The sequence below is a fragment of the Opisthorchis viverrini genome (assembly GCF_000715545.1).
Source record: "Opisthorchis viverrini unplaced genomic scaffold opera_v5_59, whole genome shotgun sequence".
NCBI classification, from domain to species: domain Eukaryota; kingdom Metazoa; phylum Platyhelminthes; class Trematoda; order Opisthorchiida; family Opisthorchiidae; genus Opisthorchis; species Opisthorchis viverrini.
The window spans coordinates 1060711-1132799 of record NW_008751715.1 but is presented as its reverse complement, the minus strand read 5'-3'; the positions used below and the strand labels follow the sequence as shown (position 1 = coordinate 1132799).

General features: G+C 43.5%; 1 protein-coding gene across 1 annotated transcript; it reads right to left on the bottom strand.

Annotated features, from left to right (window-relative positions):
• Window positions 1-28053: 28053 nt before the first annotated feature.
• On the bottom strand, window positions 28054-65310 carry T265_03885 (hypothetical protein; the record flags this gene model as incomplete). Its single annotated transcript, XM_009168477.1, has 13 exons — window positions 28054-28473; window positions 35008-35192; window positions 36065-36270; window positions 40281-40499; window positions 44220-44505; window positions 44582-44682; window positions 47568-47671; window positions 51597-51811; window positions 52925-53046; window positions 59864-60009; window positions 61012-61114; window positions 63440-63558; window positions 65077-65310. 13 exons carry the CDS (start codon window positions 65240-65242, stop codon window positions 28445-28447), a joined length of 2001 nt encoding a protein of 666 aa, XP_009166741.1.
• Between the last annotated feature and the right edge of the window lie 6779 nt (window positions 65311-72089).

Sequence of the window (72089 nt, the reverse complement as noted above, 5' to 3'; positions counted from 1 at the left end):
AACAGGATTGCTGGAAGGGTTAGTATTTAGGTTTACATCCCAAGAGATTCTTCATAGAACTTCCTTCCGAAACACAAAGTTTCTAAGGCAGTCTCACGGGCTAAAACTACATTTTTATTACCTTTTCATGAGCAGCTAATAATAGTAGAGTGTTTAGTTCTCCTTATTGTGACAGCACCCAGAAAGTTTCGTGAAAAATAGTCTAGGCCGCTGGTATCTATAGTTTAGTAAATGTGAGCCAATTTCTGCATCATGAATCCATGAAGGTCACTACCATTCTGGTCCATAGTTTCAAACGTGGTTTGTGAATCTTCAACCATATTACACGTCCCTTTGCCGATCGGCAAACAGGTGATCTGATTTACCAAACCTGTAGACGTTTTGTATAGTCTGTAGTAAACAGAAAATGCCACTTCCCAACCACACATCTGTCTCCGTAGAGGTTAAAATTTGAGGCTTTACCACGAAGAAATCAGATACCCTTATCTCCATGAACCGAATTAGTGGGAAATTTAAACCTACAAAATATTAGCTGTCAAAAGATTCTCAGCTGTGCCTATCTGTCTTGCGTTTTTACGCTCGAAACATTCCTTTTATCCCTTTGCGGGGTATCGGGACACTTACGGTATGCGAAAACTTTATTGAGTTGAAACACGTGTTACGTTTTAAATAAATCTTACGTCGTGTTGGCATCGACATCCGTGGAGGGGAAAAGTGGTCTTGATTAAGAAGTAGGTTGTTCTAAACGCCCTATCAATGAAGACTCAAGTCACTTCACCGGTTTCACTACTACCTTCCGCTACTGTAACAATTGTTGTTCGTGTGATATTACAGTTGTCTCCTGGGAGGACCCAGGCAAACAGAATTTAGCTGCAAGTATACGCAGCTAACTGCAAACAAACTTTCGTCAAGGCGAAAAATCCCCTATTGGCAACAATAAATCTCTCACGAGCAACAGTCTCCTCAAACAAAGAAACCAGTAAAATGCAAGACCTCAGTTCCTTGTATATCAAGTGCCCATATCAAGTCTGAGAGAATTTTGTTTAGTATGGACTGCTCTTCTGACCCACCGCTCACAGCAGCATGTCGTGCCGTGGGTCTCATGACTCTTGACGCCCAGCCTTACTAAGCTTAACCAATCCAGATCAAGCTCGATTCTCACCAGTTAACAAACCTGGTGACACTCTAACGCCGATTCCAGTCAGCGGACTAAGGGTGCAAGGTCATGTTTGGAAAACAGACGTAAGTTCATATACTCTAAGGGGTGGCTTGCGGCTGCGACATTTGGTCAGCGTTATTACCTATATCAGCGAAACGTTGCTTAGGCAATTTATACACTTTCGACTGTCTGATACATCAGCAGTGAATTATTTGGCCCAGTGATCACGAACACGCCTTCGCTTACCCCAGTTAGTCATCTCACCATGATGAACTCCGGGAATTTAAGCCCAGATCAATGTCGGTGACTCACATGATTGATCTAAACAACCCATTACGTATCAATAAGTTTGATATCCGGAACATTTGGGAGGCATGCTGATCAGTCATATTTCATATAATACAAGGAAACAGCCCCAGAACTATACTTCTTGGAATGATAAACTTGTGTGAATATTGTCCCCGTACGTACCTCTTATAACCATGGTGGCTTATTTCTGAAATTGCTCACGGGTGTAGTTCACTTCTGCCTTAGTTTGTGCTACCATCAAATGAAGGCGGAAGATAAAAATTGCTTGTTACGAGCTGTTTATTTGTTGAGGGAAATTGTTTAAAATATTCAGGTCACATGCCTCTACAACAAAAAAAGTTGTGAGGCCTAAAAAATTTTCTTGTAAGAGGGGACAGTTGTATTGTTTTTGCGGCCAATACATGCAACCAACTGTTTCTTCACGAGGTTGGAATGTGCTCTGAAAAGTGTGCCGGTAATGGTTTACTGACGTCGCATTGTCTTCGAGGATATGGTTACGGGGGGTTTCTAAACTGTTCTGTCACAGAAAGACAACTGTAAAAGGAATCTTGCTTTATCATGAAACGGCTTTATGACATGGGACTCCATTTCATGTCGGGACATTGTTCCAAACTATGATTGACTACTTTGTTATTTTCATGTCTGTTTAGGATATTTGCGGTGCACAGACCAACTTCAGGGAGGAATGATTTTTTTCGTGAAGTGTATTAATATATCTACTCTATACAAAAGGTTATTCCAGATGGGAGGCAGATTAATCCTTTTGTGACTGCGGCGTCTCCATTTTGCTTTCAATCCTCACCCAAGACAAAAAACTTTAGGTGAGAAATTTCATGGAATCGATCGCACATCTTTTGTCAAAAAGACTTTTGCTTTCGTACTTCCTGAACGCCTATAGAAAGTGTGAGATTATTCAAAATAAATCATCAAAAGCGGTTTTCACTCAATCATGTATTGTATTGACTAGAGTTGCAGCGCACACTGAAGTCTATCATCATCTTGATTTCGATCCCGTCATCCCTAGGAGCTACTGAACCACCCTGTTTATCGATGACAAGCTCAACGCTCAGTTTGTGACTCCTGGCGTCAGGGAACTTCAGTCAAGAGATGTAATGTAAATCGGCATTTCAAATATTCACGCTGTATTTCAAGCTTGTGCGACGACCCTGTTAGAAATCGTATTTCAAACTTGTTTTTCATCGAGGGGTTGGTACGCGAAATTTTGATGGCAGTCTGATGAACTTAGAGTGCCAGGGACCGGTGACATCAGACATTTTTGGGTCGTGGTCTACAAGGATTTCTTTAGGCGTCGCATATCGAGCATCGCATATGGTTGATGCACCCCGTTCATGTGCAGTTACTGACGATGACAACTGTCGAACAAGATATCAGACCACAAGGTGCATACCAGGAAACCTTGAGCTAAAAAATGTCTCCAACTAAACGCCCGTGGCTGAGCGAGTTAGTTTCTACAGTAAAGACTGCGAGGAGATCATCGTCCTTGGGAAAGTAAGTGCCCTTGCCATTCAAGAAAAGGTTTAGCAAGAGAGATGCAGTTAATTATAGCGTAACCTGGTTGGTGCATTTCAAAACTCATAAGTTGTGTGATCGTACACTGATGCTGTTGTTCTAAAATTGTCTGTATGAAAGCATAAGCAGGATTTTTAGGCATGCCGCAAGTTTCAGTGATAAGAAGGATTCCAAATAAGCTGGATTTCTCTCTAAAATTGTCTGTATGAAAGCATAAGCAGGATTTTTAGGCATGCCGCAAGTTTCAGTGATAAGAAGGATTCCAAATAAGCTGGATTTCTCACTAAACACCGAAATACATAAACTGTCATTGCAATCAGACTGAATGAGTAGATCTAATGGTGTGAAGCTGGTAAATAGACTGGTGTTTTGCACGAAGAGAATTCTCAACTATTTTAAAGATAATTAAGACAGAGCAAAGCTGTTTTACCCAATAAGACAGCTCAAGTTGTAACCAAGATAAGTGTTCAGCTGTTCCTTGTGTCTTTGCTGCTACCTCGTATTCCTGACAAACAAGAACAGGCTGCCATTCCTTTCGGGAAATGTTTGCCGAAGTCGGTGAATTTTTCCCGACTGTTTACCAGTGAAAGTAAAAGGCTGAGTAGCAGATAGGTTTCAGCTATTTTCCCACTGATTTAAGGCCTCTCCAACTGATCACCTAGCAACGATCAGTTTGCAAAATGTCATGAAATGAACCTAGTTTAACGTGATAAAAGAGATGCTGTAATTCCTTCACCATGTGGTTTCCTATCAGATATTATTAGGGTACCTTAAACCTTTCCCCTTCATTATCGTATATCAGTTCACCTGCACTACCGGAGTTTCGATTTTTCTTACGCTCTTGTTTGAGCAATAATCGGCTGTTTTAGTACCGTGTCTAAAAAACCTGATTTGATCTCGCTAGCGTTTTCAGTGTCTGCGGCCGGTGTTTTTCGTTTTACTTCCACGTATGCATAAATGAAGTTCAAAGTTGCTTTATCCCGCAATTTAGAATCACATGAGATTAGAATGGGTGTTCTTTCCTGGAATTCATTAACTGTGTGCACAAAAGTGCTGCCTAGAGTGCAAAAATCATTATGAAAGTATTATGTTTATTACTGAAATATCATTACGACCAGTCCGAAATATGACCAAGTAGCATTATGTCATATGACATATGTGCCAAAGTTTTCTGCTCAATTCCGCACAATCACTAAAAGAGACACTCCAAATGGATCTTTTAGATCAGCTCGAAACCCTACAGAACTCTGTAGAAAGTAGAACTTATATGGTGTTCAGGGTCATCTGCAGCTTCAGTTATAGTAAATCAGGTGGTATATTGGAATGAAAGTGTGAAACTTGGTCCGATTTTTGAGGGAGGCCCTCGGCACTATTTGGGCTACTCATCTTCGGGATCTTCAACAGCAAACTTAGTGGTTGAGGGGGACGGAATTCCCACAGTACTTCATAAAAGTAATGAATGGCTACTTCTTGATCTGATGCGCATAACTTTCACAGTTTTGTACTTGATCCAGAGTCGCGAACCTGGAATCACCTTGAAAGTGAAGGAACAGATTCTGATTAATCTGCTTTGACTAATTTAGAATTACGTGACCCTCGGGCACTGATCTGAAAATAACAAGACCATCCATGTGTACGGGTGAAAAATACACTTGCGAGGATCAAATCCATCACCTTTTGGGATGTTCTTGTGTCATACCTAACAAAAGGAAGAAGTGGAAGAGTTACCCCAGGAGTCTTTGGAGGGTAATAACGATTGTGTTCGAGAGGAGATTCATAGACTTCCAAACGATGATACCTACCGAACGTACAGCGCAATCACTGAGCTTTGCAAACAGATCCTCAGGTACTATTAACGAATACGGATAAGGTTCAAGTTGATAAATCACAGCGAAGCATAACCAAACCATTTGCTGTCTTCGTCAAAAACATAGGCGGCGTAACTCAGAACAGCTTGCTGGACATAACTGCTTTGCGTTGACTAATTCCACTCCAAAATGTACCAAATTGAGGTACTTTAAGTTTCAGAGGCCTGATTATTGATGTTGATGGTGATACTGCATGTATCTATCCGATCATGTCGCCCAACCACAGATTCCAGTGCCTTTTCACGTTTCAGTTTACTTATTTTCAGGAACCCAGTATAATTACGAGGCCTTCTTTCAAGTGGACTGATAGCAGCAGTTATGTGAAACTTCGATGACAGTGTATACATCACAGCACATACAACGCAGACTTCAAAGAGATATTCCATGAACCAAATCTGTCTACATAGTTATACCAAGTAAATTCATCTTACACCACAATGTGACAAATACTTTAGAACGAGGTGAAACGAAAAGAGACCTTGCATTCACCGATTTTGCTGGGTGGTTGGTCGATATTATAGCTAACCAATTTAGACATACGCTGAGAAATACATGATTGTTAAATTTGATCCAGTACAACTTGTAAAAATATCCCTCACACGTGGGCGTTCTGTCTGTCTTGTCTCAAAGCTCGGGTCTGATTGTTTTCAGTCGACACAGCGTTGAGTTATTCTGAAGGTCACGCGCTACCGCCTTGTATGATTGGGAAATCATGCTTCAGACTTTTTACCCACGCACATCCTTTCGTGACCATCCGCAACATTTTATCTGCTTTCTATTAAATGTCCGATAAAATATTCGTCTGCGTGTTAGTAGCTTCAGGTGCCTGATGAGGCAAGCCAGACCAAAAAATGACCAGCTTTTGCAAGAAGAATTTTGCACACCCCCGGTAAGTTATGACAGCATAATAAATTCAGTCATCCCATGTAAATTTCTTGAATTATCTTCCGATACCCTGGGTTTCACCGGACACGTCCAAGCAAGTTGTCTGGGAGTGGAGTTATTACATATCATGTTTACTAGTCCCAAGTGTGCGAACACTAAACGCAGCATCGATATAGGGGTGCCTATTTTGAACATATTAGGCATCAAACGTGACGACATTGCCTAATCAGTGCAAGAACTCTTAAACGGCTGCTGTCACTAACTTGAATATGGATGCTGATGCTGATGTGCGGTCGGACCCATAGAGCTGCTTAAACGTGGAACACAAGTGGAAAATGATTTTCTGATCTCGCTTGGATGGCCAGTACACCTGAGACTAACTGAGGAAAAGTGCTGTTGTGAACTCTCCATTTGAGTTGCCTCTCTTTGGACAGGCCTCTACTTGAGTAGTGTTGTACATGCTGTCTGTGAGCTCAGTAAGATAGCGAACACCAAGCAAAAGGATGCATCTTTATCCGAAAATGCAAAGAGTACACAATTATTGCTGGTAGATCCTTGCAGATAAGCAAACTACCAGTCTGCATCACAACACGGCAGTTCATTAGATAAAACGTCATTGTGAAGTGGCAACCTTCGAGTGGTCAGAATGGCATTGCCCCTCTTTGAGTAGCAATCCTAGTTCCGATGAGTGTAGTCGAAAGAAGTTCATCACATGGTTCTATTCGCTCAAGAGGTAATGTAAGTGGTGCGAAAGAAAAGGGAGGTCTAAGTAGTATAGTGTGCCATCAGGGATATCATACAGGTATGGAAGACAGACAGGTAAGTGGAGGAAGCATAGTGGCAATCCCCAAATTACATGCCAAACTGGTTGTCCGTTCAAATTATGGTATCGTCTTGAAGGCAGAATTATTTCAATAAGATATGAAATTTTTCGTTAATCGTGCGTTGTCATGCGTCTACGACCGCCTAAATGTCCATCCTGTCCTAATTATGCGGTTACGATGTTAATCATGGTGTGACTTCTGTTGCACCCGAACTAACAGGGATCTGGCGGTCATGACGCCGTGACGTCGTGCATCCTAGACTAGCAAGCGCGTCTCCTGCAAAATTTTACATGAGCCCAGTGATGATAGTACAAAATGGCTACTCTATTTTACCAAATGTCTCTACCGACAAGTTGATGGCGCTTTGATGGGAAGCCCCCTTGTGGCAGTTTTAGCTGGTCTTCACGACACGTGTAGCTTGAAAAACTACGTAAATCTATAAAGTATATAGATATATTCGATTACGACTGTTCGTTCGGTGATGGGCCGTTTAGCAGTTGATTGATAAGCTCGTAAGTAGATCAACAGTCAACTGATTAACAACAAAGTGTATTCGCTTGGTTGATGGTCACTTTGTTTTACGGGATAACGACAGAAACTGACTGCATATATGCTACTCACATTGATTAGCCATCATATCGTTCATTGTCTTCAACCGAGCACGCAGAGGAACCCATCCAGCCGTTGATGTTATCCGCCAAGCCAACTTGTGAAAACATCTTGTGGCTATCCTCGCCTTGCATTGGATTACGGTATCAACCTAGCCTCTTATGATGCCTCTTCTTGCTCCCATGATGGCGTTTGGAATGTATCTTTGTTGCCATGAGGCAAACGTAAAATAATTATACCGAAATAAGTTACAACAAAGTTTAGACCACTTTTCCATACGGACATAATTCTGAAGCCTTTTGAAAGAGTGCCACTGATCAACTGTCAGAAACCGTACTATAACACTCTTCTCATGAATCTGTGTTTCTTCGACTTCGATAAACGTCAGTACCCATCTAGTGAATACCGTTGCTTTGGTGCTGGTTATAAAATCAAGTTGTCCAACCCATGATTATTCGTTACGCAGCTACTTTTAGTAGCTTTGCCGGATGATGACTACCGTAACTTTCTATTGATCCAGCTAGTGAACACGGTCTGGTCAGTCTAAATGAAACTTGCTTCACAGAGCGCATTTAGTCCAGAGACATAGGTAAGGAATTATCTTATTTTTAGCCGAGCAGTGACGGTGTTATTCAGCTTTTCTCTCTTTTTCCTTGACATATACTTAGGGCGCACGCCCAGCCATAATGTCCTCCCCCAGTGGTGATGACACGGCAATTAACTGTAGCATTCTGGAGCCTGTGGCACATCAGCAGTTGCAAATTGGCTGGATGGTTTAGCAAGCTAGTTGGGCTGACGGTTTCTCGTTCTCATTTTTATTCATCTCCAGCCAACAATACTACGCCCACTGTAGCAGATACCAACCTCTAAGCGTTTCAAGTGTTACTCTCCAGAGAGCTCCTACTGTTAAATATCTACACATTAACTTGACAAACAATTGTTTGGTCAATTCATCCGGGCCCCGTTTCGTTAAGTTTGGTATGTTGCCTTATCTGCATCTCAATCGTTCCCTTAGGTTCCTTACTGTTTTTATCGTCCCTGTATCACACATTGTGTTCTTCGGACATCTTAGGAAATGTAACTGTGCACAGAAAAAACTTGCAAAACACAGCGGAGTTTTCAGTAAACCTTTTTACAGTTACCTCAATTTTATTCACCAGTTCCTCAATTTTATTCACCAGTATTCTTCCGCCGCTTCTCCGCTCGTTATCATTCACACACTTAGATCATGTCTACGTCGTACGTGTGTTTTGGAAAAAATTTATTACCCATCGGAAATTCTTCTTACCGCAGTTCCGTTACCTCTTACTTCAATAGCTTTCCATACAATCAGGTTAATCAGCGTAATAAATTCGCGTCCTGTGTGCTTGTGCTTACCAATCTATTATGGTATACTCAGCGTCCTTTTTCCCTGTGGGGTATAGCGATACATATATTTTTCCTTTCTTGGGATATCGTTGTGGATTTGCATACTGAAGAATCATTTCAAGGTGCAGAACGTTTTATACGGTTCAGTTTAATGTGAAATATGGTGAAAGCAGGCCCTTAAAAGGTACCCTATTTATGAGCAGTTAGCATTATGGACCCTGGTGTACCCAAATAAGCTGAATGAATGTTCAGTTGTAATGCCGTTTTGATGCATATAGCTGCCACGTCACGCCCTTGTAGTGAGGAAAATTTGATAAACTGTAATCAGTCATTCTGGCCATACTAATGCAGCGTTCCTTCAAACTCGCAAAAGTATCTAGTTAATGTGACTCCCACCGATGTAATTTACATGACTTGCTTCGATTTTTAGGGATAATCTTATGAGGACGAGTTTCGGTTTATACACTAATCTGAATACCACCTTGATTTTGAGTGGAGGCTCACCAGAAACCCAAATGAATCTCCTGATCAGTGCGAATGCGTGCAATTTAGTGTTCAATCAGGAATAAAGTACGTCAGGTACCCTCAGAACTTCACCTTCTAGGTGTGACAGGAAAGACAAAATTGGTCTCGAAATGCCGCTCACTTTTCGAAAACCTTGTAGAGGTAGCTTTAGGTGAAGAAAAACAATTCATTGTCTTGAATGTCAATGAAAATTAAACAGATGTTCATTGTGTAGTACATTGGGCTGAAGAACACTACAAACGATAGTTTATGTGGGATGTTGTGAAATTGTTTGGTCGGTTGCTCGTTTTGGACTTTGAACAAAAGTCATTAGTTTCACTTGAGCACTTGGGACATTCTGAAGTGGTTTCCAAATCAATAATATCAGCATCACATCGGTTGTGCACTGTACCAGTGGAATTTCGCCTGCAGTAAGACCTTTTACAATGTCTTTCTTAAAACTGGGATACTCTGGAGTTTATTTTGGTGTAATTGTTCCAGCTATTTAATAACCTTGCCACTCTTCTTTCACGACAAAGAGTCTCTAGTTGTTGTTCATTTCATCATCAATATACACGAAGAGTTATCGCAAAGACACATATTTAGAAGGCATTGAAAATAACGCTACTTATCGGAATTCAATGACCGCTGAGTTACTGTGGGTTATTTTATTCTATCCCTCAAATCGGTAGTCCATTTGTGGACTGTTACAGTAAGTGATGCTGTCTAAAATCTCGTCAAAAGGTATTCACTTTTGTATTGAGTGAGTGTATGGGAAATAGGGAAATTCTCCAGGATGATTGTCAGGTGAAAATTCTGCTCTAATAGAATGAGGAATTTTCTTAATTTTTGCACTCCTTTGTAAAGGAAGGTTCGTGACCATACAAACGTGGTTGGCGATCACGTGAGTTATTCCAAAGCCTGGCCTGTGCCATTTACCTGGATTTTTCGAAGCTCTCGGGAAAAGATCAGACACGTCCTGGCCCAGCAAATCAGAGCTGTACTATGAGCTCGAGATAGCTCAGCGGTTAAGACACGAGCTTACGGACCTGAAGGTCCCTGGTTTGAACCCAGCCCTAGCAACCAGACTGCTCTTTTCTAGTCTTGGACAACCCTACTGTATCCCAGCCCTTATGCGCCCTTCTGTTGGCATGGCGGCTAGGCATTAAAAGTTTCCTACAGCTGAACGATTTCAGTGTGGAATTTCGTCCAGCAAGCAACCTCACCTTAAAAGATCTATCCAAAGCAAACTTATATTTATCCAAAGATGAAGCCATAATCTTACCATCTCAAACAACAATCGTTGGTTATGGCAATCATTCAGGAGTCATGTAGTCCTCAGTGCTTTCGTGTTTTCGTTTCCTGGTGTCCACTGGTTCTAACTTTGCAGTGATAAGGCTCCGATTCTAAGGTAAAAGTATCCTCAGGTAAACAAATCTGAAATTCCACAAAATATCCCAATTTTCATCATATTGGGCACTTTCAAAGGTCAAGCAACCAAGGAAAAATTATGCTCCGAATGAACTCAATTCCTTCAGCGACACTTCAACCCGCAGGAGAAGGTGCACTTGCCTGAAATATTGAACACTCTGGGACCAAAGAGTACCGCTGTTCACCTATACAATGTTGTTTGGCTATGATGATACCTCTGGGTATCTGTAGCTCAAACGAAGTGCTTTTGACAACAGTGAACAGCAAGACAAGAGTGGGCAGGGACGAAGATTCTGCTTCCGGAGGACAAACTTCAATGACTCTTAGAATGAGGAGATACCGTACGGATTCCACACTCTTATCCGGTATTTCAACTTTAGGAACACTTTGTCAGAGGGTCCTTTGGGATTTCCTGTATCTGAAAATTCAAGACAGATTGTGAGGGTATTGTGACGAAAAAACAATTCATGTTTCCGTTGAAACTATTCTTAAGATGTCGAGGCAGTTTGTTCGACTTGACAGCACTTGTAAAGTCGGTAAAAATTTCCCGGACAGTGCGCAAACTGATCCACCCTATTTTAGACTAGTCTTAAAGAACTCTTCTGTAAAATTACGTCATCTTCATTTTATACACTTGCATCTAATGGGAGAGGTGTATCGTGGGGACACTATGATGCATTGAGTACCGTTCTCACTGAAACCAGGGAGTTTTTTCCGCAGTGCACTGATCAAAAGAATAAAATAAATCTGAAATTCAGCTCGACTTTCTTCCATCATTATCTCCATATTCAGATCACTCTAAAGCTCCGCATAGGGTTAATTCCAAATAAGCGTGACGATACTTCGTCCCACAAAGTACAAAACCGGTGGTGTGTTGCCCATGAAATTTTGTCAACTTTATGAGTAGGGTAGTATCCATGACATTCTCAGCTTTAAATTGACAACTACATCAGCCACATATGGTTCTTCGCACATGAAAAAGCATCTCGTACCCAACGCAAGTTTTATCATCCAATTATGTCTTGTTGTTAAGAGAGCACCACGGGATCCAACGATCAAATAGCCATGCCTCACTAAGAACGCCCAATTCGTTTGTATGTTACTAGTATACAAGCACATTAGTGATACCAAACATTTTGGAGTATAAAGCTCTCCCTCTAAAGCCTTCTACAGTACCACCATTTCGAGTCTGAAACACACAGAACAGAAACAGTGACGTGAATTCCGCTAAATTTTGACTTTGCACTGCGTTTGCAGTTTTGATTTCTATTTGGCGCGCGCTTTCCCACAGATTATTTTTCTAGACAGACGGACGAATGGACAACAGTAATTTCCCCCGGGACACTGTCAACCAGAAGCACCTATTCGGTGTCCGTGAACAAGGACTTGCAACTATTGGCTGCAGATGTGGCAAGAGCCTATGTAGGTCAGTGAATCACTATTGGTTCGGAATCAATTAGTTACGGAATACCGAAACTAATGGTCTCTTATTTTCTGCTTTAATTAATTAAATTAATTTGATTGAACGTGATTACGAAATAATCTACAAAAATATCGGATAAGTCCGAATTTCAAAGGAAAGCCACTCAATGGAGAAGGGAACAATTTGTTTGCATTCACGTTATCGAATCTTCTAACCATCCATTTGATATTCCACATTAGCAGTACACCGGACCCGTTTTGCGCTGTTAGTCAAAGACTACCTAAAGCACATCTCAGAGGGCGGTTATTTAAGAAACTTATTTGATTGTTCTGGGGAAAACACTTTCTCATCGAATTTAAACTTTCGGCCTTTGCGTCAGCCTTACTTCAAGTGCACAACGTAGTTCAACTCTCCGTTTAGAGAATGTAAGGAAGAATCCTATGGATCGTGTTTGTACCGCAAGTTCGTTTCTTTTTCTTTGTCCAGCTCACAAAATGACACATTCCGCTGTTGATTCTTTCGGTTTTCGGCAGCCGGCAGGAGTAGTTTTCTTCCGGCTGAAGTTTACGCCCAAGGACTGATAAGCAGATACTGGAACAGATGAAGCAAAGCGACACTAAAGTTCTGTGGCTTGACCGGTGCCCTTCCAATAGTAACAATCCTGTTTCAGTGGACAATTATTCTTCGACTTGATATGCCAACAGGTGACCCTGCTTGGTTTGATCTGAATGCTAACCGTCGTGGACCCAAAGGTCTTAGTTCTGAAGAGGCGGGATGTGTTCCAGCTTTCCAGTGTGCGTATGGCTAGTGGCTCCACGAAATTCGACCAAACAAACAGATACAGTTTTGTAACCAATTTGTAGCAAACAGCTTCGCAGGATTTCTGTTTTATTTTAAACCCGTGGCCACTTAGTGGGACCATGGATCGGAATTTCAATTACGTTTGTTTATTCATTTGTTGCCGAATATACGGATGCTCCATAGTAATCTTAGGTCATTAATTGCTACTTTGGTAGAATAACGACAAACCAATCTGATCACACTGTGAATTTCCTATTCCAGCTCAGTGACTATTCGTGGAGCTGTGGCCAACTAGGGCGTAAAATACAGTTTTCCTGTAATTGTAATTCCGAAGGAATGTCAAAGTTTAATGCATTTAGCATACAATTCATCATGGGTTTGTCTCACAGTGGCGTGCCACAGGCGCCCTTCGAATTGTTACGTTTTGTAACATGTTGCCACTTTTGCCTTTACTCCATGCTATCTGTTTGATCTGATTACTCTGCATGGTGTCTGTAATAATCAGACGACCACCACGGATATTCTTCGTCCTCTTCTCCTGCTATATACTGGTTTGTTTGATAATCTACCGCAATACTCAGCTCGAATTACCTGTCCATCATATGACTGCTGATCAACAACCGTTTTACTTTCTGAAAACTTTCCCCTAAATTTATCAAGCTAGTATACAATGACCACAAAGAGACCACTGTGTTGAACGATTTCTCACAGCTAAGAAAATCTCCTCTGTTGATGATTAGTAGTTGTATCCGCTTGTTGGTCCCTACCATCCCACCCGCTGTTTGTTACACTGCTACCTTTATGTCAATACTGCTATAACACCTCTTCAATTCCCAACGTGACTACTGCCCTAGAGATGTCTCTTCCAGCTTCAGCTTTGCAATAATAGAAGAGGTTTTCACTAATATACCTCTTTATGTCGATTCAACTTATGTTCATTCCAATAACATAGGGCTTACATTTACCAATGTTTTGCTGAAAATATAAAATGCTAGATAGATGGAATTAGTGCCTCCAGTACGTCCTACATAAATGAATTTGATTTCTCAACGGAAGAAGAGCCTTAGAGAACTCGTAAGGAGAGAAGTGTTGTCTGTTCGGACTATCAACAATACAATTAGCTACGGTTAGATATTTGGAATTGGCATTTCACTGGTAACGAACACTAGGGTCCTCAAGGAAGTATGTCACGATTCTGGATTCTCCTGGCTAGCCGAAATAGGCCAAGAACAGGCCAGACATGGACTGCAAGAAGCGCCTATCCATACCACTATATCTGCTGCTGAACTGAAAATGAGTCGATTTCGAGCATCTTCTAGAACCTCACTGGTCCCAGTGCTGAAATAACTCAAACCAACGACGCACGGGTCCACTACTGGGCTTGTTGGTTTTTTTGGAGATGGTTTCGGTTTCAGTTGCAACTAATTTTACATAGGAACTAAAATAACAAATTTTTAAGAAATTTATGCAGATACAAATGGTTATGCTTCCCTTAGCTTTGACACACTACAGAACTTGCTGCTTATTTGATCAGTGGTGTTACTCTTAACCAGAATGATTGAATCAGCAGGATATTTATCGAGCATTCACTTTATCCGTTTTTTAGATTTGGGGTATTCCGTCATCACTTGATCCATTGAACACTTGCTTTCTCGTATTTTGTTCTGCCTAATCAAAGATCCCGGAAGTCATGTTCACTTTAGGACTGAGGCTGATTCCACCGCGCTTCTGTGATTCTACTCTTTGATTCAGCTAGCTTGTCTACTCTCACGCAAATGTGTAAAGTAGTATGCTCCCGGAGGGGTATATTCGAACCGCACCCCTTTGATTAGGCACTCCTGATGTTAGCTAAGCAATAAACGATGCTTGGCAGCATGACGGCAGCCTTTCATGTCGGCAAGGTTTTCTATCTACAGCTGAAGTTGCAATGATGCATGGCCAATGGTACGTGTCTACGGCATTCACCAAAAAGTGTATACGAGCCAGTAAGTACATTTGAGCAGTTTCTATCGTATTTCCAACGATATTTGTCAAAGTTCTCTTCCATACTTCCACGGTGAAGGGGTTTAACGAGTAGTTTTATGCCTAAAAGCGCACACTTTGGAGTTGCACGTCCTAAGTCACTCCAGATGTTGCGTCCTATGTAGGCTGTAGTCGATCAATCCAACCCGCTTCTTCTGGAGTTTTTAATCATCCCACCTAGCTGAAAAATTCATATATTGGTGGGTCTTGTTATGTACACGAGTGGAATGGTCAGATTTCAAAGACACATTTTACTTGTATGCTGCGATCTTATTTGTACTTGGTTGGAACAGTCTATTAGTCGTCAAATCACGCAAATCCTCAGAAAACAGCTTGCATGAGTGAGACCTCTTAACCTAAGCGCCCAGGTCCCACATTTGTCGGTGCACTACCGATAAGTAGTGCAAATATTCCGACGCACAGTATTCGGTTTGGAAACAATCATTGCAGCGTATAATGGACCCCACGAATGAACATGTTTGGTGTGAAAGTGAGATAATCAACTGAGGTATTTGAGGCATCCATCAAAATTGCAACACGCTCACGTGCATAACAATGATTAGTGGATAGAATACTGGCTGTTGAAGAGGTGCAAAATCCTGTTACGTAAACACACTTGTGAGCTAATCCGTTCTCGGAGTGTAAATTGTCCAACACAGTCACAGTATTGGGATTGAGATGAATCGCCCAATTTTTTAGAATTACATGGCTGACGATGTGAAGGCGAAGGAGAGGCATCAATACCAGTTAGCTAGCACATACACACAAAAGGCATATTTGATTGCATTCAGAAAAATAAAGCAAAAGACCGTCATAAATGGGTCATTTAATTTTGCCTTCATTGCCGGTCTGGAAGGCCATCGGTCTCAACATCACACGCCATCTGATTTCCCCGTATTCCATCCACCGTAGAGAGTCAATAATTGTGACCAGATCTAGCAGACAACGTAGGTGGGTGTGAGCTAGCCAGTGGTTTAATTACACCAATGTTGGAAGCATTCCCACACTGCACCGAGATCGAGTGTGTTCTTTTCTTGATTGGTTTCTCACTTCGTCCGTTGCCTACAGCTAGGTTTATCCGATTACGAAATGAAATGAAAGAATGTCTTAAGACAGCTGTCTCATTAGGAATCAAATCAAACTTGTTTCCAGCCAAGCTGCAAATTATCTGCTCAAAATATAAAAGCACGGAATTTTGAATAAAAACAAACTCTTCCATTAAGCAGCCAACTCAGTCAAAATGCCTGTTGAAATGAGCGTCGGTGGAGGTCTCTGGCAAAAACGTGCATCCCATAATGGTTTGATACATCCTGACTATTACGTCTGACATCGGAGAGAATATTCTTATTTATTTTCCGTTTTCAGGAGTCGCTGACCTCACGTGACACAATGAAATCCTGCTTTAATATACGTGACCATCTCCACTAATTATGACATATCAGCAATTTAGAATATGGTCAGTTGACTTCTACCGGGTGACTCCGAACCGATCATGACTGGTACAATCCAGACTACTATGGATCGCAGACGTGATTCGAATCCGAATGCTAAACACAAAACTCTGCGTCCAGAAGAAACTTACGTAACTTCTGAACTTGTACTAGCCTGCGATAAATCCGATCCTACAAGCTTTTCCGACATTGACTTGATTCCGTGACCCACTGAACTAGGTGCCTCACATTCAACTCCCTTTTCTTGTTTTTTTTTCATCCCTCACTAATGTGCATGTATTCTTCACACTACCTTTTCACGCGGTTTCTGGTATCATATAAATTTGTGATGCATTGGCTGAGAGAAACCGTCACATTAATCAAGCTTTTTTCGCTACGTTTGTCCTTTTCATTACTTACTTTGGCTCTACCGATGAGTGGCATAACAACCCGCTGTACTGTCGATCGTTTTAATTAGCGTAGGTGACTCGAGTCCCTCCTTATTTGTTTCACCAGATACACACTAATGTTGGACACACCTGTGAGATGCATCTTGACTGCTAGATTCAGGTGACGTGCACTTGAGGTAAAGGGACAATATGATCAACGGCCTGTGGAAAGGCTACCGTCATCAGCCGTTACTGGAAAGATATACCGCTTTGTCACTACAAAAAATCTTGTATTATTATAGTCTTGAATGCAGGTCCTAAATGTCTTAGGTCAAATAAATGTTTTCCTCCTTACCATGGGAAATTAAAGCTTACTGGTTATTCAGTTTCAGTCGCACGCGCAACCCAGGTTCAACTCGATGAACTGTTCTTAAAGTATGTTGAATTTTTACTGGCCTGCATCAGTGGCTTAAAATGAGGAGCACTAATTGCAGTGGCTCGATAAGGGAACTGATTCAGCAGATAGAATCGCCCCAGGGAATCGAGTTACTGAAATCCACATCATACAGACTCGATCCCACCGATTTCTGAGAGCCATCAAAATTAGTAAGGTCTGGGGCGAAAATGATTAAGTTTGTGTAACTTCATACGTCCAGTTTGAACGCACGGCCTTGGCCCAAAGCTCTGTTGGATTGAACCGTTAGTCAGGGCGGTTTTTGGATTTTTAGCAAAGGCTTTTTCGTCGTAATGAGACTAAAACTGAGTGCTGTTCAACAAGCTCCTTCTGGAATGAGTTAAGGTGTATGTTGTATCACGCATCTTCATTTAAACCAATTTATCCGTTCAGTTTGGAGCAGCAAACTTCACCATTTACGCTAAATTCACAAGAAGACGTTTCTCAGGATTAGCTGGAGTAAGTGAACCAAATTTATGCCACAACAAGGATTGCTTCAAATTTCCTAAACAAATCTGCATCATACCAAACAACTTGAACAAAAGCTGTCCTCCTGTCCCAACCGAAAAAACTAGTGTGGGCATCGCATTTCTTCTTTAAGATGTAAATTTTTGACAAGTAAGTCAGAGTCGTGTTGAAGATGGAATCTATTAATCATCTGAGACACCTGGAGGATGATGTCTTCCACTTCGCTGGAGCGAATTATTTTCTCTGAATTGCATTGTGATTCCGGTCGGCAGATCGTTTTGAAGTGAAGTGGGATTGTTTTTGGAGACCCGTTACCGGGTAAGTGCATATTTTCATTTCGCCTACCTCAAAAATAGGCACGAAATTTATCTTTGGTTGGTTAATATTCTTTTGGAGGTTTATGATCTAGTCCCATTAGCCCATTTCGATGGATTGGATTTATCTGATTTCAGTTTCTAGTAGAGTTTGGAATGCACTCCGAAAACTTTTATTCTGACGTCGCAGAACTGATGACCAGCGAGCAGTTCTAACCGTTGTACCAAGGTGTGTTCAGCTTATGGAGTAAAGTGTGAAATAGCCACTAGTTTTCTTCAGCAAATAAGGGGATTCTGGGTTTTTGACATGAGTTTCTGTTGACTTGGTACTGCGTAGAATTCCCTGCACAAATCAGTACACACAACTAGTGTATTCGCGCAAAACACTTTGGATTGTTGATTGTCATTTGTTTGATTCTACCACTAGTGGGAGGTATGCTCAAGATTTCATTTATCTTGTGGATTAAAGGCTGATTCTGGTCGTTGGTTTGTTCGCTGAGCTGGGCAATTTGATTGCAAATGCTTCATCACCAATCGAAGTGACATCATCGGTGCGTTATTGCAAAGCAAAGTAGTGCGTAGCAGTGGGTTGGTTGTTGGTGATGAAACGTTTGCAATCAAATTACCCAGCTCAGCGAACTAGCCAACGACCACCATCTACGCTACCTGAGCTACCAGCTAATTTTCTTCTGCTCTGGTGAAATTAAACAAGCGTTAAAAATTTCACAAAAAGTCCATGTATTCTGCAGACGCATAATGTTGAAACGGTATTGTGGGGTAAATTTGTGACACATTTGTGAAACCTGATTTTCAGGCTGGAGTCCAAAATACTGTGTAAACCAGGCAACTAAATGGACTGGGGGGTTCTCGAAAGAGGTATGTTCGTATTCTATCTATATGAACTGAAGAACTAGCGTAAGATGGATAGAAGCATAGAATGTTCCACATACACAAAAAGTGCTTGAAAATCTCAAATATACATTCTAATATTATTAAAAATCACCTTCGTTCAAGGGGATTCAGTTTAGAACATCCCAAAAGGTGACTCCCCAGTACGTGAAAACCTCTTAACAAAGCTAGACGACCTTGCTGGATGGAATCTGATTTTTCAAGAACACTTAAGTGCAGCAATGCAAAATACATAATCTTTACAACAGAAGTATTGTGTGCTTCAACAATTATGTTGTTTGATTTTTTGTCCAAGAAACAATCCGTAATTAAAAGTCCCAGTGTCATTTGGTCTGAGCATTCACTCTGATATGGATCTGTTTTACCCTGCCTAATACCCTTGTAAGCCCGTTCCAAAGTGAAGTGCTAGATATTACGTAGCACTCAGACAGTCTGAAGTTGTTTAATTTTGGTCTATATCTGGATGCACACCTTGGTGACTGCCGAGCAAAACCTAGTTTATGCCATCTGAAAACGCTCTGATCTTTGAGAACGTTCAAAGGAAAGGGAATAAAAAGGCGGTAAGGTACCTTAGATAGGAAGATGAAGTTGACCAGATAGTTTGAGATAACTTAAGCGCCAAATTCCGCTGTCAGGAAGGAAGCCACAAGGAGAATATCATTGTTGCTGCAATCGTTTACATCCCACTATGCTTGGGTTGTCTGACCAGCCGCAGTGGTAAATGTGTAACTATCAAGATGCAAACTTAAATGGGAAGCGGGTAGTCAATGACAGCTTCCTCTGCGCCAACGAAGCGTTCACAGAAACTTTGTCAGTCGATGTCTTTGAAAAATTACCACTCAATTTTTTTATTTTAGGTTGTCACGAATCCATCTGTCCATATACAATGTGCCTTGATATAGGTGTCCCTAGTTGAAAAATCATTCACTCTCAAGTGGCTTTCATTTTTGTCCTATCTAGAACACTTTGGTATATACTTCAATAATACATCAGTAATAATATTTCTTTAGTGCTCTAATATACTTTATTACTTCGACGCCTGGTTTTTATAATCTTTATGGCTCCTCAGCATAATTCTTGTTGGAAAACCCCCTCCTGGTAAAATTTATCCTCACAAGCTTTATTGCATAGATAAATGGAAAATCGTTAAAGCTGAAATAAAAGTGTCATCGTTTTTTAACTTCCTGTGACCATATGCAGCCCAAATGAAATTTAACCTTCTCTTTCCATGCACCTACATTCGAATTTCATGGAAAAAAACTTCCAATTTCTTCTCGAGACTTAACAACCATTGGCATTAGCCATCTTTATTTTCTGTCTGATTTTGGTTCGAATCGTTATGAGGCAACTCTTCACCATAAAAAAGGACAAGATACTAAATTTTGGCCTAAACTAGGTTAAACTGATTAGCATAAATCCAAGTCTACTGCAATGACCCACCAACTGGAAATGCCGTATATTTTTCAATAATCCAGCCACTCCTATGCGTTCAGACACTCGAACTTACTGCTGAAAGAAATCTCCGCAGTCCAGTATCAACTGGCTTCGCCATCAGCCCAGTATTTGTTTATAACACAGCCGAGTGTGACTCTCCACGGTAAACGCGATCATGAAGATTCTCGCAACTACTCCCACGGCTGTCTACATTCGCCTAACGATATTCGGTTTCCACAGTTTTCCGGCCCTATTAGTTCTCCCCACAAGAATACCACCGTCTTTTAAAATCAATCCTCTGTCACATCTTTACCTTCTTTCGCTGATTTCCATGGAACCTCACTACAAACAACGACCCACCGATTTCGAAGTATGTGCTCTTCTTATAACAGTAAAAACACGTGATGTACCACAAACACGCTCCGGTAGTCGTATTTTATTCTGTTGGTGGCTATTCGCTCGTCGTTCCGTAACTTCCGCATATTAATATGGTTCAAGCTGAATCAGGGCTGAACCACCAACTGCTTATGTGTACGCTTGGGTGGGATGATGGGTCGTGTGTCACTCAGCATTTCTGCTGTCAGACACCATTGTGGTATATGTTTTACCGGCCTATCTGGCTCACACTGACTCCCTTGTTTTGCAGCCTAAAAACACACTCCACGATGAAGCCATTCACGCTTGTTTCTGTGCCAGTTGCACGATGCAACATTGCTACCACATTTTATTAGGACTATATCACTGGAAACCATGAAAATGCACCTAAAGATCAAGGAGTTTGAACAAATAAGTTTAAGGCAACAGAAATTTCGTGAGCACACGAATGGAAAGAGATTTGGACCAAATAGTGAAACAATGCAGGTATGCCAAGCAGACGAATAGCCGTTGCATACCAAATGGATCTCCTGGGGAAGAGAGATCTCTGCTAACTGCTCAAATTATAGCTGACCACAAGTTTCGGGTTCAATGGAGAGTGTCATGAACATCTAAATGAGCCAACGATGGGGTCTCCTATTTCTTCTTCTATTGCAGCAATCATAGTGGATTGTATCTCCAGATATAAATCCCAAAATATGGATCCGCAAATAAACTGTCCTTTCGTCACTATCAAATAAGTGGACAACAGAGAACGACCATGTTAGTTATCAAGGTACTCGACGACACACAATTTGAAATAGGAGAAAATGATCGAAAGCCGGCATTGCTAAGCGCCCTTATTGCAAGATTGCCAAAAGCGCGGCTATGAACTGAGATCCACAAAAAGGTGACGCATACGGAACAAGACCTCAGGTACCATAACAAACATCAGCACTGACACAAACAAAGCTGCATAGGGGCACTGTGAAAATGGACTGAAACCCACTGCAATATCACGGAAGCCAAGATCAAACAGCACAAACCTCTGTATAAAGTTCTTCGAGGAAACTCTCAGAGAAACGAACTCGACCAACTCAACCACACACATTGATGACAGAGGCAAATTGCTTTTCTGTACGTCAGAAACATTTTGAAAAGGACTGCGAGACTGTTTCGACGACGACGGTGGCTTGAAAAAACAGGCAAACGCCGCGGACAGCACGGTCAAGACCAAACGTTACGCTGGACGAACTGCTGACAACTAACGCACAATGCACAGAATGTGATAAACACAACGTGGGATATGCAGGGAGGAAGCTTTCTACACGAACGCAAAGTTGCTGTCAAAAGCTACGGCCAGTTTCACCTGCCTCTTTGCCTGAAAAACAGGACATACACAAACTCGACTGAAACAACGCACACATTCTAGCCAAAGCACGAACAAAGAGAGAAAACGAATCCAAAGGAGCGTGTTATTCCACCAAAGCTTTCACCATTAAACATACTGAGAACGGGCCGATCTATCGACCACGAAGGACAAAATAACACCATGACCACGAAGTTCAAAGCTGTAAAAGAGGCCGGACAACAAGGAACAGGTGAATATAAGTCCAAAAGATAACCAAACTTACTGGGGAACACATACAATCAAGCATTTAAAAAAACAAGCCAAACGATGAACGACGAACCTCTGGACACAGAAAGAGACAAACGGAAGGAAACCTCCAGCACAAAAAAACTCAATCAGACAAAAAACACAACCGGTGAAATAAACTTGAGAAAATCAGGCCACAAAGCAATAGAACTTGAGAACGGATAAATCAGTGCAAAGGAAGTAAACAAGTGGAAACAGAAATCGCCCTGAGAGCCAATCAAATGTGATGGGATCGGGGAACACGACACAGAGATTAGAAACCGATCAACCAGGAAACCCTCCACGGAGACGAACGCAAGGAATACAGACCACATCATATGGGCGCGCGCGGTTGATTGCATTGCAGTGCAATGCGCTCAGCGTGTATCACTGAAGAAAGATGTGTTAGATAGTACAATAGAACCCGGTGCGATCACTTCAAAACGAGGTAAAATACCACCAGGCGGATGAAAAACTGAATTATCGCATTTGGAACTGAACAAGAACTATTCAAAACCTCACCAGAACACAATGGAATGACCGGTCAAACATGAAAACCAAGGTGAATACGGTTCTCATGGTGAGGCGGTCTGTTGGTTTGGAACTGTCTGCTTGACTGTTTGGACTTTCGCTTGGTAGAATAAGTTGATATGTTTGCAATATTTGGTTGCCAACAGCACAGTACCGAAAACCAGTTTTTCGCAAAGGTGCAGCATTCATTCATATGCTGGTTGGAAGGTGTCAGAAGAATCAGGCGCTAGGTGCAAACAAACCAAACTATGTTCATTTGGTAGATGAATAAAAGGTAAGTAATGCAAAATAGATCAAGACAAACACTCAGTTTGTCAGAAATCTGTTCCCTCCATACGATCACAAGACCAGGTTTGGCATTTCCGTAGGTAGAGTCCGTTTCTCAGCCGTAGTGTATGACGGCGGGCACAAACTCTCGCAAATGTAGAGCCAAATATCCCAAGAAAGTTCTCGATCATCCAAACCAAAGTCCAAGCTTAAATCTGTTATTTTTTCTTGATACCTCCGGACTCGGTGACTTTACCACCATGAGAAAAGCTAAAACCAGGCCTATAATTATCTGCTTTCATCTAGCTGGGTTTTCTCATGAAGACCTCCAAAATGTACTATGAAATCTGTGGAAAAAACAGACCGATGTCGCGTAATATCAAAAAGGATCAACACCTGAGTCCAAGGACCGACGAAATCACCACAAGGAGTCTTGAAAATAGCTGTATTGTGCGGATATCGGGTTACATACGCAGATGAATGCTCCAACAGACTTGGGGATGGATCAACACAAGTTATCTCTGTGTGATTGAGGATCTCACAAATCCACCTTCCTCCGGTCCACCATTTAGTTTATGTGTCCACTGCAAACGGAAAATATTCACTCTAGTTTCGCTCTTATAGAGCTAACTACTGGTGCGCGTTACTAGCCTTGCTGGAGTCCGAACGTGCGAGGTGAGCACACAAACATTGTTCTGCTCGCGTGTGTTGAATGCATGCACAAGTTCGTTCAAATTTACGTGATGCGTGTACTTAGTTTAGTTACTTCAGTGGGAACCTGGGAGGACAATTTTTCTTAATTACGAGCAGACTGGTACGGTCTTCTATTTACAGCCGCATCAGATGATCCAACTATTATTGACCAGTAGATTCGTCTGCACTGCCGGTAAATCCTTCATATAATGCTAATGAACAACGTGACCCACTCCCAATGAGCTGTTGGTAACCTAGACAGTCAAACTAGACCAAGAAGAAAGACGCTCAGAAGTCGGCGGTGTAAGTACAAACCCAGCAGCAGTTCACACACACACACACGTCAATCTCTTTCAAACAGCTCTCCTTCGCTTAATCGTGAATACATCGCCCGTTTTCAGACATGGTACTTCAGGTGCGTCTGACACGGGTGGAGTAGTGGTAATACGCGCACCTAGCTTGTCAGATGTCTGAAGTTGAAGCCTCGTTACGGCCAGGAGGGTACACTGCTGATGAGTTCCAATAAAAGCGAAACTCGAATTCATTGCCTCCCCACTCCGCGGTGTGCACCTTCCAGGACAGGAGAAGGGCTGCTCAAGTGAACGGATGTGAAGTCTTCAAACCCCACAACCACGAACTACTACTAATAGGCAGTCGTTACTTGCCTTTGCTTTCCGAAAGCACTGCTTAATTCCGTGTGGTGGTAATGCGCGTCCAACAGTGCGCGTATAAACTTGACGCCGCCTTCTACTCAGTGATATTGTTCGTGCTAAAACTCTTCGACAACTTTCAGGGTCTGATTTCTAGTAGCTCGATGCTTTTCCGGTACTATAAGGTACACATTTTACGGTAACAGGATGGGAAAAGCCTAGATTTCTCTTTCAAGCTGATGAGACTGTCGGACTGTGTGGCTTAGTGGTTGACAGTCACGAGGCGACTAAAAGGGCCTGCCATTATTAAGCCTAACCAGTGCAAATGGCTGTTCACTGGACTACATTAATGCAAAGTTATAACACAGAACAGAATCTTAAGGTTCAGTTCTTCTCCGAGGCAGAAAACTGACAAGCCATTTACAAAGCAGCTAGCGCGTTGCGCCATACATTACGTCACAAGCCCGTCTACAAAACGGTGAACAAGGACATAAATAAGAACATGGAACTCAGTGCTGTGAGGGTATGTGTAGTGGTGGCAAACGTTAGTAGTGGGAGACTCGTTGAATATGGGTGAAGCCAGACACTTTGACAAACTACTTTATTATGCATACAAACCTCTGAATGTTTCTCGATTATCTATCGAGCGACAGGACTCGCCTACTAGTTACCTGTTAGTTTAATCAATCGTGTAAAATTATTCATAAGCCAAAAGAAAGTTTCGGCTAGTCGGTCATCAGGTTAACCAATATATGGGATAGATAGAATCGACAGACATCGAAGTTTTTGGGTTTGACAAGAATACTAACACACAGCAAACACTGAAATTCGTCAGAGATAAACTGGTAGTAAATAAAACCATGATCCGACAATTCTGAACAATCAACCACAGAATATATTTTACATCTACTGGAATCCACCAGATTGGCGCAGAGAAATGGGCCGTATATTGCCTTGGCTCAGTGTGACAGGCTCGTCTCTTCGAAGCCGCAGTTACCAGGAGAACGACGACTTGCTAACGCAGACAGTATGATACAGGATCTAGCCAAAATTCTTCAGCAGCATTCATTGATATCTACGAAGTTAGTATAGAGCTACCCGGTCAACCGGAATCAGTATGCTTCACAACGCAGAAGCCATCAGAACTATCGGATAAAAGTTTTGCGTTCCAAAGCGTAATTCTAGTTTGCATACAATGGTCTACGCAGCTTGAACATGACCAAGCCGGAAGCAGGACCGGTCAAAGTGTCCATCCAGTGGTTCCCTCAAACAAGACAGAGTCAAGATCGGATGTGTCCCTCTTCAAAAGTTTGAATTCGTCTTCGACTCCAACTTAAGTTGATTTCAAGTGACTCATTTCCCGGGAGGATCTGATGGTGCGCTGACCGGCATGCGGTGTGCTGAATGTTTTGCACTCGAAATTTCCAGCTTAGCGGACAGTTCGTAATGCCGTCAAGAGAACCGTTTACAGGTACTTGAATGATGTAATTCATTGTGACGGACTATTACCGACTGATTGGCCAGCATGGTCAAGATCACACTAAACGATACGGCTGACGGAGCTTATTTGATGTCAGTTAGTGTTGTGACTGAGAGAAGCTGAGAGCGATGCGTTCTGTTCAGAATCGTTCAGGTCATCGTCCAGCTGTAACACCTTATCAGTGTCTAGCTGCCATGCAACCCTAAGGAAGCACGAGGGCTGAGATACTGCCAGGTTGCCCAAGCCTAGACAGGGGAAGTCGAGAGGCAGAGGTCGGGTTCGAACCCCGGACCTTCCGACCAGTAGATTCGCACTTTAACCAATGAGCCATCGCGCCCCCCCCCTCCCAGAATCGTTCGTTTATTTCTAAATCGTCAAGCAAATAGTACCGACACTGACACCCTCGGTGCCAAGAGCGCATAAGTCAGTAGACTCTGAAGGCGCTTTTTAGTGGACGGCTAACGCCGCAAAGAACATTGAGATAGGATTCATCGGGTAAGCGCTGACCATCGCCCACCTCAATTTACCCAAGGTTTACACATAAACTTCGAGTCGTGCGAACCGGCAGCCACCAAGTACGAATCCGTTGTGCATCAAGTTGGGTGGGAATTTACTCAAACTATCATTCCTTTTGAGGCACAAAACTCGATTCTGAACATGGTATAGTACACTTAGTTCTAACGATTCGCTTCTCTTCAGAATCCTGTGATTCGACCGAGGCGTTGATTCGGAGAGCCAAATCTGGCAGTATCGATCTGACAACAGCGCAAACAACTTCGGTGGTCATGACTACTTGAAAGGTGCACCGTAACATGTGAAAAAAATAACTATGCTCAGCCCGCTTCTTCCACAACTGACAGAATATCCGAGTAGTGCTTTTCGGGCTAAAATCTGACCTGGCCGAGGTAACTCTACAGTGAATTTTCCCCTAAACTTGCCACATACAGCGGTGTCAGTCAAGGGTAGCCTCATTACACTAACTCATTTACCAACATCATTACAGAGCGCTTCTCGCCAGGGATTCCTCCGGAGCCGAAGTGGCCATTGGGCGTTCACTTATAAACACTGAGTACACAGACGATAAAAATCTCGGATGACAACTGATGGCGAGGCAGACAATATTCTGCTGGGTACGTGCTTCGGACCCAGAGAGTTAAAATGCAGATAATGGTCTAGACTAACTAGATAACTTAAGCATATATATGAACCTGGGAAGCTGGGTCAGTTTTACATCCTCTCGAATGGAAAAGGCCAGGACGGCTGCTGTCAATCTAACCAGATCGACGGGGAACCAGTCGGTCTGTTAAGGGGAAAGTATAGAAATCTGCGGTCTGTTCCATTATTTCATATGCTGCAGACGCTCGACCGATTCCAGGACGAGAAACCGAGACACTCAGTGTTTGGCCTAATGATTTCGGGATAAGGAACCCATGAACGAGAAACCAGCTCAAGACAATTCGTGGATTGTGCATTCGCAAGACACTTTCGACCTAACGATGTGCAGGGTGGAAACGGTCTAAGAGAGGTCAACCCGTAACCTTATGGCAAAAACGTGGAAGCCAAAGTCATGGGACTCAGTCGAACTGGCAATCGTCATGCACTCATACGAAAACCCGGAGATGTATGGATGGCTGGAGATGCAGAAACACAAGGACGAATCACATACCCACTTGTGCCCATGTATCGGAGTCCATTCCTTTCTTTCCTTCCTACCTTCCCGTTAGCCTTTACCCTCGTCCTAAACACTAGCGTAACTAGAACTACACATTTGCGCTTTGAGCTGTCACGTTCAAACCAAAACCCTCTCCAATTTATCATTCACGGGGTGAACGAAGCCATGACGATGGTTCTGATCACGTGAAACTGTGTTTTAACTGCGGTTGACTAACCGCCCAAAACTGTTGCTAAGGCGCTCCCGCATATGCTTCCCGTTTCACAGCTTTATAGCGCAAATACCAGAACATGCGTCATTCGTCATCTATCCGAAATAATGCAATGGGCAAAAGTGATAGAGTGTTTTCGACCTAGGAACACTGTACAACCTGTACACAGGTGATTGCCCTTGGTGATACTGATGATCCCGGTCCTAGAGAGGTCGTGTTGATGGGGTTGTATACTGTGTGATCCAATTTGTTCCCCAAAGACGGCAACACGAGAGGTTTGAATAAGGAACGCCCCATGGGAAGCTCCGTACTCAAGGAAATAAAGTGCTGACGGTTTGGAAGAGACACCAGGTGGCACACGGCGCGGTGAAAACCTAAAAGGTTTTGAAAGGCCGTTCTACAGACAACGCAAATTTGAGATCAAATAGAAAAAATTGTATCCATCGTGTTGCTTGAAAAAGACAGAACGATCAAACGCAAACGCTGGAAACAGGTCAGCGAATGTGTGGCCATGAAGATCACTGGTCATTGAATAGCCATAGAGAGAGAAATAATAAATCTGGCTGAGTATGCGCGAAAAGGAGGAATGGACGACATGAAAAGACTGTCACAGAAATGCGAGAGATCTGATTGGATAACTGTGGAAGGGAACGAAGATTAAAGAAGACAAAGAATGCAACAGGAGCATGAAGCATGGAAAGCAAGTGGAGAGAAAAATAGCATTGAACAGAGGCGGGCATAAGGCCTAAATAAGCTGGTCGTTGACTGAAAGTTCGATTGGTTCCAATCAAGGTAGACGCAGAAGCAAGCAGACGGCAGTTAACAAGTTTGGTCGACAGGTTTGCGGTCTAAAATGAAAGCGTACAGCTAGGTTATGGTAGCACTGAGGGTGAAAAAGGCCATGGAGAAAAGATAAACACACATCAAAACGTAAAACAGGCAACATGCAATTCATCACAAGACTGTGAATGCAATAGTTTTGTTCGGACAGCGAACGAATCTGTGGATTCATTAAAATTACCAGACTGTCGATCCTCATGGATCTCCAATCTAATAACAAGATGCCTGTGATAATCCGGTGTGAAGTCGTGTTAGACGTGCGCACACGATCGAAACTCTGGAGACATTCACCTTCAGGAAACAAACAACTGAACGAGTAATCAAAATTGCTGGTTACGGATCGGATTCGAAATAAGCGCTCCGAAACTGAACCATGAGTCCTGTCCAAAACGACAGTATAAGGGGGGAATGTGATGGGTGCACGAAAACGGAATCTGCATCTCTAGGTACGACAACGGTGTCCACACTTTTTCTAATGTTAAAATGTCTCAAAATACATCTAACCTCAGGATATCTTGGCTTCGTTACTCAATCACCATAAGATCTCTCTTGAGATTCCTGTAGTGTCAACTTAAGACTTTTATAGAGGCTGAAAAATGCTCGGTACTCTACGGTGAAAGCACAAAGAACCTCAAAAACAGAATGAAAGCACAGGAGTTTCTGAAGGTGGCAAGCGGAAAACGAAAGTGAGACTTCAATGTCCAACAGAATTCATATGTCGCATATTCATCAAAACACCTAATTTCATTTGCGATCTAGAAAACCTGGATAGTAGGATGAGGCTCAGTGAATGAATAACACGGGCCTGAAGCTGTAGCAGGCATATGTTCCTGTAGGAACCGTGCTCCAATACACGTTTACGTCCTATCAGGCGTCAATTAGCGGTTTCAGAAGAAGATCCATGAGAACTAACCAACAACTAGGGTCGTTTGTCCTGTTGTGAGTTCACTAAACAGACGCAGTCCACGTGATTAAACCAATCTTCTAATCTGATATAAACTGTATGCTTACATGTTTTTGAGGTTGATGGGACTACCAGAACGAAAGTAGTGTTCGAATCTGAATAAAATTCAAAAACCATAAATAAAATGAACAAAGTCAGGTGGCATGAACTGAACCTGTGTGGTTGACGGGAGCTTTTCTATTCAGGTGTAAGTATAACACACTGCTGATCAGCCAACAGTGCTTGAATCATGTCCTAGCCGGAGTGCTGTGGAATTCGGACTGCTGCCGATTTCCAAAAACGATAAAACAATGGTACACCGGGCTTTGCCTAACTTGGTAGTGCAGTGCCAAAAATACACAACTGGAACCTCAAAACCTCCTTGCCACTAACAAAGCAAACAGGAAATGTCGAGACCAGTGGTTGAGTGTGACAAAAATAAACTCAGGTAGAGTACGTAGATTTACTTCGAGCAGGAAGCAACAATGTTAGGTTTACAATGAGCTTACAGCCAAACAAAGGGTGGATAAACGGGAGAAGGAGAACGAAACCACTTCCCCATAATTAGCCTATAACACCCAAGCCTGAATGCTTCGTGTTTGCCACATTCAACACAGGGATCAGGAAACGATAGTAATCCCCACTTGAATGATCACACATAGTCGAGTTTTTTGGTGAATTACAGTCGCAAAGACTGAGGGAGTCAACAGATTCAACGCGCACTACCCGAAAAATTGACATGCAAACTGTGTGCGCGTGTGCAAGCGAGTTTCAAAATAAAAAGGCACTATATAACCGCGCAGTGAACTGGAACTGAAGTCGTTGTGTCCCAAAGTAACTGACGAGCGAACACTCGCAGGACGATTTCCGGTCGCTCGACAAGAGTCTGCCGTTTCAGAAGGAAGCAATAAACCTATTCACAGACGCTGTTCCCTTGCATACTCCTGTCAAGTGTGAATGACTCAAGAGCGAAAGGAACCTAGGTAGCCGTCCGTGCTTCGCCCGAACTAGCTGATAGAATCTAAATGAATTCGGTAAATCCTATTCCACCGCGCATTGAGAAAATAACAACATTGTCTGGATCGAACGATAGATCCAAGGGTTTGAAATCAAGTTACCAAGTGGGGTAGTGAACAAGGAGAACGAATATGAAACAATCACAGGGAAAATAGCACAAACGTCCCTCATACCTGAGTAATGCTCATAGGTTGGCAGGGAAATCTGTACATCATAAAATCGGTCCAAAAAAGAGTACCAAATGTCCTACTTCTTACGTTACAATAGTACCGGACTTTAACATCCTTTAGGATGTGGTGTCCAATATGGTGTGTGTCCAATAAGGTGTCCGTTCCTGAGAGAAGTCAGTTCACGAGGTAAATATAATTAAGATAAATTAATACCACAATGGACTCTGAACAGCATACACAGTAATCGTGCCTAAACAGACAAACGAGGATTTTAATACCGAAATCCATTTATGGTGCAAACCGACAGTCTAATGTCGTTCAGAGCAGAGAGTCACTCAAGTCACTGGTATCGTTCCTTATGACTAGGAATCCGTTGAGTCCGTTTCTAAGCTCTGGGTGCAGACAAAATAGCCGGGACAGTATTAGGTCACCAGCAACTTTTATGTGCTTCAGTCACATATGGCCCTTGATTTGCTCTAGTAAATTCGACGAACGACAGGAAAGATAAAGTTGTGTGCTTCTGGACAACAGTGCTTTTGTGAAGATTGCAGATGTATCCTAAAGTAGGGTAATATTGGGAGGTGTTCCTTTTCAGATCAGAGTAAAGCAAAATAGACAGAATTCTATAACGAAAATCGAACAAGCGATCCGGTACGAATGAAACCATTTGTGATAACATGGGAGACACAAATGTTATGCGCGAGTTCGGACGAAAAGAGTGAGGAACTGGATTTTGGTGATGGGTTAGTACAGCTACGTAAGCCCCGATCACGTCGTGACAAATGACGTATATTAGTGAAATACTGAAGCCTGAATGAGTTTTACAAGCTATTTCCATAAACAGGATCCGAAATAAATTCCGTCAAATAAATAGCCATGTACACAAAGCAACCGCGCAAAGTGGCTTTGTAGCATGGAAACAATTATTACGGTGACAGCTGACGCTTATCAGGCAACCGTGGTTCAGACATGTACCATGTAGGCCCAACCACCATCGTCTTCCAGAGAATGCATTGCTGTCCAAAGGTTCGCAGAGAAACAGTTATGACATGGAAACACAAAAGGAAAGCGTATCCAGCCAAGTCGGGTGCTGTTAGATCTTCGCGTCTAAGTGATTCTCCTTAGACGCAAACGAAAACTCAACAGAACATGGTATGCAGTTGGTCTCGTGCTGCCACTTTATAGTCTCCCAAGTGAAGATTGTTGGGCTGCTATTTTGTATGACACGCGAGGGATTCCCGATCATTCCCGTTGACGGTGCCTTACCATATGCTAAGCTCAGATGTGTTTACCTGAATTTGTTGCAAGAAACTTGTTTGAAACTTGGGTTTCAATGTCATCCCTGAGGACACGAGCCCATTTGAACTGACCCCGCGCCCGACTCTTTTCCTTCCATTCTTCACTATGACGTTCAATCACTTTTCACCCTTTTCAACTTCCAGGTGAAGAACCTGATTTTGTCGATTGCCTCATGTATCTCGCCCAAACAAAAGCTTCCGCCATGACATGGTGGTGTGGCTTGAGTGCTGTTTTGAGCCCACTGGACTATGACGGCTGGTCTTTCATTGCATACGGTGCAACCATATCAGGCCGAAGAGGAGTAGTCGGATGAAGCGCAGAGCCATCTTAGTAAGAATGACCGTAATACAAGGCAAAATAAAGACCGCCTGTGTCCTCTACGATGGAAGTGTGAAGGCGACAAGGTGCTTTCCCTAGGTGATAAGCCCATCTACATTTGTGGAAGCAACGATAATGATTTCGCACCAAATGACAGACGAGTTAGAAAAGGTCGGTCGCGAAAACAGTTCGACCGCCCAACGATTGGCAGTAATCGGTGAATAATCCAATACGGCCGAAATACATTTAAAATCTACCAAGAGCTCGATGTGGCTCCGAACGCATCCGCTTTTCACAGTAGCATCAAGTAAGACGTCCATGCTCTGTTGGTTGCGCTCTTGGGATAGGCTAGTCCTCTGCAATCAAATGGGTCAGAATGAATCGTGGGTTCCCGGTATAGCCATACAAGACTCCAGTTAGATCACGCACCTCAAAGCACTTAGAATGAGCCCAAACACCGCACATTTTGCTCTTATGGTAGCTTATGATGGTGATACAATGGTTCATTGCACCTAGGATGTGAGTTGCACTCAGCCTCAGAGCTGAAAGTACTGCATTCGACCAGACCCCAGCAAACAGTCGGCTTTGCACTGTACGGTTATCTAGTTCGATAAACATCGATGCAGTTTGACGTGATAAACATTGTTTACTCGTCGCATCGGCGTACGTCCCAACAGACTGACTGGAAAAGTCGAGCCCCGTTTTGGTCATCGATAGGAACGCATGTAGTCATCCGGATGAGTGATATCAATGCCTAAATTCGACGACTAAGCCCGGACCGTGCTCAGCTAAGCGGCAGATTAGGAATCGTGCTCGGTGCACGAATAATGGAGACTTCTTTAGATGTACGATCAAAATCGTCTACTTCTGGCCAATACGGCCTTTCAGCACAAGTGCTCAGACCGAGTTACTTGGTAGTCACCAAACGCAAATCAGTCATGAACTCAGTTGGATAATGTGGCTGTCAGTTACCGATAAAGAGCGCTAATTAAGGATTTCAGTTCCCTTTTGGGTATCCAACTCCGACTACGCCACTGTGCGGGCTCAGTTATAAGCTTACTTTACCCTCAGGATGATGCATGTCGAACCAGAGCAGTTACGTTTATCAACGTCGACCACTTTCAGATGTGACTTAGCTTAGGTTTTGCCCTGGCCGAGGATGCATCGACCATAGCTTTACCCTGAAACAGGTGGCCGAACAGCATTATTCTTCCAAACGTCTGACGTTGATCGGTCTTCATCGTCTGAACGCTGATTTTGACTATATGGATCGTCAGAAATTTAACAACCAGAGGTTCCTCTTCTGATTTTTTTATCCCTTGTGAGCGGACCGTGTATTAACAGTATTTTCCTTAGCTTAGTTCTCGGCTTGAGCCCCCAAGGCGGTGTTCACGTCAAAACAACCACCAAATGTGAACAACGTATATTAACGCCCAAGACGAAGTCAAGAACACTTGTACAGCCCTTCATACATAGTGTGAGCGGCGACAAATTTCTGGAAATTCTGACTCCCTCGGGACGCACCATTGTCACTGGCACTCGGCCAATACAGGGTCATAGCCGGCTATTGGGTCCAGTCTTTCAACCAATCAAACTCGGATTGATGCCGAACCGGCAAGTGTCCTGAAATTTTGGCCAATCTTCCGCCGAATAGGCAGCCCGGCCGTAGCAGCACCTCACTGCGAGCGGTAAAACGGGATCCGTTTGGAATTCCGCCTGACATCTGTTCTTCAAGTCTGTTGACGTAGCTTTGAAACCGAGGGTTCACTTGCAGTGGCCTCACTGGTTTGCGGATCCTGTTTGTGCACCGCCGCGGTCGTAAACCGTGCTTAGACTAGGCCTCCGACGAAACAGCTGATGGATTTTCCGCGATGGTGTTCAGAAGTATCTCTAGACGGTCCTGTGGGCAGGATATGCGCATCCGTCGGCCGGATTCGGTTTGTGTGCCGTATACGCCTAGCTGGGCCAACTTGAGCGCTTTGCCGCACCGGCGAAGGATAAGTGCTGGAATCCACGTATGGTGTCTGCCGCTGTAGCCACGAACAAACACCGTCCGGCCCTCGCTGAAAGAGCGTGCAGTTGCTCCACGATGCCGGTTGAACTGCTCCTCCATTCTGGTGTTGCGGTGACTAGCCTGTCGGATGGTGTCATGCGGTGTCTGAAACTTCCTTCAGAGCAGTGCATCTGCTGGTGACACTCCATCAGGCGAGTTGGGGTTTGGCGTTGCTCGATATGCCATCAGGAACCTTTCCAAAATCTCACCTGACTGCGAGCGGTAAAGCATGATTCGTGTGAAATTCTGCCTAACAGACCGTGTGCGACCCCCCGCGATACAGTAGGTTCCTGCTTGAGTTTAACACATTCAGTGGGGTACGATATGGCCGCCCGCTCTCGTAACATGGTAACTGGTCACACTCCAAAACAATGGCTAAATGAGTTGCGCAAGAATAATTTGCAAAGCCAAGAAAGGGCGAAAATACGATATAGGGACAGACTTCAGATGAATTCGAGAAACATCAATTTTAGAATTAAGGTCATGAGAAAATCTGGCGCTGAACAAAGCCACATGATGAAATCCCATATATTCATCATCATCATCATCATCATCTCATCATCATCATCATCATCATCATCATCATCATCATCATCATCATCATCATCATCATCATCATCATCATCATCATCATCCACAACATCATCATTGTGACAAAGTCCATGATTCAGTATGTTTCGATAATTGAACTGGACTACAGGCACAGAATGCCTGAATCAACAAACTATGGACCCTGTCGTACCTTCAGTTGAGTGGACGGGCATCACAGCTGACTGTTGCTTGGGTTTTTTCCGAATGGCGTCAAATGCGGCACCGAAAAGTTCATCTTCATCCACCTTTGGATTGGAGGCGTAAAATGCAGATCCAAGAGGTCGTGTGTCGTCGGAGGCACCATGCGACCATGTGACAGGAGTTTTACGACACGCGCTAGGAAAAGAGAGCGAAACGGAATCAGGAGGGGAATCAATATCACAAAGGATATATCAAATATGCAGTCTGGAGAGTCCTTCATAGCGCACAAACGACGCCTTAGAAACTGGATACAATGACGATACAAATCGGGCAGGAGAAATGAGTGATTAGGAAGGATAGGTAAGATATCCTATTGGGATAGACGAACTAGGCTTGACATTCGCCGCTTTGTGATGACAACGGATTGCTTGAGCAACCAAGTTGTCTAAAGGGCAGAAAGTCAACAAAAAAGAGTATCGATCGGAACAGACCAATCTAACTTTGAGCGATTCACCGTGTACACAAAGCGTCTGTAGCTTGATTAACGAAACATGCGCACAACATTTCGAAACAGGAGCGTGAGGCTCATCAGAAGAGGGAGGGCCAGATCCGGGTTGCTCAAAACGTGATGCTCTCCGAAGACAGTTCATCAAAAGTGCAATTTATGGGTGAGGATAGTGAAAATGATTGAGTTACTCAAAATCATATTTATTAAGGCTACACAGGCGCCGAACAGAGCACACAAGCATGAGTTGTGACCTGCATTCAAAAGGTGTGGTAGGAACTCCTCTGAACAACCCAAATTTGAATTGTTCCCAAGTGCGGTAAGTCTGCACCGGTTCTTTGATCGAGCAAGCAATAATGCCGGAGAATCATCAACTTATTCCAGTACAAGGTAGTTACTGTTCAACACACAAAGTAGTGCACATGTGAACACTGTGCAACGAATCGAAGTCAAACAGTAGTCCATTCCAAGGTGTGTTAATTAGCCACACATTAAAGGCTAGTCTAAAAACCATCATATAAATGGTTCTTCAGTAGATGTAAAACAAAGAGGTGAATCGTACCTGTCGTATGGATTTTCCGGGAAAGTCGAGTTGGATGGTCGAAGAGGAGGGCAATATGCCTTGTGACGGTTGAAAGGATACTGAAAGTGGGTAGTAGATGAGCTCGAGGTTGGTAGTGACATTAGACTCTGCACCTGCCGAAGTTGGTTGTTGAGTGGCATCCAGCTACCATCTGATGCGTCAGCTTTACTAGGTCGACAGTGGGGCTGAAAATAATAGGGAGAAATGCCTAAAGATGAGCGATGCCCATTAGGGAAAATAGTCAGGGAACTCACCACAGTCACTCAGGGAAGCTCGTAAAGTCATATTCTGTTATGGTATGATCCCGATTTCCACCAAGATTGATTTTATGTTATATCCAGCGAGTTTTGGTTATCCTGAGAGGCGGCAGCTGGGCACTGCATCTAGTCTCTGTTTGCAGACAACCAGGCTAATTTCACCACATGCCCATGTTTGTATATGGTGGGTGATCAGATCAGCTACTGGTCGACAGGTTCAAACATAAGGGGATTGTTGGAAATACCTATCAAATCAGGGAGGGTCCTGGAAAATTCGGAAGTTCCAAAGATCTGATCCACAGTGCAGAGGGCGATCTTAAGATGTCTTACACATCGGGAAGAATACGCAGTCCCAATCCTACTGGGCTACTTTATCGATCCCAAGTATCTATAGAAAATTTACTTACATCAGCTCACTTGAACTATACGACTCAATGTTCTCCCGAGGGCTAGAGGATCATATCATTACAACAAGCAATTTGGACAGTGTGTGCAACCGTCGACGTTAAAAGTAGTAAGTTGGAATTTCATAATGGTCTTTCGGCACCTAGAGGATGAGAAACCAAACGTATAAATATAACGCGCGAGTGTACTGGTGAAAAACGGAAGACCTGTCTTACAACTTAGAGTATACACTGCCCAAAAGAACGCATATGCTAAGAACCGGTTCATTCAAAATACTACAAGGAAACGCCCTTACTTACAAAAAACTGTATTCCCAGCAAGCAGAAAGAACAGTGCGAACGCTAATGGCATTCAGTACTTAGGAAGGGGGCAATTTGGAGGGTAACCGAAACAGAAGAGAACAGGAGTTGTTCTACAGTAAAAAAACTGTAGAGATAATTATCAAGGATGAAACGAACACACCAGATATAGTTGCGATAATGTCGGGTACCTAAGCGAGCAGAATGGACGCCATTAAGCGGGTACGAAAGTAATCCAACGAGTCATCGACTTACTTTGAGTATAAATATGGCTGATAAGACTATTTAATCGGAATCATCGAGATGGTATCGCAAACGGCCGCGGAAGAATAAAACGATCATGGGTGTTGTTGTGTTTACACCAACCATAAAAATATATGGAAATCATGCATTCTTGCAGTTTCTAATAGTAACTGCAGACACACAATTTTGCTTCCACATGTTTCCAAGGTCTGTAGTGCTTCCCTATTAGGTGCGCCTTAACTTAGGTGCCATTTCGCACCTTCATTGCTCGCAGTTAGGTGCCGCTACGGGCAAGAAGTCTGGTCCGCATTCGAATGGCCAAAATGTCCGGCCGCTCAAGGAAACAGATCAAAGCGAGCTCTGATTGGCCGAAAGTCCGGACACAGCAGCCAATCATGGTCCAGAATACGCCGAGTGCCGTCTTCCAATGACGCATCCAGAAAGCGTGAGAATTTCAAGAACGTTGTCCCGTGTATCCTTCATATACGAGGTGCTGTACACATGTTTTTGATCTGGTTTTGGACTTCAATATAAGTTGCACACTTTTGGTAGTTCTTTTGACGGGTACCCTAGCTTGAAAGGTTCAGACTGAGAACTAAGCTGAGAAAACACCCTTATTACAACTGGCTAACGGAAACCACAATATCCATTGAATTTAATTGAGCCCGGGAATAATTGCAGCAGCAATAATTTCAGCTTGAAGAGGCGCGGCTGAGGCTCATTGAACCAACGATTCGGAAATTGCATCTCAAGACATCAAAAGCCATTACCAGTGAGTTTCGTTTCTCCAGATGGAGTAGCTGCAGTCCCGATCACGGAGTTACCCTAGCTGAAAGGTTCAGACTGAGAACTAAGCTGAGAAAACACCCTTATTACAACTGGCTAACGGAAACCACAATATCCATTGAATTTAATTGAGCCCGGGAATAATTGCAGCAGCAATAATTTCAGCTTGAAGAGGCGCGGCTGAGGCTCATTGAACCAACGATTCGGAAATTGCATCTCAAGACATCAAAAGCCATTACCAGTGAGTTTCGTTTCTCCAGATGGAGTAGCTGCAGTCCCGATCACGGAGTTCAAGTTCAACCTGCTTTCTAGTCACACTTTTGGCTCCTGGTTCAAGCGGTACGAAGACGTGTTCAAAACTGCTTCTTCTTAGTTCGATGACGGATGAAAAGTCGGAATATTGCTGCATAAACTAGCACACCGGAGCACGAACAGTGTACCAATTTCATCCTCCCCGGATTTGCCCCTCGACCTCAGGCTTAGATGAAAGGATCAGAACATTGTCCCACATATTCAGCGATCAAACGCCGCTCTTCAAAATCCGTTACCAATGCCTCCAACTGGTCAAGAAAGATTATGACGATTTCATCACTTTTTCCGGTGTTACAGTGAAGCATCAGTGATGTCATGCTGTCGATGATGAATATGATGATGATGTCAATCGGGAATGCGAGCATTTCAAGCTCAGCCGAATGACAGAACCAGCTCAAATGCTTCAGTTTTGTATGCGGTATCCAGTGGTCCCAAGATGCAGAGGAAGCTGGTCTTTCATCAAACACCAGACAGCTGAAGCTAAAAAGGCTAGTAACAACCTGGACTACGTAAATCCAGTTTTCCTCAACTTCGTTCGTAATACGTTCACTAAGGCTTCGCATTGCATGGTTCAGTTAATTCCCCCAAATTTCTATCAATTTCAGTGTCTGAATGTCTGACGCGTTTAGGGGATGTCACTGACGACATTGATCAACATCAGTATACGGAAGTGAGGCAAAGCCTTTAAACAGATGATTCAGAGGCTCCTCCTTAAGGAGGACATGGCCCTAGTAGTATTAAAAGATAAATAAAGAAAATCGTTCAGCTGTAGCACCCTTTCGGTGCCTAGATGCTAGGTGACAGAGAGGCACGAGGGCTGGGATATTTCCAGGTTGCCCAATCCTAGACAGAGGAAGTCGAGAGGCAGAGGTGGGGTTTGAAACACGGACGTTCTGGTCAATAAATTCGAGTTGTAACCACTGAGCCATTCCGCCTCCCTAGTAGTAATGAATTTTAGTATATCTGCATGCCTTGTATGCCGTTGATTAATGTAGTGAGAGTCAATTAGGCTCAATATCTCTTTCCTGCTAATTGTTTCACAACCACAGTCGTTGAGATTTGTAAGAATGTATAACATACGAGGCTTCAGAAATATTCTGACTGCTGTTGCCGTCAAATTTTACTACGTGCCACTAACAAAATAGCCCTGCAGTTGATGGTTTAATTCTGTCTACCGGCTAGGTATCGATTATTTGGCTAACTTAATGAAACGTTGGAAACCACAGCTATTCACTGAAAACTGAAGTGTCTCGGAATCGATGAATATCATGCTTAAACTGGGGTTGTTCTAAGGGGGAGTATCAACAGCGGGGGTTCAGCTCTGAGCAAAGCCCACTTCCGAGCAATGAAATAAAGTCAAACACATGTCTGCTTTAACCAGTGTTCGTTGCTGAGTGGCAGTCTATGTCTATATAATCTATTAAACCATAGAGTTGTTGCCGTCTACTCAGACATTGTGGGTCATGCACGGATGGCTTGTGAAGACGGAGAAGTAAGCGAGATTTGCAAAAACTGGCTTTCAGTTCATTGTTCCTTTGCACGAGTTATTTTCACTGTAAGAAGTTCAACAGTGAAAAATCGGAGTCACAATCATCTTCTCGTTTGAGGGTTGCGCGGGAAAGACTGAATATGTAAAAAAAAAATACAACCCATTAGTAGAAAAACGCTAACTCTCATTGGGAGGTGACACAAATACGACGTCCCGTTTTAATCATGCACAAGTAGATGAGCTCGACAGAAGATGCCGTTCGGACTTTACTTCGTGTAGTCAGTTGTTTTTAGGAACGACAAGCGATTTCAAAAGACGGCAAGCTACCTTCAAAGACTCGTTCTCATTCGTCCGAAAAAATAGCAAAAACAGCAAACTACAAGAAAAATATCTGTTATCCTTACCGGACTTGCAAAACCTGATTGAACTTCGGCCGTTTCAGTCGATGACTTCACCATTAATTGAGACCCTTCGGTGAATCGAGATACGCAACTAACATCCACACTCCATGTGCGATGGTGACCACGATGAGTATCAAGGTTGGGAGGAACCAGGTTCGTAGGTTGCACCGTGGATGAGTTTCGGGTTGGAAACAGATCGTTGGAAAAATCAGCTTCCCAGGGCTTTCACGAGGTAGAGAAGCAATCGATAGACAGGGTATCCGTTTAATTATAGGATTAAAAACTCAGAGGTTTAAAGGTAGATCAGGTGCCTATAGGTTCATGCCTTAAAAAAGAACACGACACCTCAGGAACAATGAGTCGACAATTGTAACTGAATAGTCAGGACTAATGTGTATGATGGGTGAAACCCAGCGTCTTGTCACAGTTTTTGCTTAAAAGACAAGTCCGCTGACCGGCTTCGGAAAAATTTTACTAGACAGATTTGAAATAAGTCACTCATGACGATAAACAGCGGCCCAAAAGTCGAGTTTCGAATGCTGCGAGTTTATACAACCAACGCGTGGTGAATGACCAACCAACAGTACCTGAAACAGTTTGTGGATGTTGACTGCAAAATTAGATAACCAGGTTAGGTTTGGTAATTTCCAAATGGTCTTCCACCTCTTGCATCGCTCGTATAAAGAATAGAGAAAGGACAGGTTATGAACAGCTCGCATTAGTCATACCATAACGTAGGTCTTCCAAACAGCCGCCCGCGAACAGGATCCTGCCGGCCGTCACTGGGGATTAAGGCAGAAAACATTTCCTTCTCGGGTCAAACAATGCGGAACTGATTGAGCAAAACAAGGTAGAGTGATTTTACACGCACAGCCACTTTATACACATAGATGAGCCTGGTGAGCTACAGTAGCCTATTTGGAATCAAGGATGTACGAAACCATAGCCGAAAAAAGCATCTTCAAGTAAGTACAACCTTTTCACGCTGCAAAGTTCAGTAGCGTCAACTTCGATGCATAACAGCTGGACGACGAAACACTTTTGGTGTGGTAGGACAGGCTGTATGTCAGTTTAAAAATCGTAACCCATCGAAGCTCGGATTTATAAGTATGATACAACACCAAAAGGTGTTCTCTGATAATACTTTTCAATCTCTTGAGTTGTGAAACCCGTCGCGTCTTGTAGTGAAAGTCAACTGAAGCTAGGAGCTCCATCACCCCCGGTTTCAAGCTCTACTTGAACGCATTGGTTCTAGTGTCTGGGTTGCCCGTAGCTCAACGGTTCAGGTCCCGATTCTACGAGCTCCAAAGTAAAACTGATATGCTTTTCCGAAGAAACAATAAAATGAACTGGTCTTTATTCGATATTTCGTCCCACAAGTGAAGTCAATCTATACCAAAAAGCCGAAAAGCAGAGTACAGTGGCTTCATTCTTGTTGGGAACTACTGACAGTCAGCATATGACGAACCTCTAGAGGAATGAGAACCTGTGACCTCCTGATTAGTAGCGGGGGCCTACACCGTTTGACCACGGGCGACAGTGTGATGAGCACGCAGCTGGACAGAATATAGAATTTCAATCATGCGATTCACCTCAGGTGGTCTCCGAGCAGCTTACAGTTTTTGGTAGCATGATGGGATTGGGTAACTTCAATCGCTATTTCATCCGCTTATGGCCGAATAGTATAACACCCAACCACTAAGCGAAAGGTCCCGCATTCGAATCTCACCAGAAATTCGTGAAATGCACATTGCTACTGATTTCAAATGAGGTTGGAGGGGCTATAGTGCTTTTTCAGCACACAATGGTCTGACATACGAGACGCTATCACGATTGAATTTACCGTATCTCCTCACAGTATCAGCAGAGGATTGGACATGGTGAGCGTAAAATAACACCCTTAGTTTGGCAGTACTGAAACATTCTTAGCCTATTTTGCGTCCGATCCGCAGAAATTGAACTTAGAACTGAGTAACGATTTTTTGGAAATTATAGGATGATTTTGAGGGAAAATTGCCTTTGAAAAACAAAGACAATTTCAGAAGCCTGCGTCACCTTCAGTGTGATTAGAAATTTCGGGAGTAAATTACGATGGACTTGAATATTTTTCTCGTTCAAATGCCAAACCTAGTTAGAGGAGTAATTTCACGAGCGGTCTTTGAAATCGGACGAAAAAATGATGACATCCGGTCGGTTTAACATCCTACGGAATTGAATGCTGGAGATTCTGCGATTGAACTGCACGTGGAACTTGTTCGTGTGCAACCGAATCAAATGTTAGGTGAAAATCATGTAAAGATAGAGCTTCATGAAATTTTTTCGAATTTTGCGATGTTGAAATAGCTACCTGATGAAACATTGAGACGACAGACATTCCGCGTGATGGGAACAATTTGCTTGATTTCACAATAAAATCAGGCGACAAAAACACATCTCATAGCTTGGATATGTAGAATAAAGACTCTCCAGAGCGAATGCCGGTAAGACCGATACAATATCGTCGCTCTAAGGTGCAAGGAGGCCGTAGACCTTACAGTGGTGGGGCGGGTAACACTGAAAAATCTATCCAAGCTCATACTATCAAAAATGCGGATCTATCTCTACAGCTGATACAGCGGAATTCGTCCAGCTCAAGCAGTTGCTGTAGAGATTTAGTATGCACGCCAGTACTGATGTCCGGGGAAGCGGTGGTGGCGGTTATGGTGCACGAACACAATGCGGTGGAGAAAGTGCGGAATGCTAAACTAATACAAGTGTCACAGCCGACTGTGCGACTGTGATACGGAACTTCATTTTGCACTTCTATCGGGACCTACTGTGAATCAGGCCAAGCCGATAGTCGAAATTAGTGGAATAATGCGCGAATAAGCCGTATTGGTTAAACATGCACGTTTCAACTCAGCTAAGCTTAAACTGTAATGAATGGGCGAAAAACACTGTCGTAAGGTTTGTGTCGTCTTTATGCAAAATATAAAGCCCTAACCTTAACATGGTGAAAGCATTGCGACTCTCAGCACCCAGTACTATCCCAAGTAGGCACTGTGACCTTGACTTACGACTGTCGGACCAGAGAACAGACACGCTGACTTCATTTCATGTGATAAGCTTGAACAACATCGTAAAATGCTCTCCAACGAACGCTTGACAAAATTAATTCAAAAACTCAGTACATATGTGATATTATGCACATCTGCTTACTGGACATTATTTCCGGATTTCTGGAAGACGGTAACAAACGGCCATCCTCCCATCGGGTCCTCATGGTGTCAAAGACGCCGACTAAGTTGGTTTGAACTCAGTTATGGGGATGCAATTTCTATTTGATCGGTTGCCCTGGTTACGTTTTTGTGTAACTATCACAACCCACAATGTTTAGTGACCCAGATAAACTAAGATTATGTATCTACAGGACAGAATTGTTACCGTGGGGACGTGCTATCTCGGTGACGGGAACCACAAAACTCTGAACAGCGCCCAAAACACCGCCTATGAACTGAATTCTGTGTGTTCTGGGCCTGTTAGAGGCTGAATAAATCCCGTGAAAGTGGGTTGCACGTGACCTTGAGTAAATCCTTTGTTAGCATAAGCAACCACAATGAGGCAAAATTCTGTTGCTATGCGACACAGGTGGGATGACCTACACGTGCGAGTTGACGACACAGTAGGAAAGATCTAAGTCATGGGAACTATCCCTTAAATTCAAAATATCAAAGGTTTTAAGTTAAACCATGGAGTTAATAATTCAGCTGGAAACACCAGTGATCATTTTGTTTGTTCCTCACGTCTAACCTCCATCAAAGTCTTCGAAGACCCCATAATCTGAAAATAAAACCGAGTTTACAGTTGCTGCTTTCAGCCCGATAACAAAGTGGTCAAAAATGCTACAATAAATGATCACAGCCAGCCCTCAGAGAGCGGAAAGTTTGTAACGGAATCCAGTACCTCATGTTCTTCATGCTCCAGAATCGTCGTTTGACAGAGTGGCTTTTGGTAATCGTCCACAAACGGGTCGGGCTGAGCAGAGGAACTACCAAAACTGTCCAAGTTCTGTTGAGGAAGCGTTCGAACGGTTGAGGAGGGTGGTGGTGGTGGTTTTATAGGCGTTACACAATTTTCAGTTGTTACAGATCCCATCTGGACACCCCTTGGCCGTTGTCGTGGTGCGAGGGTGATGCTGTTGATAGAAAAGGGGGTGGCGAGTTGGCTCCCACTTGACAAGACCGAAGACCTGGGAAAGACATAAAACAGATGAGCTAGAGGTCCGGTAAAAACAAACAAAAGTGGCTCGCAAGGAAACTACTCACCGTTTAGCGGGCTCATGTACTAGAGGCTGGGTTCGTAAGGCTTTCAACTGAGATTCGCGCGGAGGCAACGAGAGATCTTGCCAATGGGGGACGGGCAAATTCTAAGGAGTAATGAAGTGTGATCAAAATAGTGACCGTCATGGTGAAATAAGACGCAACAAAACTTTCTCTCAAAAAGGATATCTCCATCCTTACCCGTAAACTTTGCAGTTAATAAAGAAATCATCTCTAATACCATCTGTTGACCCACTGAAATGCTACAGATAAATGTTTATTAATGTTGCAATCACATAGCTATTTGTCAACGTCACCTCAAACGATTACCCAGGGCGCAAAACAACTACAGGACATCATCGTTCCCACACAACCAAGCCACTGTGCAACCAGAAACAGATATTTTTTTTTTCATTCTGGAGCGACGATGGGAATCAGGGCTATAAATTCGAAAATAAATCAGGCGGTGCATAAGATAGATAGCATAACAATAATGCCATGATGACCAATGCCGTGTTGGTAACAAATGTGTGGTACTTCTGAAACAGCTCTGTAAATACAAATTTAGCGGAATGAGAAGCAATCCTGGGATCTCAATATCTGACATGGCTCTACTGAGAAACTGTGAAATTCTTTGGTAGTGTGTAGGCAAATCGAGGAAAAGTAAATAGAATGAGACAGAATAATGGTTTTATTCATGGTCAGTTAACGGGAGGTGGCAGCATGACGAATAAAGGCAACCATTAGGATGGCTCCTCGCCCCAATTCATCAACAAGCCTCAGGAGTTAAATCGTAAAGAACAAAGAAGCAAACAAACCGAGAAAACAATACCTCAGAAGGAAGGGGTGCAAGACAACCCCGGTATATCCACATTACCACTCTGCCAGCTCATTAAACGTGGAGAAAAGGGAAGCATGGCAATTATGAAAAGCATCATACGAGGGAACTAATATATGGACGTTGAGAACTAAACAGAACGTTCGGAGTCTTGTGCTTTGTTTACTTCTTAGGCAGCACGTACTGCCAAATAAACTCTCGTTTCAATGATAATTGTTCCGAACAGGGAATATGGAAAAACAGTACCCAGCTGAAATCAATAATCACCAAAGCAATCGAGGATAATTCTACTGAAAACAGTTTTGAAACTATTCACAACGCGTTGCTATCTTGCTAGTTTCACGAACAAAGTTAGCGTAAGGTTTTTACCTCCGTTTGGATTTCTCTTGCTGTCGGCCTACGCACGGAAGATTAGCAAGCGGCGAGGCCCAATCAGCTTTCCTTTATTACCGTTAGGCTGTAACACCCTATCGGCGCCAAGCTACCAAAGGAAGCTCGATACTGCCACATTGCCCAAGCACAAACATGGGAGATGGAGATCCAGAGGTCGGGTAAGAACCACGAACCTTTCGGTCAGTAAATTTGCCCTCTTTCTACTTCGTTCGAAGAAAAATTATTGTGCTGAAAGGATATACAACCTAATACCAATAAAGCTAACAAATGCTTTTTCCTGTGTAATGACATCTAGGAGGTTCGTAGTAAGTGATTCAATGGCTCTCTCCTGGAGCAGGTGGTTTTTTCTCAGGGTAAGATAAGGGCCAGCAGCGGAGTACTGTCAGGAAGGTCAAATTTCTGGAGATCATCGCAGAATAACCGAAACTTAATGAAATCCTCCAACCCCACTAAAAGCTGATCAAACAGCCTTCAATCAAAGTCATACAGGGTGAGATAGCCTTGGATCAAGGTCAGACAATGTCCCCCCCCCCCGAAATATATAGCGCAAGGCTGTTGTGCTTTCCGCACTCACTAGATTGTGTTCCTTATCGGCATGTCTTTTTTCGGCAATAGGCACCGGAGCAATCAGATATACCAAGCGTAGAACCTAATCTGCAATCCAGGGGTTCCAATTCAGTTCGGTCAGATCGCGCGACTGAACAACCCATACATCAAGGCTCACTGGAGTATACCCGAAGTAACTGGCTAAATATATTTATCTGCAAGTAAAACTGCTGTTAACAGGAAACTCAAGTGAATTTCAGATGAATGAGTAGCGTATTACATCAACAAAATATACATGAAGTAGTTTTTTGGTAATGAAGTGCAATTTCAACCATTGTCTACAGAACTAGCACAATCGTCTCAATGCACCATTCTGTCGCATTGCCTCCATGTTGTCGAGGAATACAGTAATAAGTGCATCGCTACGTTGCAAGACAGAGGTTAGAGTCTGAGTCATACGTGTGCTTACCCATAAGGAAGCATTGGGTTACGATACCCTGTACTATGTCCAGCACCCCTAGAGCGGAAAAACAAACCAAGTCCTTCTGGGGATTTAAATCATTGCACAGCGTTAAAGAATACTAATGAACGAATATGATCTAAAGCTCGGATCACCCCAAATTCGCCTCGGCAATCATTTTGAATTTGAGAATCGCCAAAAGCCATCCCATGAATGATACGAGTGAAAGAAATGAATCCGGAAGTCAAGACAAAGAAAACACAGGAGCAAAAAAACCTAGTTCATTACCAGATTCCCAAATAGACATGAGTCTCTAGAGTGTTCTATGAACGACGTGCCGTACACCAATGCATTCATCAAAAGATGGCATCTATTAAAGAGTATTTTTAGAAGGAATACATCCACCACGAGGGAAAGCATTTGAATAAATCAACGCTCCCGTGGGAATACAGCGATGCGGTAAACCAAACCTGGTTTTCATTTGCTTCCTAAGTATCATGAGAAAAGATAAAAGTGGAATTCCGGGTCTACTATTCCTGGCCTCAATCTGTGTCTCGAATTCTGTTGGGCATTTCTACATATTCCGTATTCCTTTCGTAAAAACAGGACAACAAGGAAACACCATACCGATCCCAGGCAATACTGAGGAAACCTGAAGCCTCGTGTAGGAAAATTTCAGCCTAGAGCTTAAGAGTTGAGTAACTATAAGCTGGGCAGCACCTTGTAAGATAAGAACAAAGCGGAAATTCACGTACGTTGAGATTCTGGGCTGGATTGGGGCGGGCGGTGAGAGAGAAGGCGAGGGCAGATACCTGAAATATATCAGGTCGTTTTGCAGCATCGATCTGCAGCAAATAGCCTGCAATGAAAATGAGAAAATGGGAAGGCCACTGGCAAAATGATATGCACCCAAACACGGTTATCCAAGATATATAAAGCACCATCAATTTCAAGATGAACTACGCTTGTTGAAGAATCGGAAAAACCTGCGTCGAAATCTACCATGCTGGTTTACGTCAAGGTTTGATCGATGCACACCAGGATCCGTATGCCAACCGGCAACATTCAGTAGTATATACGCTGGTCAACTAACAACTGTCCCACCTTTAAAGCCGAAATCCAACACCGAGGAACTCAGTCCCATTGACATCGACTAATAGTGCAATTTCACGGGAAGTTCCGCTCATGCATTTATTCTACAGAGCTCCAAAAAATGAGTATTTTTCCACCATCATAATCAATCTCGCCAAAATGCTCGGTTTGGTGTACTAAAGCCGATATCTGGCTGCACAGTAAGGTCAAATGCTTCACGAGCTGGAAGGTTGCATACCTGAAGAAATGAGTCCTTTGGTGACTATCAGATGCGGACTACTGACCACTGTTAGTAGGCTGTAATAAGTGGAAAACAAAAACAGCCGCAAAAATTGCAAAAAGGCACTCCTACATGCTGTACCAATCATAAACGAGGGAAAATTAATAGCGGATGGTTAATAGGACCCAGACGCGTACACTCAGGCATTAGGAAACCTAATATTACCACTGACTATGAAGAATATACCGGAAGTGGAAATACTGGAACATAACAACGAAGTCGTACGGCAGTGAAGCATCGGCGTCGAACATTGTTGTCATGCTGTCTATAATGATGATGATCCAACCAACCCAACAGCTCGTGTTGGTGGTACATAAGTCAAACAATCCGAGCCGGCGCACCCAGTGACAAAAATAATCCATTCATAGGTCATAGACAAAAATAGTAGGGAGATATCCCTCATAACCAACTAGCTGATAGATCGCGTTGGAATGAGTAGCATGCACACTGTGAGCATGCAGCTGAGAAACAACGAGCTTTTAAGTGACAAACAAACGAAAACTCTACCAATTGTAAACCATGGTAAACCATCAGCGATAGCTTGGAATGCAATCAGAAAGCAGTTTCCTTCCCGCTACTTATCACCATCCTTTTTCAGAAAAGTAAGATTCTAAAATTCATCATGAAGAAATACGCACTATTTCAGTGGGTTGTTTAGAAACGTCCTACATATAAGATCTATGATGGTATAACGGACAGTAATGATGAAATTCTGTGGAACACATAGTCAGTCACTGTTAAATAACGTAATTGGATACTTATTTGTTGCTTTCATGTTCATTTTACCGATAAGAGATTTTATCAAAGTACGACGTTCGTAGATGCGTTAATTTTCCGAGAAGAGGATAGTTTTATAACGAGAATTACACTGAGCCAGGTTTCTAGGTCAGGCAGGACTGTGGATTTTAAACAAACTAGGTATAAACAGGAATAACTTGGTGAAGAGAAGGCAAATCTGTTGTGAAAAATCAGCAAAAGACCCGGGATTCTTGATCAACAACTGCATAGCTAAATAGCCTGAATTCCAATCCTAAGCAAAGCAGCTGCTTCCACTCAACTGACCCGAGCGAAGGTGAGTAGACGTAACATAGCATGAAGCAAAGAAAATTATTTTAGGCGCCAGTTGTGAAATTCTCATGCTGACTTTTCCGGAAAACCACCTTGACTGCTGATGAATAGCTTAAGTACTTTAGTTGACTAGAAAGTGAACTTCGCGGGGAATCGTTAGGCCGGATACAGGAAAGTTCAACACGCGGGTGTTTCCGTCCGTATTGAGACCCATTCGGTGGTTATTAAGAGATCGGACAGGTGACCCTTCGGTTAGCAGCTCTAGGTTGCTTCCTGTAGAACCATTCACCTGACAATCAGTTTGCGAAGCGCATAAATTCCTAATAGGTGTGAATTTTTGTTTTATTTAGCTGTAGGCTCATAGTAAGCGAGTAGTGATTTCGAGGGGTTGTTGACCTGCTTTCAAGCTGTGTGAACGACGATTTCGTGATTCAACCATATGTATGAAAACATTTGGTCAAACGTACGTTCATTCCTTGGTAACTATCAGGTTCTATGCGCGGACCTACTACTATTCCATTAGCTACACTAAATGTCAACCAGTACCGCATATCATTAAAGCATGGATACAACCGCCTTCTAAATGGTATATTTCCGGTACGTCCGTGGTGCTCGATTAGATTAGTGACTACACGCTCACCTTACATGTCAGACGTCCGCATAGCCAAAGATAAACACAGTTGATGAGCTCTGATAAGTACGAAGCTGGAGACGTCGAGAATACAGGAGAGGCGTTCAAACGACAGTGATGTTAGGACCACTATTACGAGGTCCAAACCGACTATAACAGAAGTTCAACATTTGTGTAAACTGGTAGACGGACACACGGTCCTGTCTCGGTCTGCCGTCTCCCAGACACTTTCCTGACGTAAAAAAATGTTTGACGCCTTTCTGCAACCCGTCAGTTCTTTGCTTTCCACGAAACTCGACCTAACCTCATACCTAATTTCTTGGTCCTTATGAGTAATTAATCACGCGTATCGCCAAATCACGCGTTTGTGCGCCTGTGCACCTAAGTGCCGATTTTCCACCCTCATCAGTGACAGCATACCTTACGAGCCCAAACTCGTGAATTCTAGCGGAAGAGGAAATTTATGGAGGAGATCCGAATATATTTGTTAGTTCAGAAGAATGAAGGCTATTACAAAATTCGCAAAAGCGATGACAAGCAATGTCTCTCAGTGTGCGCGCTGTCAGACCACGGATAATGAATGTTGAGTAAAATACATCAGTTCTTGAACACATCGCTCGATATGCAGCTACCACTATGGCCTTGTTGACTCGACGAAAACGTCCTAAAACTCGCGCTGTCCTTTCGGAAAAGTTTGGGAACAATCGGTGGATTTATTGCTGGACAACGTTTCGCCTTTGACACAGAAGCTTCATCGAGCCAAGTGACTAGGTTACGAGGTTCGCCGAGATTTAAGGTAAAAGGAGAACCAATTAACTAAGTTAAACCTGTGTTACGTGTCGACCAAGGAACTTTGTGTGTTAGGGTGGGTCACCAAGTTTTAAGCCGATAGGGAAACCTACATGGATTTGAGTCCAGCCTAGGGTCTGGTTCTTCTGATTCGGCTTACGTGATGAATGCTCTTGAACGTCGTTTGCACTTTTCGCCCGTCTGTGTGGATGAGCTAGTACTACGATAGTTGTGTGAAGAAGAAAGATTCTGTGAACTTTGGTCGGGTTGTGATTTCTGTCCCGTGTTTTATGCTCACTCACAGAATCCCTCCGGCACTAGGAAACAAATGACTTGACAGATGGAAATGAATGGGCTTACAAAAACGTCTATGCAATTTTAGCGCGATCTGACAACTCTCATGTAGAAGCAAAGGTTTATGTTGTCTTCACTGAGTCCGAACGAAGATACTTTGAACCGATGTTCATGATGTTTTTAATGCTAGTTCCTCTCCCGACTAATTGAATGAACGATTGAAGATGTATCCCTAGAATTCTTGAGGAAGCCTAACACTAGATCCTTTGCCTGTTTTATCCCCATTTTGAGTATATGCTTTCTTCTGAATCGTGTGGCCGTCACACCCAGTTGCCATCCTGGTCGAAGGAAGCACGAGAGCTGAGATATTGCTGGATTGTTCAAGCTTAGACAGGGGCAATCGAGATGCCGAGGTTGGGCCAGTAGTTTCATGCCTTAGCCACTGAGCTCTCTCAAGTTCATTTGAATAAGTCAGGTTATATAGACTGACATTATTTTCACATTAGCAAACCCTAATCGGTAATTCGACTGATCTTCATAATGTAGCACCACAAACCGGGCAATGGTCTACGTTTTCGGAATGGTATAAAAAATTGCGACAGTCAGTTAGTGCGGAGAAACGATACGTACCAATCAAACGATGTAACCGCTCTGAATAGGGCGATGTATCCGGTATACTGTAGATCCCCGACTGAATGGCCAAAGCACTATCGCCAAACGGGAGCGCGGTGAAACAAAGGCAGTACAAGAGACAACCGAGAGCCCAGATATCAATCTGTGGTCCAAGCGGAACATTGCTGTACAAGTTGATCATCTCTGGAGCACGATAGGCAAGTGTAGTGTATCTGGAGTGGAAACGAATGCGTTTACCAGTGCAGTAGGATGCTCAGTTATGGTTGCCTTGGAGAATGAGCACGAATAAATTCAACAGAATAAGCCGAAGAATAGAAGCTGTTGCAACAATGTTTGCCGGAAGACTGAAGAACTTATTTTATCGCGTCTGATGGTCTAAGTAGTTGAGAAGGAACTTCAGGGAAGAAGACAAAGGAGACCGGATGAAGACCGGCTCTACTGCAGTTGAACCGATGGAAGAGCGCTGCGGATCAGTTGGCTACAACAGACAGAAAGTGAAATCTTAATGAAACATTACAAAAGATTGTTCGTTGAGACCTGACCGTCCTAACACCTTTTCCAAAATGTGTGTACGTCTTCGGATATGGATTCACCTGCACTGGTGTAAATGGCTTTGGGCTACTGCTGGACCGCCGTCGTGGCGTGCATATGGATTCGACTGGGGGTTTGTCTGTTTGCACAGGGGCATATATGTGGATGCTAACTTAAAAGTACCCAACAATTTATCCGGAGGAAGTGAGCTATCTGATGTAGTCAGTACAGTGTATCCAGGGAGAAGCTGATTCGCGTGACGGACCCATATAGCCGACTGTACGTTGACTTTGTACATGACGTTCCGAGGAGTTCATTTCTCTCCGACGCTGCGATAGTCCCTAACCAAAACCGAGATATTTTTGGGCTTCAGTGGCTATATAACCAAAAACGCCAAATTGAACACATGCACAGTGAGTCGTGCACCATGCATGACATAAGCTAACTAGTGAATACAAAGCATATCTAGCCAGAGTAAGGGCTTTGTTTTCATGCAACAAACTACTGAAGGCAACTTCAGACTGGCAAACTGGAAAATGCGGGACTTCATTTCAATAATATGGAAAAGGGGAGCTTGATATAAAGAAGGTAAGAAGCAGCGTCTGAAATAACAAATCACAAAGACCGAATAAATAAGACAGTGTTTCGTAACATGGAAAACCTATATTCGAGGCCTTATGGGTGCCGTTTGTTTGGCCACTGATCCTCGGTTTATCCAACGCCGTAAAAAACAAGTGATAGAAATATGAGAATGAACTCAAATACTCAAAACGTAACCAACAACAACCATTTACTTGTTGATTTCCTCTTGACAGCGTTCTAGTCCATGCACCGCCGGATGAAGGACTCGAGAAGTTGCACTGCCGAAGTCACAGAGGACGAAGTTTTGGCGTTCATCTATCAGGATGTTTTCAACCTGCAGATCGGGGATCAAAGACAAACACAATCATACACTGTTCGGAACTAATTAGTATCACGGTATGAGCATGTCGTATTCAAAACAGCTTTTCCGGTAACTGATCATTCGTGTGATTATGGAGACCCTTCGCAACAAATTCTAAGCAAAGAATAACTGGAATGCAATGTCTGCCAGACTCATATGTCCTATATCATCCACATTTTTGCATAAAAATACGCTTTTAAGAAACATGGATTTATGGACCCTAATTTTGCTGACAGAAACAATATAAAAAGTTTATTATTTATGGTACCAGTTGCTGGTGGTAGATGTTTTATTGGAAATTTATTTTCCTCGAGGCGATAACATGTCAACGTCAACGACATGAATTTGGTTTGTGTGAACTACCTGTGAACCAGGAAAACCTAAAAGCCACAAGCTGTAATGGCTGACCCTATGAAGAAACGCTACGCAGCAGTCCCTCCCTTCCTTGTTACCTTGCTAGCGTGAATGGCTAATGCTTAAGCAGAAGGGCTTCAACAAAATCAAATCCGGTTTTTAATTATCATGCGAACGGCCGAACACTTTCGACAGATACACTCACTTGCGAATCAATTTGTTTTGCACGGGAGACTCATGTGAATCTCTCGTTTATGATGCTCTTCAACTGAATGTGTTGCACCTTGTTTAATACTGGTCATGTCTCGCATCCTAACCGCTTAATGAGCTTGTCATGAAAATCAGATTCCACAACAGGACACGGACGTCACATGTGACATCGCTTATGACTGAAGAACGTCGAGATCTTGAATCTCGGTCCTACTGAATCAAACTGGAAAGTGCATATGCTATGTTGGATGAGAACAAGAACAAGAAACTTGTCCAAACCACGACTGAATCTCTTATTTAAAACAACTAGCATGCGAACGGAGGGGTGAGTGAACTTTAGTTGTTTGGGCTACCGATGAGGCGGTTAGGAGAGTTAGGGAAGAAATACACGAGTCACCATATGAAGCAGTCACAAAGTTGCAATCAGCCATTACACACAGTCAGTCAGTGGTCTAAAGCCTTCACACATCCTGGAAACATCACAAACGAGAGATTCAGCTGGGTTCCAGGTGAACACAAACCCAACGACCATAGGCTAGCTGTTATCCAATCGAAAAGAATAAGGTATCGCTTGATTAATTATCCTACATATAATACTGTCACAATGAAGCTCGGGAGGGTTGTGAATGTGATTCGTCTCTTTGAGTCTTTTTAAGCCACAGACTGACAAAGGATGCCTCTCAGATGGGCGGGTGTCGCAGAACTATCAGAAGTCATAATATTTGAACAGGTTAAAAAAAACTGCGTGGACATTGAGTAGGCATGAAAAGCAAACCTAATGAGTGGCTTTCCGGAAGGTGGCGTCAACCCAGTGAAAAGGAGTTATTGAACCATCATCACCACTGACAGCAATAAACCAGTTATACATACTAGCGCTTAATTGTAATACGACTATGAGGAAAGGTTCGGTACAGAGTGGGAAGAAAAGGAAAGGATAGCGACTTCGTGCGAATATATCCGTCTGAGCACCATGTCAGTGAAAGGCGCCAGCAGCGGGAGTGACCCGATAACTTCGCGAATCTCAAAAACATGCAACCTTTGGTTAGACAGACCAGCTGAGAAATGACAGTATGCGCGCCCCTGGGATCGGTCGCCTGACATGCCCTGCAGAGTTTTCAGGCATGTTGGAAAATGATCGAATGGGTTCTTGTTCGAATATCCCACAGCATTCAATCTGACGGTAACCCTTTTCAGTTCACGCTGTCATAACATGATTTATCCCCGCGAACCTTCAGAAGACAATGGCTTGGGACGGAAAGCAACTCCTACGTTGGTAGACAGCAAGTGGGTACGTGCCGCACATGACCCAGGCACCCTAACTTGATGAGTTCTATTTGCTGCTCTAATGATTTAGATTCGTTACCCATTGCCCGATCATGCATATCTTCGTTGCGTAATGCTGCAATCAGTGGACTCCACGGAGACACCAATGATCCAATATTTGACGATAGTTAGGTTTCTTGGATCGTTTCTGACGTCAGAAATTGTCGACTAACTTTCAGCAGCAGATGTACGCCCGGTTTTTAGGAAGAAAGCATACATACTGAATGAGCAGGTAGTCATTCTCTGGGGGTAATCTTTATGGCGGCGCTCCCACCAGCTTCACTACATAATTTGCTATGGGAAATAATTTCCAAGAGAGGGGTGTTGTGGCCTGAAGATCTCGTAGACATGACGCTTGTGGTGGTTTCCAGCATCAGGTAGCCAGATACTGTCATATTCCGCGGATGCCATAGACGTGCAAGTACCAGAAACAACTGGGTCCAGCAGCACAGAGTGTTGGACCAGCCAGTGCCAATATTCGAGAAAACTCATTGAAAATCAGTATCAATAAGAGAAAATACAGAGAAACAGCTTACAAGATGACTTGTAAATGGATATACAGGCGTACATAAACCTCAATAATAGTGATCCAGCCCGCCACAGTGCACATCGGTCAGGCACCAACAAACACATATCACCTACATTCCGTTTTAGATTTACTGTCAGGCTTGGTGCGACTCACTCAGGGCGTTTTGTGAGAAAATTATGTGAAGAATGTATAACCTACGAGTTCATTTCAGTCATTGTTTAAAAGAACTTTGAGTCAGACGGTACTAACCACAGTCGATCGCTGAACGATATCTCGCAAGCAGTGCACCTCGGAGTTACACAAGAACGAGAGTGACCCGTAATGAGGTCAATCATCCACCAAAACTACAGGTTTCATTTGTGATCGATTAGAGCCTGGTCAAACTTATTGTGCGCCTATCCCTGTGCAGTCAACTGCGTGGCCTGGTGATTGCAGCAGTAAAGCCTGGTTTGCAAACAGCCACATGCATCACTTAAAGACGCAGTGACATCTCGGTTATCCTGGAACCTCTGTGCTCAGGTTGGCTGACCATAAGAGCTGTGGAATTAGTCCACCATCTTGGGAATAGAAACACGGAATAAAAGGTGATTTGAGAAGACTACGCACATCCGGATATGATCTCAACAGAAGCTATGCTTCGCCACGATAATGTACGACGGCTTTGGATTTTGGACCCAAACTTCTTTCCATATTGAAATTTCCCAGTTAATGGCACACCACTTACTGACTGAAAAATTAGACCCAAAGAAGCGAAATCACCAACCTTCAACTATACAGCACGGATTCCCTTGATTTTCTCGAAACCCATTTATGATGGATCATTATGTAAAAGTTACGCAATAGATTTTACCTATTGAGAATTGTGGTTTCCTGTGTAACTTGGTGGCATGGAGGCAAATGCGTGGTATCATTTGGCAAGACCTTACTGTGGCACTACTTGGAAATAGCAACGCAGCGTTTTGACTCTATTCACCACAAAACTGTACACAATCTGCCGCAAGCTGCTATACAGCCCGTAGGAGATATGAGAGCTAAGAAACTGTTATGTTTACATAGTCCATGTAAGAGGGCACATATAAACAGGACAAATATTTTTGCAAAATAACGCCTACCTGATGAGCCCCAAAAAGGGCGAAACCGGTCGTGGGCTGTCGACGGATTTTCAGCAACCTTATGAGTAGTACATTACAAAGACTTCATTCTTCTTATTTCTAGCTCATCTGCAGCTAGACGTATATGGTTTGTAAGGGAGGAATTCACTTTCACTCAATCAGAAGTCAGTCTGATGCAAAAAAACTAAGGTAGCTACATGAGCTAGTGGATGTGTACTTGAGGAGAATGTGGACTCCGTAACGTGGTACACGAGTAACTTTTCACAACGTCCAGCTACCAGGAAACTAAATGTGAGAAACCCGGCCATGCAATTTTGTAACTGGCATGGTGGTAGGTCATACAGCAGGAAGATCGAAAAACAATGAAAATGGTGCGGTTTAGCAACTACCGATCCATGCACAGCTAGTTAGTATGCATCCGAACGCCGGTGCTCTGTATACGGCAAGCAACAAACGGTGAGTGCATCTTCATTATTGCAGAACAGTGCATGTTGTAACGTTGGCAACACAAGCTTGCATACATTAACGAACCAATTCAGTACCCTACAAAATCCCATGTAACTTACGTAACTACATCGATCAACGACCGCTAGTTAATCCACTAAGCGAATTTGGACAGTGACATGTGGTACGCGTTGCAGTAAGAGCTGACATGAAACCGAAAGACAGGTGACTAAAAGAAACAGACTAAACCAGCAAAAACGGCAGGAAGAGCACGTGGATCATGTTTACCTGCGCATGACGAAACCCGTGGGCATTTATCTTTCATCGATGCGACTCGCACGAAATGGTATTTATTCTATGTGGCCTATGTCACCTTTCAAGCCGAATGGATAAAACAGGGGATATGATAGCTCGTCGCTACCACATTTATGGAGTTCGGTTTTAAGCCGTGTCCGTGCCGTAGGTTGGTTCTAGCTGCCACCAATTCGTTCGGCGACGACTTTTAATAGTTATGCATCGAAAGTAGGTTTAGCTGGAGAGATTAAACCTACGCCACACGACAGACATCAGCAAACTTACCTAGGTTTCTAGTTAGCCGCATAGTAAGATGACTGCGCTAAATAAAGAGGCTAGGGTAACTGCAGCTCGGTCGGATTTCAAAGGTATCAGTGCTAACCAAGAATTCAATAATTCAATTTAATTCAGTTTGGATCAAACAGGATTGTACACAGAATCCACTTGTATTAAGTACTTCGAAATCTCACTGCCCCAAGATTGCACCACCGCTAAATACCCCGCTTCAAGCAGAGCGCAGTTAGAGCTAGATAGTAAACTGAGCAGAAACAGTAAAGCTTTCTTTCAAACCTTGCTTTGAGATTCCAGAAGAATGTGCACAATCAACAAACGCGGTTCCGGTTCACTTTGGCTGAACAAAAGCAAGCTTATCGCTTATCATAAACGAGAGATTCAATTGAGTCTCCCGTGAAAACCAATTGATTTGCTAATTAGTGTATTTCTCGAGAACAGTGCAATTTGGGTTCAAGTAGATCATAAGGTTGACGGAAACTCGGGGACTGCGCCTACCTGATGAGCCCCAAGAAGGGCGAGACCTGTTGTGGGCTTTCGAAGAGTTTTCAGCAACCTTGTGAGTAGTTTCCTTTATCAAGCTTATCGCAGTTATCAAGCAGGGGCTGCTCAACAGGACCAGTTATGTAGCTCAGTAGTCGTTTTTTTTCCTAGTCAAAAAGCGACTATTCCAAGGCGTGCTGCAGGCGAACGCCCTTCGATTCCGTCTAATCACGGAACTAGTGATTCATCACAAGCACATTTGTTTACAGACCGCTTTTGTCCCAACCTGTAAGATTCCACATTTTGTCACTTCAACACATTCAGTTACAGTGCAGTGAAAACCAAGTGATACCCAAAGTGATGCGTCGTTTACGCACATGTCATCATTCCTTTTCCTATAAATATATAGTTGAAATTGGGGGAGAATATCTAAAAGGGTTCAAATCCAGCAAACCCAGTCAGCGCCCATAAATCCGGTTTTACAAACAAGGAACCCAAGAGATCGGAGCAGATCAGAAATTATGGAGGATGACAAGCAACTCATGAAAGTTGGAGCCAACGTTTCCACGATGTTCAAAGGATTTGAGTTGAAACAGAATGGCACATACGAAGTTGTCAAGATAAGAACGTTGCTCGAGGACGCCCGTGTGGCACTGACTGACCATCGTACACTGTTTGTTGTCACATTGCACACCGACTTCCACAGTTGCAAACAAAACCTCGTGGGCATAACATTACACACTACACTGTTGCAGATCGATAATCCCTTCTTTGACATAAGTCAACTCTGCAGGATCCTGTAAGATTGACGGGAATGTCATATCCTCCTCGGTTTTTATATTCTGGCCTATCTGGGTACATGCCTGGACCGGTTTCTTTAAGTAAGCAATTTTGGGAGGGAGCACAGGTGAGTCGTTTGACATATAGGTGAAAATAATGGGTAGCTCCCTGTACGGAGGTCAGCCGTCCCTAATAACCGAACAACCACATCGTTTGGACGGATGTGTCACGTGCGGGACACGGGCCAAACGAAGGCATGTCCTGATTGGTCAGAATGCCAGCCAATCGAGTCAAGCACCTTTGACTCGACGCTTTTCGTCCTCTCACGGAGATTCTGGCACGACCTTGTGGAACACTGTGACTACCCCATAAATACAGTTGTAATAATTTCCCGTTGTCTCCATAAAGGGCTGTGTAGAGCTACCGTGTCTTTTGATATACCATAGTGGGCGGAGCAGGAAGCCAAGGGACCGACACAGAGTTGCACTACCGTTCAGCAAGACACAACACTCCCACACGAGGACACGGCAGAAGCCCTATGACATGGTGGGTATCCTTTCCGTAACTTGATGCACTGTTCCACATTTTGAAAAAGAACATCCATGTTCTGTGAAGGTTATCCTGAGATAGATAGGATGAACGTTCACACAAGACTGCTTTTTGAATGGATCTTGTCCCGATAACCTAAACCGTTAGTAGACAACAGCACTTGGTAATGTGGTGAAATATTGGTAGCTCGGGTGAGTTTATTGGTTGTTGATCAGATGGCTGTTGATCTGTTCGCCGAGCTTGGCAATTGGCTTGCAAACGTTTCGTCACCATACGAGGAGACATCACCAGTGCGCAGTTGGGTCGGTACTTCTTCCTTGCCTGCGTGTGTTTATATAGCAGTCAAAGGTTATCTGCAATGTCCAAGAGCCCTCAAAAGTCTCAAAGTATTGTACATATGGACATAAACAACGCGACTTACTTTCAAATCCCTGTGGATGATTGGTGTTTTACAGTGATGCAGCCGGCAGACAGCTTCGCAGAGATCACAGAATATCCGTAACACTTCCACTTCCGTTAGCCGTTGCTGGTGTTGCTGTCGTTCGCTCAGCAGGTGTGACAGACTACCTGAATTGAGTAGTGAGAGAAAAACATACACTTCACAAGGTGCCAAATGGAAAAAAATGAAGAGTGATACCGGAAGAGAAGGGAGCGCTCGGTATACATACGGTTTCAGTATCCCCTAACTAATTATGCGCAGTTCAAAGTGATTCAGCTTCATTTCATGTCCATGGAAGCACAGATGCTCAGGGTATAAAGGATCAAAGTTCAGTTTCCGGATCTTTTCAGTGCACAACGTTCGACGACTGCGATACTGCCAGGATGCCCGAAGTTACATTCTGGCAAAAAACATAGGTTCTACGGTGATGGGTGAATGGAACACTCGATTGCAAAGCACACTAAATGAGTACTAAAAAAGACCAATTAAATAAAGTCAGCTCTGAAGAGAAAATAAGTCCCAAAGACAGGTGTTTTCAATATCGATCGTAGTGTTGATTATTGTGCGGTTGTCTCCTAACAGCCGGTAGGACCGATTTCAATGAATGGCGAGCGCCAAACGCACCTGCACAGAGAACAAATCAGTGAAATGTTCGGTTCCTCCGTAACAATGAGCATCGGTGTTGAGTGAATATCTACTAGTTAAATCTGTAGGAGTGGTGATAGGATAGCTTGACCACTCCAAATGCATCAATTACGACATTTACACTGGTATGCTCAGGAGAAACTTGATGCTGAACCACGAAACATGAAAAGGACGTCCATCCAATCTGAACGATACGCGTCGCAGATTGCGCTTTCTGTTGACTTCTGACGAAAACACGTTAGTTGCCAAAGCATGCTTCTACTTCTTATGAAAGAGACGAAATACGTCATGTGTACGTGGGAGCGTACCCGAAGTGTTTCTGTCCCCGACGCAAAACTTCCGCGTAAACACATGCGGGAAGGCCACATTGTGTCGGCAATGTGAACATACAGTGGTGAGCAAAGTAGGATGGTTTTATTGTGACTAGGAATAGGCTGAAAACTGCCTCGATTCTCTAACCCCCTGAAAATCAACGAGCAACTTACCAGGATAGTAGGCCGTAAGAAGCAGAACTTCGAAAATTCCATCCTGTATCCGATTGATCCGCGAATCGATAGACCGAAGGATGTTCTTATGCGACAGTGAACTCTGTGTAGTTCGAGTAAAACCAAAACATCACCGTCAAGTCGATAATCTACTAAGCGTGATAAAATAACGATAAGACAACTTGACCTGTCATCAGGAATAGGCAATTCAATCACATTTCATGAGGATGAGCTCGGTTTCACTCAGTAAGAGTCTGTTACGGGCGACATAGCAGGAGTCACCCAAGCTTCGTGCGAATGTAGATCTATGCCTTTTCTTAACGAGGTGGCAGGAAGGCTCACTTGTCGGGATGGTGTGTGGGTAAAGAGTCACATGCAGAAATTTGCTTAGACCAACAGGTGAGAGTTGGATGTCAGAAGGCTGCAAAAACCAGATAGGCCACATTATGAGGGTACGACAGACGCAGAAGCTAGGATTACCTCATATGCCTCATATGCCTTGGATCGCTATTGTTGGTGCACCGTCAGACGTGAAATCCCTATGTTCTGGTCGATATTCTTTTTCGGTTGAACCACTGTCATGTATGAAAGTGTAACAAAATAGATGTAAGTATCATAAAGTGCTTAAGATGAATAGACAGTTTCTCAAGCGCTCGCCTCGCATGCCAGGTGTCCTGGGTTCAAACCACAGCACGGCCAAGAATATGCACTGCTGATGAGCTCTAATAAGAGCAGAATGCGAGCCCAGTGCTTCCCCATTTTGGTGTGGACTTACCAGAATAATCACGCCAAGACAGGAGGACGACTATGATGTGAATTTGAGCACTACAAATACCGCAATCACCCACAACAAAAACTCCAACATGAATTAGCTGTGACAATGTCTTCAGCAAGTTTCGGGTTTCCCCAAACTAAAAAGATACTGAAGCTCACGAGCTCAGCTCAACTCAGCTAGAGCTCAGTAGTTAAGGTGATTGGAAGGCCCATGGTTCGTACCCAATTACGGCAACTCGACTGCTCCTGTTTACGCTTGGATAGCCTGCAAGTGCCTCAGCCGTCGTGCTTCCTCAGGATGGCAGGACAGCTAGGGACCGAAATGGTTTAAAAGCTTAACGGATATTATTATTTTGTTGCAGCCAAGGCTACTGGTAGTTTCGACGGGTCCAGCAGCAGCAGCAACCAATTGCTCAGCTGTAAAGCGCTTTCGGTGCCTAGCCACCACAAGTATTCGGCAATTGAATAAACTTCCAACCCATAGAAGTAGCGACAAGCGGTTCTCAAAACCAACCCTATTGTTAAATCTGGACTTGTCTATTCTGATACACTACATAAAATCCTAAGTCAATTTGGATATCCGTATGTGATCTACTTGGCTGAAACCGATAATGGGGTTTACTTAGGAAACTTAATATTGTCATGTTTAGAATTTAGCTATCTGAGAGTAGCAAAGAAAGCACATAATTCTAATGTAAAAATTGGTGTACGCAGTAGCCAAACTGTTGAGTACTGCAAACTTGTGCTGCAGGTCGAATGTCGGTTCTTAGTTTGTTGTTCCACCCACCACGGTTGATTAGAAAGCATGGCAACTTGCGACAGCTTACAACACACACAAAGGAGAAAATCAGTCGTATTTATAACGCTACCGTGAAATTTATAACCAGGTCAAGCTAGAATCTTCATGGGGAGAGAAGTGCTGAGCTGAAAATTCTCGATACCGATTAGCTCATACTCTAACCAATGAGGCGGGTCTTCCTTTGGCCCAAAGCCGGTCTCCGATCGAAGTAATGTTCAGTTATTTAGAACGGTTTGGCTCCAGAAACCATCCAGGTGACAAGGCCAGTAGAGGAGAGTTAAGTAAGCTTATTTTAGAGGTTACCAACTGGGTCATAACTGACTGGGAAAACTTGTGGACTCTCAAAGCGAGTGGTGTCTCTTGGATGACATCCCTATTGGGAGGAATATTCGGTAAAGTGAACTTGTCAGAAGATCAAGTATTCATTCCTCGCCCTAAGTTTATCAGCTTTCCGTTTGATCACGGTGTTACAATGGGTCTTATCCACAAAAAGGAAGGGAAGGGACCAGATCTCGACAAATCAGCTAAGAACTAAGGAGAGAAAAGGTAGAGGAATGCAGCTGCCTGGGTTAGATTGGAAACAGGGTAATGTTGGGTGAGGTTCTATAAGGCGTTTGCATGTTGGAATTTGAGAGCAGATTGCCACAATGTAGACCAACATGAAGTAACGACTGAACTGTATGGACAGTTCAATATGGTGGTGCCGCGCATAGCTACCAAAAATTTCGGCTATGATACTGCATAGTTTCTAAAGCCCATACAAGATCACCTGGAGTTCGAACCACAGACCTGTCTGGGGGCTTGACGGTAGCTTCCCTGTCCTTAAAAGAAATAATTTTCCGAAACAGAACTTACCACAATGGTGATCTCTCGCTTGCAAATAGCCAAATTCTGAGCACTATTCACACAGGTTCGCTTTAGCGCATAGTACTGTCCCTGCTGCGAACGGACACGGAAAACCACGCCGAAACCACCTGTAACAGACAAAACAGCACGAACGTAGATTGAATTGAATGAGGGAACTGAAAAAACGGGCTATCTTTGAAAATGGTCACTCTGAAATCGTACGGGGCTAACAAAAAGTTATTTGCTCCCCTTCTGGTAAGCTGTGAATGTGCAAGAACGATACCTCTGATGAGTACATAAAGGAGGTAGGACACCGTTTTAGTCGGTTCAGGACTATATGACAGATTTTTAACAAGCGGCCAGGCGTACTAGTCTCCCAAGAGATGCTTCAGAATGTGTCGCTAAATGGTCATCATAAGCAAACATGGTGCTGTGAGCACTGTTGATCGAGTTGCTGGCATGCTGTGCTAGACGTGGGTCAACCAGCCGAAAGTGTTATAGGTGTTAAGATAAAGCAGACAGCTCTAACGGACTTAACAAGGTGATCCCCGGCACATCCTACAACCTAATCCCCATTTGTCTTACCATATTCAACAAGTTGGATGTCCATGGAACTGCAAGTGCTGGATGTGCAATCACGGTCATAGAGAAGAGGAGTAGAAACTGTCTGAATCAAGCAACTATGCATCGACTTAGCTGACAGTCGGTTCCCTGGTGTTGTCCTGTGTGAACCACTACATATGCACACTGATGTCTGGATATTGGATACGGACTGAATAAGTCATATTCCAACCAACAAAACACAGGCACGTGGTCAAGGTCCCTGAACAGGAAAACTGGTGTGCATAATGTCATTACTATGTAAACCATACTTTTCATAGGTCCTTAACTGGTCATTTTCACTCTATATTTTCGGCTCAAGTAATATCGTTACTGGACGATTAAAGCGTCCATTACGTCCTTCGATTCTGTCTTCCTTCCAATCTCGACCTGGAACCACTCGACTATCGCAACAAATAGAACAGGCGTGAGCTACGGTTGATAGGAAGTGTTAATGGAAACCGAAAGGTTTCGTATTTCTAGAATGTCTTAGAAATACAGAGTTTGTGGTGATCACGAAGTGGATGTTCGGTGGAGAATCACGTGATCCACATGAGGAATGCATGCAGCATTTCAAGCTGTGGTGTCTCAGTAGTGAACTATGGCGGCCAAGTTACCATCTACCAAGAAGCGTGTTATTATCCGTGCCTAAATCAGAATGGCGAAAACCCACAGGGCGGAAAAAGTATCAGGCATATCAGACGAAAGACGCCATGGAAAGTCAAGTCGATTTACAGAAGAAGTGCGCTTGCACTGCAGTCTTGGAAGGCCATATCGCAGTGATTACCAACCTCACCTCCAGAAACAACTGCTTAAACGTTTCTTGTGGAAGCCAGCTTTCTTGTTATGAACAATATAATATCCATGGACGATACATGGCGAAAAACGCCAGCTGGACTGATGTTTTAATTTCGGCGGCCAGGGTTTGTCCCTGTCAAGGGGAACAGGCCAAGTAGGTCGCCAAAAAATTAATAAGACGATACTTTTATCAGACACCAATAACAAACGGGAAACCCCGGAGAACAGTGTTAACAGTCAGGGCCTACCTTCAGCAATTATTTCATCGACCACAAGCGACAATTTTCCGATACGGAAATGCCGACCAAGAAAAGAAGTAAAGTGAGAGGATGTGGTGCTGCCAGCGATATTGTTGTGGGAGTTGTTTGGGTCATCAGAATCGCTCTGCGCTAGTCGGGCCAAGATTTTTTTCATCGTTCATTACACTGTGATATACATTCAACTGAAGGAGGGACGACTGACGTATAAGTACAAGGCCATTGATTAACTAAAATGCGAAAGAAAAAATCAAGAGTGAACCTGTCTGGGCGCGTTTGTTAACCATGAGAAACGAATTACCGCAATCCCACGTATTCTCCGGTCGTAGCTGCACATACCTCTGAGGGTGTTGGTCCCAAAATGGCAGTAAGTTTTACTTCCATCCCTTCACCTCCTTCACACAAACATTTAAACTTACCATTACATCTCACGCCAAGCACATCCCCACAAAAATACAATTCCCTTGCTGAATATTACCACAGAGAAATCCCGCAGTTTGTTCGGACAAGACACGAACAATCCACAGCGCTCATTGTCAGTTCCGTTCTATTTTTTGTGATTCCCCATTGGGTCGGATTTATGGGTGAGAAGTGTGTCGAGTCCCACTCTTCAAATGTAGTATTATGACTAAGAAGCAAGCTATGTAACGATCGTCCATCTTTTTCGACTCGCTGCAATCCGTCCTAATTAGAGCTTTCCTGATGACTAACAGTATGGTGGTGAGCGGTAGCTACAACCGTTTGTCATGAGTTCCGAGAGAACCTGCATGCACGTGCCCATTGGAAACGTAGACTGCCTGTCTGTTGACTGCAGACAAAATGGCGTTTTTCGAACGGTATGTGGAAGTTTTATTTCGAATACGCTTTCATACATCACACCAGCATCTTCCGAAGGTCATGAAAATGAGCTGATGAATATCTCAATGTTTAGATCATCGGCGAAAAAACACTATATTGCGCAGGCCCTCGCTGAGTCATACGGTGCTGCCATCCTGATTTCTTGAGCCAGCACTAGACGAGTGGGGCATAAACGTTCGTTAGAGTTATGTCGCGTAGGAACAATCAGGTTATCAGGTGTCTCGAGTGAATGAACGAGTTTTCGCTAGCACCTTCAAACAGGATTCACTGATTTATTATCCCTTATGCGAAACATTGACCCGTGCGTATCAAATGGGATTTCGACCAAACAGTGCCTGATTCGACCACATCTTCACAATCCGTCGAGTGTTAGAGCAAAGCCATATGTACAGAAAAACCGTCATCTTGGTATTTTTTGACTTAAATAAAGCGTTCGATTCAGTCGATCCGTCAGTGCTCTTCCTCTACCCACTATAGTATATCAAAAGGCACGGTAACTTGAGACAGTTCTTCAGGGATACAAAGGAAGACTATTACAATTGAATATATAGAATCATTGCAGAACATTCCGCAGGTCACCCTAGAATATTAATGAGGTTGTAAGAAGGTCCGAGCTACAGATGTTTGATCCAGATTAGCTGACATTCTGACCAATTAAGGCATGCCTTCTTATAGTCCGTAGCTCACAAGTCATACTTTCATCCAATCGACGTGACGTTCGGTTACTGAAGAAGCTGGCCTCGGGACAAGTTCTGACGCTGAGGGCATTTTTCATCGAGAGTTATCCGGGCTCCATTCCTCAAGCAGAAGCAGCGAAATAGTCGTCCTTTTAAGCAAAATGAATGCCTGATTCACTGCGCGCTGAGGGCGTGAAAAGACTCCGTGTTTGGTGTCCTCAAAGAATTGCCCGAGTCTGGTGGGAACACTAGATAAGTAACACTGATGTACGTTGAATGCTTTCCGGAAACTGAGCACATTTCATAGATTGCGCTGATTTGGTCACGTGCTTGTATGCCAGTCGACGGACCTCCTCCAAAAGTCCTTTTCGCACAACCATGCAAAAGGTGGGAAAGAGCCGAGGGGAGGTCAAGCAATGACTTGAGTGCGAAGTATAAAAGTCAATATCAACAAACTCTGTTGCGCGGTTCATTGTCGTGCTCCCCTAACCACTCACTGTGGAACACATTTTGGATACCGACCACGCAGTGGTCCAGTCGCATCTCTTTTCGTTTTTCAGAGTCGCATAAGGGGCGGATAAATCGCTTAGCAGTCAAGAGACTGGCAGATCTCGAAATGGACTCTCCTCCAACTGCTTCACCGTCAGATTTCAGTTCGTCCTGGAACGAGATTGCCCTATCTCTGTAGGGTGCCAGAGGCTTTGCCTGTCGCACAGCGCTACCCGGTTGGCTCAAGCACGGGACATTGAATAGAACAGTGGCACTGCTTGAATACCGTGGAAATGTTCTCGCTGGTCTCACTGGTCTCCCACTACACGACGAACTATCGGACACCAAACCGAACACTGCGTATCGAGCCACCGTGAGGCTTGGAGGGCACGGAAGATGAAGGAAATGGAAGGAAACCAGAAGGCCGGGAATGCCAGAAGATTCAATCAATTAAGTGAATTTATCAGCTATGAGCCACGCACCATGGATATATCGGTTCGAGCNACGACGAACTTCGGACACCAAACCGAACACTGCGAATCGAGCCACCGTGAGGCTTGGAGGGCACGGAAGATGAAGGAAATGGAAGGAAACCAGAAGGCCGGGAATGCCAGAAGATTCAATCAATTAAGTGAATTTATCAGCTATGAGCCACGCACCATGGATATATCGGTTCGAGCTGCTACAGTCTCAATCACCGGGAAGTGAGAGAGCGTGGGAGATACAGTCAACAGTTGAAGGCGATAGCAGGTAAAATTAGGTCGAGAACTGGACACTGAAGCCCGTGGCTTAGATTCATGAGCTCCACTGTGACATGGCTATCCTTTGTGTTCATACTGTCGTTTCGTATTAACCATGCTTTCGCCTTCACTTTAAGCTTCTGTACGTCTATTCTTAGACAAGTAAAACGCTATTCTTTCTACACTATTCACTCGTTCTCGTGCCCAATCAGAATCCAGATTCTATTCACAACAATTTACTTGTCTAAGAATACTTGTCCAAGAATACCGTTGCTGCGACCCAAGTGTTCCGACACAGATCCAAATTTTCCGGACGCCACAACGCGTTGGAATCATTGGTTCCGAACCTTCCGAACGTTTCTGGGCGCTGCCGAATCGCCTAAATAAACTCGAAACATTGATCCATTGTGTGAATGCGCTTGTATACGTTTACATCGCTAACTGTCCAGATTACGAATCCGCTATCAGTACACTTGAAAAGTTGCACGTTCGTCCTAAAAACAGTTTATGCTCCTCATCTTCTACAAATTTACAAACAAGACACCAGTCAAGATATTGATTAGTTTGTTCAGAGGCTTAAATCCTTGGCCAAAAATTGTGATTTCAAGGCAGTGTCCGCCATTGACCATCAAAACGAAAGTGTACGCGATGCTCTGATCAACGGACTTCAGCCTACTGCCATCAGAGAAAAACTTCTGGCTCCAAATGAACTCACTTTCGATGAAGCACATGAATTGGCTAGGTCATTAGAATCGGCTCACAAACGAGCTCAGTCATACTCACATAACCAGGCGATATCATTTTCTGCGGCTGCAGCATCTTTACAGACATCTACAGTTACCCCTTCACACGCAATCTCCCCTGATTCTACACATTATCTCTCATCGATCAATTCTCAGATGTGTTACTTTCGCGGCCGTTCCAGACATCCACGGCCAAAATGCCCCGCAAGAGAAGCAGTTTGTAAATCATGTGGCAAAACAGACCGTTTTCAGTGTGTTTGCCGATCCAAATCTGTAAAAAGTCACCCAAATTGCACGACGGATTCTGCCTTATCTTCCGTGTTGACTGCTGCGGCCTCGAACTGCTTGTCCCCCACAGTGACCAGCATAAAGGTGAACGGAATATCGCTTCAGGCTCTCATTGACACAGGAAGTTCGGGCATTTATATGTCTCCTTTGGCAGTTCGTGCACATGGTTGGAAGAAATATGCTGACGATTCTGTGATTACCATGGCATTCACCTATCTGACATGTTTAACTAGAGGCTACTGCTACGCATCCATCGATTACAGGGGTGTCACCCAATCAATGTGCTGATGTGCTCCTAGACCAAGACTTCCTTGGTTTACATAACAAAGTGAAAATCACATTCGGTGAAAACCGAGGTCCATTCACCCTCTACGGTCTACCTGCTGCTACAGTCGAATCACCTCTTCTTTTTACTAACCTCTCACCCGACTGTAAGTCTATTGCTACGAAATTACGACGTTATATTCCTGACGATGAACAATTCATCCACTCTGAAGTTAACCGACTATTGGTTGAAGGTATAAGTGAACCTTCGAATTCTCCCTGGAAGGCTCAAGTACTGGTTTAAACCACAAAAGCCGCATGGTAGTGAACTTAAGTCAAACCATTAATCGGTTCACATACCTAGACGCGTATCCGTTAACGCGACTGTTTGAAATGATTGAAGAAACTTCCCGTCATGCTGCATTTAGCATCTTAGACCTATTGAATGCTTACCATCAAGTTTCCATCAGTGAGAAAGACCAAACCGTATACGTCTTTTGGAAAATGCGGAGAATCGTTTCAGTTCCATCGTATTCCTTTCGGTGTAACCGACGGAGTAGCATGCTTCCAACGTACTATTGACCATACAATCAAGTCTGAGAACCTAAGTGACATCTACGCTTACATCGACAACGTCACTATTTGTGGGACTACCCAAAGTGAGCATGACCAGAACCTCAAATCTTTCTTCGAAGTAATAAGAAAATATGGAATTACCCTCAACTGCAAGAAAAGCATCATAGCAGCCAAACAAATGTGCCTTCTCGGCTATGAAGTACCTCAAGGAACTATTAAAGGAGATCCTGAACGAATCAGCCCTATTCTTCGACTCCCTCATCCACATGACGCTAAATCCCAACGAGTTGTTGGTATGTTTGCTTATTATTCGCAATGGATACCACGCTTCTCTGATAAAATCAGTGCACTTGTTAGAAATAAAACTTTTCCCTTGCCGGAGCGTGTGCAACAGTCCTTCGAAAATTTAAAGGAGTTAGAGAACGCTATGTTTGTGACAGTCGACTACAAGGCACCCTCGGTTGTCGAGACGGACGCCTTAGATATAGCCATTGCTGCATCCATAACTCAGAACGGTCGACCGGTGGCCTTCTTTTTCTAGAACAGTGACACCGACCGAAAAGAATCACTCTGTTATTGAGAAAGAAGCATACGTCATCGTTAAATCTATCCGTAAATATAAGCAGTATCTCTTCGGGAAGCACTTCAAGCTTATCACTGACCGGCGGCCCGTTTTGCTGATGTATGTGCTGCAGAAAACTAAGATAAAAAGCGATAAAATCCAGCGATGGAAAATGGAACTCTCCGCTTTTAGATACGATGTCAGCTACAGACCTGGAAAAGACAATCTGGTGGCTGACACCTTATTGCGTAACCTATGCGCCAGTGTGATCGGCAATGATAAATTGGAAATTCATTATTCCTTGCGTCAACCTGGAATTACTTGCCGTTTTCCCTTCAAGATGTCAAAGAAATCACCAACAGTTATACGGTTTGTGCCGCCATCAAACAGCAGTTTTACAAACCACCCCCCACTGCGCTCATCAAAGCGACTCAACCATTCAAACGAATTTGCATCGATTTTAAAGGACCTATACCTTCCGTTACTCGAAACCGATATCTCCTTACTATCGTTGACGAGTTTTCCCGTTCTCCGTTTGCTTTTCCTTGCGCAGATACATGTGCATCTACAGTTATTAAATATCTATGTGAATAATTCTTTGTTTCGTATGCGTGCATATGTACTTTCGGGTCGTCGCCCCTCATTCACATCTGACGAACTGCCCACAGTCCTACATGGCAGAGGAGTTTGCACCAGCCGAAAGACTACCTATGATCCCCAGGGGAACGGGCAAGTCGAACGCCTCGAAGGGACACTGGAAAGCAATCCAGCTCATACTCAAAACGAAAGGCTTCCAAATTTGTCACTGAGAGTCGGTTCTATCAGATGCCCTCCACTCTATACGGTCCCTTCACTGCGTATCTACGAATGCCACTGCGCATGAACGAATGTTTCGGTTTGAACGTCGGTCATGTTGTGGTTTGTCTATACCAATTTGGCTAGCTATTCCAGGACCTGTTTTACTCAGATTTGACTGTACCTCAAAGTATGAACCCGTCGTTGAGGAAGTTGAACTTATAAATTGCAATCCACATTACATCCATGTTCGTTTTCCAGACAGAAAAGGCACTGTATCCGTCCACCATCTCGCTCCTTGTAGTGATCGCACACGTCAACGATTTCATGCGTATCTCATCCAGGGAAGGCAATGGTGTTCATACACCCCCTTCGTCTGACTTGCACGCGCCTCCGCTCAATAACATTGAACATAATAGCGATCATACTTCAGTCACACCCCTGTGCCTGGGCAATGCACCTGCATCTCCAAATACATATGACCCTAGCATCTCTGATTTAGCCAGGCTCCAGCAGCGTATGCGGCCCTACATTTTAAGAAACCGAGAAGCCTGACCACAATTCTCATCACTCATTAGTAGATCTTTACAATCATTCATTGAATACCTGTGTCCCTCTCTAGACACAACCCAACGGCCCGAGTGAATGTCATGGCTATCCTTCGTGTTCACACTGTCGTTCCGTATTAGCAATGTTTTCGCCTTCACTTTCAGCTTATGTACGACTATTCTTAGACAAGTAAAGCGGCATTCATTCCACGCTATTAACTCTTGTTCCCGCGCTCGATCAGGATCGATATTCCATTCATAACACACTGACTGCGCGATTGGGCCGATTCCGGCAGTGCCACTAACCATTGGTGAGTTGAGTTCCGAAGTCCCGACCAAGGAGATGGCAGTTGTCGATCCGACTGAGTTTAATGGTTGGGAGGTTCATACTTCGTTCCCAGGTCATACTGTCCGCCTCTTGGTCACTTCCTGTCAGTAAAAAGCTGGACGAGAAGAGCTGTCCT